This window comes from Megalobrama amblycephala, linkage group LG24 (assembly GCF_018812025.1).
Source record: "Megalobrama amblycephala isolate DHTTF-2021 linkage group LG24, ASM1881202v1, whole genome shotgun sequence".
Taxonomy (NCBI): domain Eukaryota; kingdom Metazoa; phylum Chordata; class Actinopteri; order Cypriniformes; family Xenocyprididae; genus Megalobrama; species Megalobrama amblycephala.
The window spans coordinates 5,559,509-5,631,597 of record NC_063067.1 but is presented as its reverse complement, the minus strand read 5'-3'; the positions used below and the strand labels follow the sequence as shown (position 1 = coordinate 5,631,597).

The following is a 72,089-nucleotide window of genomic DNA, read 5'->3' as shown; positions in this document are numbered from 1 at the left end:
TCCCAGGGTAGGCATAGACTGCAGCAATTGGACAGACCGCCCCCTGGTGGTGGGCCTGCGAGTAGCGGAGATCGGTCCGGGTGCCCCGACGGTCAGTGCACCGTTACAAAGGTCTGACCTCAGCACAACTACAGAACTCCTACCCAACTACCACAGACAGCCGCTGGGTGTTTCTAACCAATCTCTGAAATGCAAAAAATGAATGAACCATTCAAATCGCAGAGACTCGGATAAGGGTGGAGGCTGGGGGCGGATGGGTTTGGTGTAAGAATAGTGCTTGTCTTTCTCTTTCAGTCTTAGAGGACTGTACCAGGGCTGTACTTTTTAATGGAAATTACAGGCAAAACTACAATAAAACTTGCTTTTACCATACCTAGAATTCTTGTGAATTGGTCCAACCATTACATTTTCTTTTTCATTCATTTAAGAATATTCACAATAAAACTGTATGATGGAAAAACACTTTTCACCCCGAAATTAAAAGAAAAGATTACAGGAATATATTTTGCACTAGCCTATTTTCAGCTTTTTTGTGATCATTACGATTTTTGCATTTTTGGAACAGTTTTTATAAGCACATTTCACTCTAAATTCTCATTACTATATAAATACACTATATAAGTACACACACATATATACAAATACATTATATATATATATATATATATATATATATATATATATATATATATATATATATATATATATATATTTGCATTACATTAATGAGTACTGCAGAAGAAAATGTGCTTAATTGTGCATAATTTCACAGTGCAAAGAAATGTTAATGATCCTAAACAGCCTTCATTTCATCTTTATGTATTAAAAAAAATACAAAAAAAAAAATATTCTTTTGATTTTTGGGGTGAAATATGACCTGAACATGTTTTGTGAGATTCACCCTTTATCCAGTCTTGAGATTTCATTACATCTAGCATGGATCAACACCATTATCCAGTGGTTATTCCATTAAAAAAAAAAAAAATGCCATATCAGTTTTTACCCTTAGGATTCTGCCATGGCATCAGAAAATAACTGGAAATACTTGCACTGCTTTAGTAAATAAAAACGAAATCACATATTTTGTTTGGAAACCTGTACAGGTTGGATCTTTGCTGTTTTGAATATGACAATTATGCTGTAGATCAAATTATTTATTTTGCTATCAGCATTTAAGAACTTTTTCTTTTGCACCACCTGGTACAGAGCCTTCTAAATCTGCAACAAGTGTTAAGAATGTTTTGGCATTTTGGCGTGAAATGACAAGCGTTAGATGCAATACCAGCATAATTTCAAACGAGAAAAGAATTTATTGTAGTTTTGCCAAGGATTCCTCTTTATGCTCTAGTCATTAGAAAAGCTTCAGTCATCTGACATTTACTACTACTAGTGTTTCATAATGTGAGATTTAAAATCTTTAACTGCGTGTGTGTGCATTTGCTTTTATTTTAAGCAACTTGTCTTTATTCTGTCTCATCTTGTGTGCTTTATCTGTTTCATGGATTTGCATGTGTTGCTGTGAGCAAGGATGGAGCCCTGGACTACGGCACTTTGAACTCTGGGAAAGGCGACTTTTATCAGATGTGCATTGTAGTTGTAAAGTAGTCCCCAGACTGCAGCACACCGAGCGAGCGAGTGGTTTTCGAGCATAGGTGTCCGATTTGAAGTGTTTGGAAATTTTAATCTGTTATTTTCAACCCTGCTAATTCTCATCTCCATTTGTTCAGGTTCTTTGTTGTCAGCGAAACAAAATGAAAACTAAAATCAAGAATAACTTCTTTTTGATGTATTTCTGTTTTAAATGTGTTGTTTTGTTACCAGATTTATCTGAGAAATAAAGTGTTGTCTGTCCTGAAACTGTCCTGATGTACATTTTTTTTTTAATATAAGAAGGTTTACTTACTATCATTATTCTGTATTTTTTAATCCACTAATATTATTCATGATCTAAACATGTTGAAACCAGAATTAGCCACCAATAAAAAATTTCAAAAATCAGCAGCAAGACTTTATACTCTTCAAAATTCATTACAACGGACAGTTGAAAGAACAGATTTACAAATGTGAATCTCATTTTCTGAGCCTGTTTTTGCTAATAAAGCTTGAGCCAGTGGCCCTATTGAAATTCTTAGTAGATCTTCCTGTAAAGTGCTTACTGACTTCTTAATGACTTCTTTTTTTGCAGTGAACCGATTATACTGATTGGAGTTGAGATTTGTGAGAAGGCTCTTGCCATTTTTCTGTGCAATATGCAGATGATACTGGAACTAGCTTAAGGTGATCAACAATCTGGGTAAGATTGAAACAAAGACTTTAAACTCAAGTTTTATTAATATTCCAATACTGTATCTTAAGAGGTGTTGCCATAAACTTCCTTGTACTCTTATATATGTGGAAAATAAATTCTGTAAGAAAACTGTAAGAAGTACCATTCATAAAGTCATCTGGCTTGGATTTAATATGTAATGTTTCCAATTATTATTATTAATATAGCTGCGAGCAGCAATTATCAGGGTTTAAGCGCTTTAAGGCCTATAAGCACATGCGTAAAAAGGTATAATGCTTTAATTAGCAAGCATGTAACTATCTCGATCATAGATGGAAAACACCAATACCAGCCAATACAGGCAATTTACCACAGGAAATTTATGGTTTATAAAGCTTTTTAATGGTTAAAAATTTTTTTAACCTAGGAGTAGTTCCCCAAAGTTGTTTTTTTAAATAATCTCCGATATTTAACGTGAGCAATTCAATGGACAGCGGCGGTCCTAAAGGCAAAGTTGCTCAGAAAACAGGCCCAGCGAGTTTCGTTCCAACTGGCCTCTGTTAACCTTGTCTGATAGCTGCTCAAACTTCATTGGCCAATGGCAGACATGTTTTTTTTAGATATGTCAATGTCCTCATAGACAGTCGTGGCACCTTGGACAAAGACACTTTTTTGCCAGTTTTCATGTCAATCAGTCTAATGGTGAAGTAGTTATAGCCATTTTCATGTTTTGTTTCCTGTTATAGCGCCACCAAGTGGCCAGTCACTGCATCCTTTTTCACGCAACCGCAGAATGAGCTCTTGCATAGGTTTGCTGAGTTTGGTTAAAATATCTCATTCCTTTCACAAGTTATAGCCATTTTAGTAAAAGTGGCTCCACCTACTTCAAACATTTTGGCGGCCCTTAAGGGACTGTGAATCGAAATATCAGCTTTTTTTTGATAATTATTGACAATCACACTCCAGAGTATCTTGCTGCACTGGTTTGCTTTCGATCGGACCAAAAACCTAGGACTAGTTCGCAAAAGTAGGTTTTTAAAAAAAAACTCCAACATACCTGAAAATTTTGCAAGCGAATCCAAGGCATGCATTTTGTCCATCCTGAGTCAAGGAATCCAACGATATACGACACTTGAGTGGTTTAAGAGTTATGAGCCATTTCGTACTTTTGCCCACTGTAGCGCCCCCATCAGGCCAATCAGGGTGAGCCTTGGTGACATTGTAGATGGTGTGAGTTTAGAAGTTATGAGCCATTTCCTTCTTTTGACCACTGTAGCGCCCCATCAGGCAGATCAGGGTGAGCCTTGGTGACATTGTAGATGGTGTGACTATACCGGCCCTCAAAGTTTCAAGTCTAAACGACTTACGATTTGGTCTGCCCGATCACTTTTAGGGGTGAATGCTGATCCATGGAAATTTTAACAATAACAATAGGGTTTCAACGCTACGTGCTTGAACCCCTAAATATTAAGATGCAGTTATGCTGATGCCTGCATACTTTGACTTTAATCATACATTGGTTTCTGAGAACAACACATCACAAGTTTCAGGCTGAACTCTGCAACTCAGCACAGTTTAGATGACCCTGAGTGCAAGATAAGTTACAATTTCTGTTATATATATTATTATCATTTATGCCCGGTTTCACAGACGGGGCTTAGACTAAGCCAGGATTAGGCCTTAGTTCAATTAGTGTATCTAAGTAGCTTTTATGAACGTGCCCTAGAAAAAAACATTACTGGTTTGCATTCTTGAGGCAAAACAATGGTTCTGACATATTTTAAGATATTTCAGGGCAAGTTACCTTCAGTTAAACCAGCTCAAACATGCATTTTAGTCTAGGACTAGCTTAATCCTTGTCTCTGAAACCGGGGGTAAGTGTGCGTCCACTAAAATCCTATTTAATGTGTTCTTTAATAGAATATACAATAGATTATCTTCAAAGCTAACAGACATGGACTAAAAACCACCATCAAAGTCCAAACCAGTTCAAATTTGTGTAACTGATGCAATAGGACATCATGCTATTTGTGTGTGCATGACTGTCTGTACAGTATGGATGAGTGCATTAGTGACAAATGACACAGACATAGTGATCAGTGTTATAATGAGGGTTTCATGCTAGTCTTCAGACAGAGTGGAGTCCGAGGTTCATGAACCTGAGCATCTCTCAGGACAGACCCCTGTGGCACTCCAGTAAACTTGTTAAACTCAACCCGCGCCACGGCGACCCTAATGGCACACCCTTCCTCTTTTCCGCCAGACAGACATCTGTCATTGCATTTCTATCCCTCCACTACAGGGGGGATGGATTGACTGATCTGCAGTAGCATCTCGCTCCTGGAATAGCAATGGGAATGTTTGTATAGTCGCTGTTCACCTTCCTAGCTTCAACCAAACTTGGCAACCTGGTATTTCAGGACATGCTTAGGGCCTATATGGTCTTTCTTTGGGGATCGAACATATATTTATTATGGTTGTGGATGTGGGTGTGTATTTAAGGACAACGTCGTGTCTCTGGCTGACAGTATTTGGCGGATATGTTGGCACTGTGTCCGAGATGACCTCATTCTGTAATCATTAATAACTTTCATATGACACCTCACTCCACTGATGACATCTCAGCTCATTTTCTGCTGTGCTCTAGTCACGGCGCCGGCAAGTATGCATGGGTCATTCCCTGGGATCAGATCACAGTCTGCTTTTTAACCAGTCAACGATTTTAAAGGCATGATATCGGAATAATGCCGCCTGTATGCTAGAGTTTGAATATGTTGATTTGAATGGCTGTATTCCCACTTGGAAAACCACATCTTACTCAAGAGTTTTCTCTGGTGTTTAGGTGCCTGAAGTTGTTTCTCTAGGTGAAATAATTTATGTGCCACTGGCGTCACCAAATAGAATAATAATCATTGTTTTCAAACAGGTTTCCCCAACAGTTCCCCTGACTGCTGTTGTTTGGACAAACATGTAATTCCTTCCTGAACTCCCTGAAAGTGTTGTTGTGTTGGGCTGGTTTGTATGTTCAAAAAACTGTGATTTCTTGTGTTGTAGAGGTTTTATAATGAGCCGATTTTTCATAGTTGTCAGCATTTTGTTAAGCGTGAGTAGTTTTACTTTATTGTGCTTAAACCGCCAATGCGTTTTTGTCAGAGAAAGGTCATAAATAGTTCAAGCATTTATGATTTTCAGTGGGATTATAAAAATATATAAAAATTTGATTTGTAGACCCCTTCTTTTGCATTTTGTCAGCTTATTGAATGTTAATTCTTGACAACCATTAACCCCATATGATCACTCACCGGCCACTTTATTAGGTACACCTTTCTAGTACCAGGTTTTACCCCTTTTGCCTTCAGAACTAGAAACTGCTGGAAACAATCCTCAGAGATTTTGGTCCATACTGTCATGATATCATCACACTGTAGATTTTTCGGCTGCACATCCATGATGTGGATCTTTTCCACATCCCAAATCTGCTCTACTGGATTGAGATCTGGAGATTGTGGAGGCAATTTGAGTTTAGTGAACTCACTGTCATGTTCAAGAACCAGTTTGAGATGATCTGAGCTTTGAGACATGGTATGTTATCCTGCTGGAAGTAACCATCAGAAGATGGTTCACTGTGGTCATAAAGGGAAGGACATGGTCAGCAACAATACTCAGGTAGACTGTGGTGGTTAAATGATCCTCGATTGGTACTAAGAGGCTCAAAGTGTGCTAAAAAACATCCCTCACACCATTACACAACCAGCAGCCTGAACCGCTGGTACAAGACAGGATAGATCCATGCTTCATGTTGTTTAAGGCAAATTCTGTCCCAACCATCTGAATGTCACAGCAGAAATCCAGACTCATCAGACCAGGCAACATTTTTCCAATCTTCTATTGTCCAGTTTTGTTGAGCCTGTGCAAATTGTAGCCTCAGTTTGCAGTCCTCAGCTGACAGGAGTGTCACCGGTGTGTCTTCTGCTGCTGTAGTTCATCTGCTTCAAGGTTGGACGCATTCAGAGATGCTCTTCTGCAGACCTCGGTTGTAACAAGTGCTTATTTACTGTTGCCTTTCTATTAGCTTGAATCAGTCTGGTCGTCCTCCTCTGACCTCTGGCATCAACAAGGCATTTTCATCCACAGAACTGCTGCTCCCTGGATATTTTCTCTTTTTCAGGCCATTCTCTGTGATTTCTAGAGATGGTTGTGTGTGAAAATCCCAGTAGATCAGCAGTTTCTGAAATACTCAGACCAGCAACAAACATGCCACGTTAAAAGTCACTTAAATCCCCTTTCTTCCCCATTCTGATGCTCAGTTTAAACTTCAGCAGATTGTTTTGACTATGTCTACATGCCTAAATTAATTCACTTCTGTGTGATTGATTGATTGATTAGATATTTGCGTAAACAAACAGTTGAACAGGTGTACCTAATAAAGTTGCCAGTAAGTGTATGTGTCCCAGCCACTTTATTTAGGTGCAACTGCTCATTAAAGGTGCCCTACAATTAAAAATTGAATTTATCTTGGCATAGTTAAATAACAAGAGTTCAGTACATGGAAATGACATACAGTGAGTCTAAAACTCCATTGTTTCCTCCTTCTTACATAAATTTCATTTGTTGAAAAGACCTCCGAAGAACAGGCAAATCTCAACATAACACCGACTGTTACGTAACAGTTGGGATCATTAATATGTACGCCCCCAATATTTGCATATGCGAGCTCATGTTCAAGGCATTACACAAGGGCAGCCAGTATTAACGTCTGGATCTGTGCACAGCTGAATCATCAGACTAGGTAAGCAAGCAAGAACAATAGCAAAAAATGGCAGATGGAGCAATAATAACTGACATGATCCATGATATCATGATATTTTTAGTGATATTTGTAAACTGTCTTTCTAAATGTTTCGTTAGCATGTTGCTAATGTACTGTTAAATGTGGTTAACGTTACCATAATTTATTACTGTATTCACGGAGACAAGACTGTCGTTATTTTCATTATTAAACACTTGCAGTCTGTATAATTCATAAACACAACTTCATTCTTTATAAATCTCTCCAAAAGTGTAGCATTAGCCATTAGCCATAGAACATAGCCTCAAACTCATTCAGAATCAAATGTAAACATCCAAATAAATACAATACTCACATAATACGACGTATGCATGCAGCATGAATGACAAACACTTTGTAAAGATCCATTTTGAGGGTTATATTAGTTGTGTGAACTTTGTTTATGCAATGATAGAGTCAAGAGCTTGGGAGGGGGCGGAGAGCGTGAGCAATTAAAGGGACCGCAGCCTGAATCGGTGCATTTCTAATTATGCCCCAAAATAGGCAGTTAAAAAAATTAATTAAAAAAAATCTATGGGTTTTTTTTGAGCTGAAACTACACAGACACATTCAGGGACACCTGAGACTTATATTACATCTTGTAAAATAAAACGTTCGATGGCACCTTTAAAACAAAATGTATATGTGTGTATGTAGACATTTCTTTTCATTAGAGCTTTGGTAATCTAAAAGTAGAATGCTTTTTTTTTTTTAAGCAAAAATGTGAATGAGACATGAAGTCAGTTTGCTACTGTAAGGGGGTTCTGGTTGCTGTTGCTGATATTGCGCTGCTCTGAGGGACAGTATGGAGATCAGGTGATAATCTTCTCTCTGACAGCAGCTGTTGGTGGAGTTCACATTCCCAAGTCTCAGACTGACTGAGAGTGAGATTTTCTCACCCTCTTGAGCTGCTCTATTCTTCACTGTCTCTTTACATACGCTCAGGCGCCGAGCAAACGAGTCATGACTCTAGTCTTCTGTCGTTATATTTCAATCCTTATGATGTTTAGTGTTTTTAAAAGTGTAAAAAAAAGTATAAAAAAACATAATGGAGATTAATTTTGAAGTTTTATTAAGTGTTAACAATGAATCAATTAACACAATTTTGTCATTTTTTACAAGATGGACAAAATTTGTCACCAAAAAAGTCATTCAGTTTAACCAAAATTTCAGTTTTACCAAATGACACTTGATTATACCGAATGACGATATTTTCAAACAATGCTAACAGGCTGATATCTAGCTAGCTAGCAAAAGGACAATCAAACATTTTATATTTAGTACAAGTTTTTAAAATATTACAACATTTTCATGTTTTATAGCGGTTGCACCGAATGACCTGATGTTTCGGGACATGCGTATGAGCTAGTGAAAACATGAATTTTTCAAACAGTTACGGGAGAGTTAGTTACTTTGCTTCATGACCATGTGGTCCTTTGTAGGTGTCTGAATGATGTCACATCCTGTCACATGATATTGACCACATGACTTGTTACTCATTTTTCCGGACATTCTTTTTCATAACAAAACAACGACTTTTACACATAATTTTAATACCATTTGGCACTATGGTGGTATGTGATGATATAAAATCATGCCTGAATAAAAAATATATACATTTATTACATTTTAAGATATTTTAATCAGAAATTAATTAATAATGTTATTAATTAATTAATTATTAATTAATAATGACCTTTTGACACTTCAAAATCTTTAAAATACCTTTATATGTAGCAAAATATAATTAAAACCTTTTGAATTCAATAAAAGAGATCTAGTTGTGCTACCTTACATAGTTTAGATGTCATATCTTTATTTTCCATTATTATTAAGGCCTTTGGACAAAGAAATGACCAGTCACATCATTGACCCATATGTGTGTGTCTGTGTGTGTGTGTGTGTGTGTGTGTGTGTGTGTGTGTGTGTGTGTGTGTGTGTGATAGATGGGTAGATGTCCCATATTTAGCATTACATTATTAAGATTTGGTAATGCGTTGTATGGCAAACACATCATATTGAGTTTTTATCAGGATTGAAATTAAACTCAGTGGCCCTCCAGGACCGAAGTTGCCCATCCCTGGTCTAAACCTATCAGAGCCTGTCTTTCCAATAATCCATCTGTCAGCACAGACGGCCATCAGGAGTGACTGTCAGGTCTGTATTGTACACAGCACCGAGCTATATCTGTTGTGAGGACAGTTCTCTGGATATAACCATGCCATCAGCAACCTCTTTTAACCTGTCTGCAGTATAGCTAGCGCTAAATGGAAGTGTCTAGAACGTCTGTCATTAGAGGTGGAGAGGGTTTTTTTAACTGACAGATGTCTGTCTCAAAATTCAAGGCTGAGCTGTTTTTATTTTTTATGTACAATGACATGCTGCCCTTGTTTACCTTCTAAAGCTGAGTTCACATGACTCTTTTATTGTGAAAATAAATGTTTTATGGGTTCAAAAAAAGTCAGCATGTCAGTTACCACAGAAACTTATGTCAGACCATCCCACAGTATATTGTGTATATTGTATATTGTGCACTTACACAATTTATGTGGTGGTAAGTAGTCAAATTTGAGAGATTACTAATTTCATTTTATTTTTCATTCAAGATTAGTGCACTTACACAATCTATGTTGTGGAAAGTAGTGAGGTTTAAAATTTTACAGATGTTGAATGAAAGCTTACAAACAGGACCAAAGATAAATGATGAGTTTTACCTGCAGTTTATTTTCAACAAGTATTTTAACGCTAAATCCATACTTGTCAAAATAAATGTATGAATGTCATTAAATAATCAAACCAAGTGGCATCTATTTAATCTACAATTGTTTAACTAATTGTAATTATACGACTGCTTTCTTCCAGGTATTAATTTCCCTCAGTTATCTCAAGAGTTTCCTGATGACAGTACTGCAGTAAAAGTGTCAGGTCAGTAATCTGAGGCGTGAATGTGGAAAATTATTGGCTAAGGGAGTTTTTGGTTTTCTGCGGTGTGTCACTGAGGGACATTCAGTATAGGGGTTGTTATGTAATAGAGCTGTTTCATGGAAACATATAATATTTAACTCTGGACTAAATTATTGATTTTTGGGGGAATTTAAAATGCTTTTAATTCCAGGGTAATATGTAATGTGTAACTTGTTTTTAACTATTATAGTGCTGAAATACATTAAGATACAGTATTAGCATCAGGATACAAAAGTCTTGATTCTAATGCTAATAACATTTAAAATGTGAGAAAAATCACAAGGAGTGCTATAGCGTACAACAAGACCACCATTGGCCCTTACATTGTGTTGGCCAAGCATTCAGTTATGCATTTATCTGCATATTTATGTAGACTTAATGATCACAGGCTTACTGCTCCATGATACTGGTTGAATCATTTTGCCCACCAGCCAAAGCCTTCATAACATATCCAGTTTAAAATCTAAAATCAGAGTTTAGGTTGATTTAACTAGTTTGAATTATTTCCAGACCACAAATATTCTTCATGCAAGCATGTAAATTAAGATGTGCATGTTCCTGTTGTATATACTTAGAATGCATTCTTGTGTTACTGTGGTTACAAATCTCAGTATACTCAAGAGCTACTGTGTGATGTCTGATTTGAGTCAAATTAAATGGAGGTGAGGAGTTGTACATGTTTGAAAAATTCTCTTCAAACTGTTGCTCCATCATAACAATAGAGCAATGGATGGTAACACATTAGAATACTCTTCCTTCATTAATGTATAACTACAAAGGAACAAATGTTCCAAACATTATAATAACATGCTATAACTAACAAGAGACTACGATTAAAGGTGCCCTAGAATCAAAAATTGAATTTACCTTGGCATAGTTGAATAACAAGAGTTCAGTACATGGAAATGACATACAGTGAGTCTCAAACACCATTGTTTCTTCCTTCTTGTGTAAATCTCATTTGTTTAAAAGACCTCCGAAGAACAGGCGAATCTCAACATAACACTGACTGTTATGTAACAGTCGGGATCATTAATATGTACACCCCAAAATTTGCATATGCCAGCCCATGTTCAAGGTATTACACACGTCTGGAGCTGTGCACAGCTGAATCATCAGACTAGGTAAGCAAGCAAGAACAATAGCGAAAAATGGCAGATGGAGCGATAATAACTGACATGATCCATGATTACATGATATTTTTAGTGATATTTGTAAATTGTCTTTATAAATGTTTCGTTAGCATGTTGCTAATGTACTGTTAAATGTGGTTAAAGTTACCATCGTTTCTTACTGTATTCACGGAGACAAGAGAGCCGTCGCTATTTTCATTTTTAAACACTTGCAGTCTGTATAATTCATAAACACAACTTCATTCTTTATAAATCTCTCCAGCAGTGTGTAATGTTAGCTTTAGCCTCGGAGCACTATCAAACTCATTCAGAATCAAATGTAAACATCCAAATAAATACTATACTCACATGATCCGACGCATGCATGCAGTATGCATGACGGACATCTTGTAAAGATCCATTTGAGGGTTATATTAGCTGTGTGAACTTTGTAAATGCACTGTATTATAGAGTCGCGAGCTTGGGGCAGAGAGCGCGCGATTTAAAGGGGCCGCAGCCTGAATTGGTGCATAGTTAATGATGCCCCAAAATAGACAGTTAAAAAAAATTTATAAAAAAAATCTATGGGGTATTTTGAGCTGAAACTTCACAGACACATTCAGGGGACACTTTAGACTTATATTACATCTTGTAAAAACTGGTTCTAGGGCACCTTTAACTAATTAGAAAGTAATAGCATTCAGTTGAATGAGGACGTTTACTATTAACATACTCAGTAACTACTATTTTTTCATACCTCCCAGAAGACTACTAAGAACTACTATACACAGGTTCATAATAAACATCAATAATGCATAATGTATAATTAATTCTAAAGTCAGGGTTCAGATGTAGAACCTGTAAGCTCTGGACATAAACAATGTAGCAGTAAGACAGGGGAGAGAAGATATTTTTGAATAAAGGCTTTATTTATTTATTTATTTATTTGCGCACAAAAATTATTCTCCTTGCTTCATAACATTAAGGTTGAACCACTGTAGTCATGTTGACTATTTTAACAATGGTGCACCTTTTGAGCCTCTTAAGAAGACCTCAGATGACCAGCACCTTTGAAGAGACGGCGCCAACTCCAGCGAGGACTTCAGACGACGCAATATCTGGATCAACATGCACATTACCAAACTTCTATATATCCTAATTATTGTTAATATGTAATTCATTATTTCCAGGAGCTCATTGCTTCTACCTTCAGTTAAACTGCTAACAGTGATTGTAAATTAAATTGCCTGAATTATTACATTATTAGCTAACTGCATTCTCTAAATTTTATGTTGACATGTATTCTCTGTAAAGCTGCTTTGAAACGATATGTATCATGAAAAGCGCTATACAAATAAATGTGAATTGAATTGATTTTTTTACTACTATTCTGGACCTTGAATGATAGTAATTATGTTGCTTTCTATAGGAGATAAAAAAAAGAACTTAAAGCTGCTGTAGGTAACTTTTGTAAAAAAATTTTTTTTACATATTTGTTAAACCTGACATTATGTCCTGACAGTAGAATATGAGACAGATAATCTGTGAAAAAATCTAGCTCCTCTGGCTCCTCCCAGTGGTCCTATTGCCATTCGCAGAAATACACCGCTCCCGGTAAGAAACAACCAATCAGAGCCAGGAGGAGTGTCTTAGCAGTGTCAATCAATCAAGCTCGCGTGCGCGCTGATCTCACCCCTCCCATGCACAGCGCCGGCGCATACAGGCTTCAAGATTACCGGTGTGCCGCAGCTTTGCTTATGGCGGAAAAACAATCCAAACTGTCAATTCCTCGAGTGGCACCTGCTCATAAAATAAAGACGGGTAAACGGAAAAAGATAGATGACGATGATAAAAAAGCCAAAAAGAAAGAATTAGATAGAGCCCGAAATAAAACGAGGGTAAATATCGGAGCGGCTTTTCCGAGGTGGAGGGAGCTACGTGTCCTGAACGGATTAAAAACCGATGCAGAGTCAGCCACATTTCTGCTTGACAAGTAAGTATCCCTGCTTGATTTGTTTAATTTTTTAAGAACTACACAACTAAGATAATGTCAAAACAGGACTGACAAATTATGTATGGCATGGTTTCTTGTAGATTTCAGGGTGGTCCTTTGCATATAACATCGTTTTATTTCGCCATAAGCAAAACTGCGGCACACCGGTAATCTTGAATTTGACGCCTGTACACTGTGCATGAGAGGAGTGTGATCAGCGCGCACGCGAGCTTGATTGAGTGACACTGCTAAGACACTCCTCCTGGCTCTAATTGGTTGTTTCTTACCGGGAGCGGTGTATTTCTGCAAATGGCAATAGGACCACTGGGAGGAGCTAGAGGAGCTTGATTTTTTCACAGATTATCTGTCTCATATTCTACTGTCAGGACATAATGTCAGGTTTAACAAATATGTAAAAAATATTTTTTTACAAAAGTTACCTACGGCAGCTTTAATTTGTGTTCCGAAGATGAACTGTAGGTCTCACAGGTTTACCTTATCCCTAAAATCATAGGGAAACGTTAAGTGAATAACACTGATGCAGAAGCACCTAACACCTGGTTGTAAGCCTAAGCTTGACATAAACTGTAAACTTGCCCCTCAAATCTGACTGTATGATTGAAATGTTGTTCCAGGATCAACAAAGTCATTGATCCAGGAACATGTTGCACTTGGTGAAATCACGTTCACCAGCAGGAGACACATGGCAAGGCATCTGAAGAGCTCTTACTGGTTGTCTTTCGTCTCTGACATCACAGATGTGTTACTGGGCAACTCTTACACATTCAAGCAGTACTCATACACTTCTACAACAGCAGGTGACACTGGCTGAGATGATCTGAGATCAGCATTCACTTAGAGAGCTTTATATAGCCAAGTTGTCTGTGTTCTACTGTCCAGGATTAGACATTGGTAATTCACCAATTCCGCAGAGACGTCTTTGTGACGTCATGGAGACTGTCCAGCTGCCAGTCTAACCCTTTGATTGTATCATTCCTTTAGTCATCGCTATTGCTACTACTTCAGTTTAAGTAACTGCTCAGCAAAGCCCTATGCAGCTGAAGAAACACTTTTGCAAACACTTGACAAACATCCTTCCATCATGGCAGAGAGTTTTGAGTAAGCACCACTAACACAAACCTCAGGTTTTCAAGGACGCAAAGATGGTGGATAAGGGGTTAAGGCTCAGGGTTGGTAACGAGAAGGATGCTGGTTTGATCCCAGTAAGAAATCTGCAATGAGTTTAAAGGGTTAGTTCACCCAAAAATTACATTTCTGTCATTAAATACTCACCCTCATGTCGTTCCACACCCGTAAGACCTTCGTTCATCTTCTGAACACAAATTAAGATATTTTTGATGAAATCCAAGGGTTTCTGAACCACACATAGGCAGCAACGTCATTGCACCTTTTGAGGTCCAAAAAGGTAAAGACATCGTTAAAATAGTCAATGAGAATGACAGGGGAGAGAAGAAATTGTTGAATAATGTTATTTTTGTTTTGTTTTGTTATTCTCTTTGCTTCATAACATTAAGGTTGAACCACTGTAGTCACATGGACTATTTTAATAATGTCTTTCCTACCTTTCTGGTCCTCAAAAGGGGCAATGAGGTTGCTGCCTATGGATTTCATCAAAAATATCTTAGTTTGTGTTCCAAAGATGAACAAAGGTCTTACGGCCTACGGTCTTAAAGACATGAGGGTGAGTAACTTTCATTTTTGGGTGAACTAACCCTTTAACCCCAGGTTACTCCTGTCCTGTATTAATAAATTCATGTGGTGTGCTATGAAGACCTCACATGTAAGTTGTGAACATCTAACTCTATCTAAAGACCTCATTAAGATGCTGCTCCGTGCTTCCAGGGAGGTGTTATGGTGAAGGAAAGCCTCATTTACAGATTCAGAGTGAGACTGAGAGAGATGCCCCTTGGACATCACACACCCCCTCACCCCTCCACTGACACGTCTAAGATTTCTGGCACCAAAACAACGTCACGCTTCCTATTTCAGGCACAGGTGCAACATTTCAGCAGCGGGTCGAGTAACCGGGAGAGCGGGGCTGAGAGAGAGAGCAAAGCTCAGTAAGAGCTGGTTACATTAGGACTCTGAATGAGGAACAGGACTCTTCCTGGTAGCTTTTAGCAACATATGATAAGAGCAATGTTAATGCTGTTAATACTGCTTAACAAGGAGCTAATTAAAGAGGGGCCTTTTTACTATGTTGGCATGAAGCGTCTTATACTGTAGTTTTGCTTTTTAGGGAAATAAGTGATGTAAGGGGCCATGAAGTTACCACATCAAGTTGCTGAGATGCTACTAGGATATTATGGATGGTTACTAGGTTGTTGCTGTGTTATTAATAAGGTGTTCAGAGTGGTTGTTAACACATTGTTGTGGTTGCTTACTGGCTAAAAGTCAAAAGAACCCAAGTCTATTTGATGTTCTAGTCCCTGGATGACTTGGGTCGCTTCACAAGTGGATGCATTTGAATCGGCTAGCCAGATCACAAGAGAAAGTAATATCACACTGAACAGAAGAGAAATATCTATGGTAACATTAGCAATCGCCATTAAAAACAAAAACAATGAAGCGTTCAGAGTCTAGAGTTCAAGAGTTTCACTAACTCGTCAAAGCACTTGCGTTTATTATACTGAGAAAGAAAAAAACACAAAAAGCATCACGTTTTTGTAAGGATCATATCACAACATTAAATAAACATTCCAAAGCATTTCTTCATTATAATATGGTCAAAAGATATAATTTACTCTTCACAGATGTTGAACTTAAAGGATTTTCTTTACAAGGCTGGAGAATGCAGACATGTTCCCGCAGAAAGGTGCCATGCACCGCGTAGTTACAGCCCACGTCAGGCGCAGTCAAATAAGGCTTATAAAAAGATTATGAGCCCGTAATAACCTCTACATGTCAATATTATGAAGCACTAATGCAGTACTGAAATGGACTTTGACAGAACATCAAAACATTTGTGCACGCCTTTACAGGTAATGCATAATAGAGAAGGCTCAATAACTCGTTGACATGTATGCTTAAATATGTTATGCTTGTTGCATACATGCTTATATGGTTACAAAAAAATGCCCTACATGGCACCAAAAGAACTGCAGTGTACACAAAGCACTCAGGAAAATAGAAAAAAGAATAAAATAATACAAAATTGAATGAGAATGACAGAAAGAAATGAAGAGAAAAAGGCAATGAAAGGTTCATAGGCACAGAAGTTCACCAGGTCAGAGAATTTCCACTGGAGTTACTTTCCAAAGCACTTCAAACAGCACAGAGTTAAATGAAAACAGTATCCTTTTGAAGTTATTTAATGAAAATATCACAGGCCATCCTAGTGGGCTGCAATAAGGTTCTTTGAAGTGGTGGTGGTTATATACAAAAGAGTAGATTTTGTTCTACAAAAGGTCAAAGGTTTGTCTATTCCTTTTGGTGAAAATGTCCTTTAAAGTGTCCATTCAAGGTTGTTCTATCCTGGTCACATGATCACAGTTTCTGTGTGCTGGGAATATGAATTCAAGAACTGTTTGGCTTTCAGGCCAGGGCTTGGTGGGCAGGATGTGTGGGTGATTTTGCTTGAGGGGGTATGCTTTGCCCACCTGGATGGACGACGTTGATTGGCTGGTCTAGCAGGACGGGAAAAATTGCTACTGCTGGAGGCAGGAGACAACTCATGTTTGACCTGGAGGGGAACAAATTTTAATCTAAGTATCTTTGTGCATAAATGATCAATACTTGCATTTTAAGTACCAATATGTTATGTCTTTAATTGGCAGGTTAGAGGAAACAGAAAAGAAAGTAGTGTACGGGAGAGAAGGGAGAATGGGAATCGGAAGCACTACAGCTTAGAGCAGGGTTCCTCATTCCTGGTCCAGGAGAACCACTTTCCTGCAGAGTTTAGTTTCAACTTTAATTAAACATGACTGAAGTAACTAATCAAGATGTCTGGGTTTACCTGAAAACCTATATTGTTGGAGCAGAGTTGGAACTAAACTCTTCAAGAAAGTGGCTCTCTAGACCAAGGAAACACTGGCCTGAGACCATGTGTACTACAACTGCACCATCACTCAGACAAAGGTGAATGTTGCATTGTAATTTAGTGTGCGTGCAGATCACATTTGTATACCCTATTCACCTGCTTGGTGTCCAGTTGCTGGGTGAATGTAACCCTCTGACTTCTGTTGTTCTCTATTTCCATCATTTCTAGAAGTTGCTCCAAGTTGTCATTTCCCTGTCTCATGGTATCAACACTAAGTCCTGTGTGTATCTTCCTGAAGTTTTGAGATCCTGCTGCCAGAATCCTCTCCACCATCTGGTAGTCAGAAATTAGGTCCTCACCTTGGAAGCCTGATTTGCTGGCTTTAGGCCCTTGAGGTGCCTTGTGATACTTCGATTTAAGGTGAGACTGTGACGGGCTTAAGTTATAGGACAAGCCATACTGTTCAAGAGTACTACCACCCCTCCCACTGTCTCTGTCTCCATTCAGGAGATGTCTAGAAGGACCAGCTGCCCAAGGCTCCTGGCTGGGCTCCAGTTCTGCTACCAGTACGTCACAGTCTGCAAGGCATTTCTGGACGGGCGCACGTGTGGATGCCCGCTTGGCGTCAAACTTGCTCTGGCAAATGGGAGTGCTGGTGTGCCTTGGAGGTTCAGTGGAGACAACTGTGGTCACAAGACCATCCTCTATCAGGGTTTTCCCCTCGTTCTCCTGCAACATGGCACCAAACTTACGCAACACTGATGGGCTGCCAGATTTCCTGTCAAGCAAGAGGCACTTCCTGTCAGGTTGTTGTGATGACTCATGGTAAGTGGAACGAGGGGTTACAGGAGAAGCATCTCTCTGTCTGACTGCCAGTTTGGAAGCTGAATATTTAGGGGGAAGCTCGTTGGATGAAACCGGGTCTTTCCAGCTAACGTGGCGGGCTTGGGAGTCATCCCAACTTGATTTCTTGTTCTTCTTGTTCTCAGCCTCCTCAAACTCATCCTGAACTACACACAATGCAGTCCTGAAGTGAAAAGACAAATCAGTCAAAAGTAGCCTCAAAAGGGCATTGGGCAAACACTAAGAATTGGTCAATAACCATCAACCAACAAGAAACATGCATGATGTTAGGAAAAACAATAGGAATGATTCTGATAAATTGAGATAGGAAAGGCTTTACCTGTTTGTCACCATGCTAGTCTTCATGCTATCTTGATAACTTTGTGTAACTGGATATACCTTGGGGTTCTGATAGCAAAAAGAGGGAGATAGGGGATATAAGAGGGATATCAAAGGTACCAAATGAAGGAAAGATTGCTAAATAGTAAAAGAGGTACTCACTGCATTTGGGGTTTCAAGATTCCCTAAGTTCTTTCCAAAATGCGGGCCCTTTTGGAGATATCCATTGAGGATGTCTAGGGTGGCATCTTGCCTTTCAAGATCATGACAACTGGCAGGATAATGGCTGCCTTTGCCCAGGGAATCAAGTGAGTAATTGTTGGAGCCATTATAGTAATCACTGGGGTGGTGAAACCCAAGGCTTTGCATAACTGAACAATCTGCTCTTACTTCATTGCATTGACGAATTGGGAAGTTGTTGTTGGGGTGACCATGGGGTTCATGATAACCATTGGCCTGGTATCTATAATGAGAGTTGACAGGAAGCAAAGTAATGTCCAGGCTTTTGTTGTTTGTGACATTGTTTGTGCCACTTTCGCTGGCTTCTCTTCTTGCTTTGACCTCATTGTACAACTGAAATACATAATTAAAATCATAATATTAGAGACAAACTCAGCAGTTACAAAGCATGTTTAGCTCACCTACATAAAAGCAAATGTTTCAAATGCACAAGTCGGCAAATACAACTGGTATAGTGTACTGCGTGGACTAATTATGTAATCTTTGATTAACAGATAAAACAGCATGAGGTTTCTTCAGAAAGGGGTTAGTGAAAGAGAAGGGGATTACTTGCTCAAAGGTTAATTAATCTACCAATAACAACATACTCACTTGGCCTGTTTCAGCATGAATGCATTGACTTCCTAAGTATTTTGGTGTATTTGTGTGTGTGTGTGTGAGAGAGAGAGAGAGAGAGAGAGATTGTGTGTGCGTAAATGTTTTTGGGTTTCCTGTTACCCCTATCCCTTTGGGTTTAATAAGCTTGTTAACATCTGTCAAAGTCATGGTTCCAAACGAAGAGTGAAGCACCTATTATTATATCCAAGCGATACAGCCAACTTTGGCAACAGGGGGTCAAGGTTCTTTCAGCCAATCGCAATCCTAGTTAGTGGCCACTATCACAACATCAACAACTTCATGGTCCCTAGTAAATACAGGATTGCAGTGCTACTGGATCTTTTGGCATCATATTTTTGATGTTTATTTACATTTTTAAATAAGGATCGGAATGAGTCTCTCTAGATCTGGAGATGGATTCTGTCACACTGACTGGCGTCACTGCAGTTGAAAGTTTGTCTCACCTCTTCAATCTTCCTCTGCATGTCCTGTAGTTGATCCTCCCATTCCTGCATCTCAGAGTCAAAACTATCAAGCAGGTCAGCTCTCTCTCCACCCCACACACAACTCCCAGGCTCCGGCCCACAGTGCAATTCCAATGCGGCCATTCTTTTGCGAGTGTTTGTCTGTGCTCAGAATCTTATGCTGCAATTCCTGAAAGGTCACTGGAGTGACCACATTGGCAAGTCCACCAATACCTCTATGAAGACAAAAAAGACATTCATCATTGAGAAACAGCCTATCCTAAATATCTCAAGTAAATAAATGACTGTGAAAAATTCTACTGTCAAGAGTGGCTTGCTTTGAAGTTCAAAGGTGTTATGAATCTAAACATTAGTGACTTCTTCCTGATTGAATTGCATTGAAGTAGACTTGTAGAAGGAAACAAAATCCCAGCTATTTGCTCTGGACACCTGCTTTAAAACTTTGACTCATTTCTATATGCATTCCATGTCCTTCAAACCAGCCCTTAACTGTCAAAATTGTCAACACTTTCTTTACCACACCAACTTCATTAGACATGCTCAAGTTACCTAAAGGGACTTCAGGGATTCTGAAGTCAGTTTTATAACATGGACAGTCTCCCTGGTGTAATCTGATCTCTCTTGATCAAGGGCACAATAGTAAAGGGTAATTGGTTGCCCCTTGCAAAATGGGAACCTACACCTACTGCCAGTCTAGATCTTTAACTATGAGGTTACGCCACTTCTTTCAGGCTAGGATGAGGTCAAAGTTCCAAGCAAGTGCGGAACCTTTTACCCGCTTGGATGAGCTCAGAATAGTTGCATCCTTTCCATGGTAATGTCACTGAGTTTTTCTGTAACACAGCTTTGATTTACGGCGGGTGTTAGGGATGGAATTTTCTGCCGTCAAGGAACATGACACCCAGTTTAACTCCTGAAATTGCCAGAATGTACCGCCGTATGACGTAAGCATAGAGGGATATTTATACCCTTTGCGATTATGTGTCATAAAACTAAAAAGACAGAGTAAGTGTGTATCTGTTTACATTACAACATGCATGCACACTTACTTTATGTAAATATAACTGATCACAATACTACTAATACTTCTATATTTACAGACAATTGCATAAAATATTTACACATTAAGTTTATATTGTTTGTTAGTATTCTCTTAGCAAGTATATGCACATACGTATGTGAATACATTTAGTGTGAAGTGTGACCAGTTTGGCTGCAAGGTTCTTAATGTTGTATAACGTTGTCAAGCCAGAAAAAGTTAAAAAGCTTCAAAAGAGTTTCAAGTAGTAATAATTTCATACTTTAAAAGGTTTCAAAGGGGAGGTTTCTGTTCCATTCTTGTCTACAAGCTTTCTTAATCCTTACCAGTTAAATCGTATTATTGGTTCCTCCGGTAATTCCCTCTCATCAGCTTGCGATGAACTGACGATCCAGAATATGAGTATGGTTTTCAAGTACAGGTTTGTGGCTTAAATCAAGATCACTCTTGTTTCAGTACCACCTCCTCTTTGACAGCTCCTGCACTCGAACAGCATGTAACAGCGCAAAGACCCCGGAGGTTCGTTCCCTACGGTGTGACGTAAAAGTCCAGCGTATTGGATCTTAAATGTTTCCTCTGTCCGGCCCTATGTTCCTGTCCGGAGCTCAGGAGTAAACAACTGTAGTCCTGAGGGGGCCCCGGGGTTTTATAGTGACTCTAAGTATTTACCCCTGCGACGTCAGACCCACCAGGTATCCGGTGTCATAATGTCAGATTTATTCCAGCATTCATGGTCTCCATGCAAGAGACTGTCGTCACTGACATTCTAGGTTAAAATTACAAAGGCAGAGGGAGAGTGTTTACATGGCTATTTTAAAATGCTCAGTTCTACCCCACCTCTGTGAAACTGTTGCTAGGTTGCTTTTAGGACTTGGCAGATTGCAGTCTTGTGACTCCTATTCCAGTTGTTTCGATTTCTACTAATCCCAATAGGCAACTGGGCTATTTGTGACTCTCAAAACACTCTGTCCATTTTATTTTTAAGATACCAGTGGACAGAATTAGCGGATACTAAGTGTGCTGTCCGCAGTTCTTAATGGGCGCCTCACGCTTGTATTTATTTGACACATGTGGCTGTTGCGCAATAAACAGACAGCCGACAGTTCAGCCCTAATATTGGCTGCTGACTCAAATAGTTTCCGGGCACAATAATGCAGGAAGGAAAACAACAAAGCAAAAGCTTCTGAGAATGGAGAACACCGTAGAACTGGCAAAATCTGAAACGAAATCCGTATGTTTTACTTTTTCGCTAAATTTCAGCTGGCAGGAGTTCCAAAAAGAGACTGACTATAGAAAACAGATGAGCTGTTGTTCTCGAAGTTTAATTGTCTTTTTAATAGCCTACACTAAAAAAAATGCTGGGTTAAAAACAACCCAAGTTGGGTTGAAAATGGACAAACCCAGCAGTTGGGTTAAATGTTTGCCCAACCTGCTGGGCAGTTTTATTTAACCCAACAATTGTTTAAAAATGACTATATGGCTGGCTTAAATTAAACCCAAAAATAGATTGGAAATTAAAAATCAGACACATAATTACAAGAGGCAACAATAATAATCAAAAGGTGAACATTTATTAATAAGCAATTTAATAAATGTTTATTGTTTAATTATTATTCATTATAAACATATTAATACATGTTTATTTATTAAACATATTAATAAATGTTAATTTCCAACATATTTTGGGTTTATTTTAAGCAAGCAAAACAGTCATTTTTAAACAATAGTTGAGTTAAATAAAACTACCCAGCAGGTTGGTAAAACATTTAACCCAAACGCTGGGTTTGTCCATTTTCAACCCAACTTGGGTTGTTTTTAACCCAGCATTTTTTTAGATTGTACACCCATCTAAACCTAAACAAAACAAATGTATTTGTGATCCAAATAAATTGTGAACTCAGCGCTTCCACGGTTGTTTTTAGCAATTATTTATATCCATTGACAGCTTTAATTATTTAACTAAAGAATTACTGCTGACGACTTCAGAAGATTCTGACCCTTCAACAGAGGTTAAAACTGGAGATGCCAACAAGCTGAATAAACTCATGCAGAAAGCATGAAGCTCTGACGTCCAAACTGCTGATCATCATAGGTAACATATCCCAACCCCTCCATAACATGCTTGCTGGAATGAGGAGCACGTTCAACAGTAGACTGATCCTGCTCTGGTGCAACAGAAGGTAAAGTACCGGCATACTCCCATCATGTACATAAGCACTTTCCCCCACCCCACCAAAGCCACAGCTGTTCTTTAGAATATTGCATGAAACTTTTTGTGCAGCATTTATGCAATTTCTTCAGGTTCTTGTGCAACCTAATTTATCTATGTAGTTCTTGTCACGCAAATTACAGGTACAAATGGATGATTCCTACCTCCTATGTTCCTCTCTGACCATACAGTTGTATACCATGTTCTTACTCACCTTTACATGCTTCCGACAGGTAATCATTCCAGCTGATGTATCTTAAGTGTGCAGTGGCAGGCATTCTGGCCAATGTGGTAATGTGCCCCTTAATGGTAAATTGCAGTTGCATATTTCGTTGCAAGTCTTTGGTGGCAAAGCAAGTGTCAATGGGCAGATAGCCATAGTCCTCAATGAAAGAAATGTCTTGTGGGTAATGCAGTTTCCAGAGGCTCAAGGGTATTGATGTCTTGAGAAATGCATGTAATGTTTTTCCAGTGATGTATAACAGTCTTTATTTGCAAAAAAACTCTTGTCTTGATGATGCGCCTTCCAAAGCAGCCGTATATATATATATATATGTGAATTGGGTAAAACAGCCTCCAGCTTTTTGGAAATTAAGGTTTTGCAGACTTCTGTGCTTAAGCGTGCTGTTTGTGCTTGGAAAGTGACTGTCCTGTGATTCTTCAACCATGGTGACATACACAACATTGACAAACAAACGAAACAAAGGGGCGAGACTATGCTAATGAGTGGACGGATGGTGATCACAGGACAAAAAAGAGGGTAAAAAGAAATACAAGTTTAAAAATGGTGGCATAAGAGAGTGAGGAGAACAACACTAGAATGAGGATGAATAAAATGATGGGCTGAAACATCTGGGTGAATAACCGACAGGATTGACGAACATGCATTAAAAAACATGGGTGCGTGGGAAGACAGGATCAGAGAGAAAGAGAGAAAGGTTAAGATATTATAGCCATTAACATTTTCAATTTGCATAGTTTACAAAATCTTGGCAAATCACAAAATTATGCTTTGTTATTTTGCTGAATGTTAAAAGCAGTCAGGCAATGAACTCTCTGAAATATTTAGTGCTTCTTTGCTCCTCATTATCAAATTCACTCTCTTTAAAGGAATAGTTCACCCAAAAATAAAAATGGTCATAATTTACTCACCCTGTGATTCTCTTGTTTACTCAAAATTCAAATATGACTTGTGCACTATAAGGCTTCTGTAACCACACTTTTAATAATTTTGTCACTAAACAGTTTTGGTAAAAACCCTAACTTTTGTCCCTAAGCCTTGTTTCCCCTGAAATTACCCGGAAAAATTTGTCGCAGTAAATTTTTCCCAGGAACTTTTTCCCCCAGACCTGTTGCTGTCTGCATTTTCATTGTGGTCTTCAAGTACCGTGAAGATTAGGCAAATTATTCCGGTGATGTAGGACTGTGCGCAATGTTCCAGTTCCCACTGGATTTCGTCCTCTGCAAAAAAGCTTAATAAAGCCTGAACCTCATCACTGGTCCATTGGTTGTATTTTTTAAACTCCATTGTTGATTCAAATAGCAAACAACTCTTACTGCATGCACCGCAACAGACTTTTAAAAATGGTGGTGGAAATAAAATGCTGTGTGGAGTCAACCAATCAAAATGCTGCGTGAACTCAATCAATCAGCATGTTCAGTGCCCAAGTCCCACCCCCGAAAGTTCTTTGAACTTTGAAAAAGTACTACCTCGTGAGCAGGGACTTTCTGAGGGGGACATTTTTTTTTACCCGGAACCTCATTTGGACCCTGGTCCCTGTGGTCAAAACACACAGAGTACCACCCCAAAGCCCCTAGTTCCTGGGGAAAATTCCTGCGGTGGAAACGTGGCTTTAGAATACAGTGCAATATTTGTATGGACTACTTTTATGATTGCTTTTTTTTGTCCTTTTAGGAGCTTGACAGCCCTGGTCACTGTTCCGCAAAAGAAAGAGAATCATGAGGTTGAGTAAATGACAGAATTGAACTGAACTATACCTTTACAGTGTGGTAAACATTCTTATTGTGCTTCACATAGACACACAGATTCTTGCCAGACTCACAGATAATGGTTCTTCTGAATCTCTTTCCTCGGGTTTTGGGACTTCAAGTCGGTCTATAAACCCCTGCAGCTCCTTCCTGAAGGCCTTCATTTGAGCATTGATGCGGTAGAGTAGCTCATGCTCCCTGATCCGGCCGCCATCCTCATCATCTTCCATACGGCCGAAAAGATCCCCATTAGATACGAACACCCGTGCCTCTGCAATGATGTTACTGGTGTCGGCTATGAGCCGATCAATGGTTCGTCCCAATCGCTCTGCTTCAGCACGGATGTCAATCATCTGTTGCCTGTCCCGAATGGAGCGCGAGAGGAGACGGGCGGATTCAGGAGAATAGAGAGAGCGAGTTGGAGTGAGGCACCGAGCATTGCGGACTTCCTCTGAGTCGCTTTCTCCTCCAACAGGACCCTCACGTTTGCGATGGGGAGGAAGACGAGAGGAAGATGAGTCGTCATCGCTTCCTCTACGCCCTCCAATTCCAGGACCAGTGTCGCTCTCTGCGTCACTGTCCCGTGGTGTGACAGCTAGGTGAGATGATAGATCATACCGTTGCATGTTGGAAAGCAGCACGCGGTTCTCGTACTGCAGCTGCATCACTTTCCCACTCAGTTCATTGATCTGCTTTCTCGCTGCCTTCAGCTCCTCCTGCAAGGCCTCGGCTTTGGAGCTGTCTCCTGCTCCACTGGCGGCACTCGCTGCATTACCACCCGAGGCATGCCTTGTACCCTCTTTAAAGCGCAGTTTGTTCAGCTCACATGTCACTCTCTTATTCTGTTCCTCTACATCTGCCATATTCCTCCGCAGAAGTTCTGCTTCATCCTCCACCAACTGCAGTTGTTGCCTCAGCTCCGACAGCTCAGACCCCTGCTCGCGCCCCATCCCTCCTTCCGCTCCGGACAAGCCCCCATTGGAAGATTCTTCACCTCGAAGATCATCCAACTCCGCCCTCAGGCCACGGTTCTCCACCTCCAATTCGACAATTTTACGTCCCAGGATGTTGGCCTCCTCTTCCACCAATCGCAAGCGGAGTTTCAGCTCTGATTCCCTTGTAGTGGGTGGGCCACCAGCTTCACCCTTTGGATGAGGGCTGTCCAGATCTCCATAGAAAGAACGATACTTCTGGAGTTCTTGTTCCAAACGGTCCTTTTCCTTGTCAATCTTGGCCATTTTCTTTCTCATTAAAGTAGCCTCATCTTTAACAAAGGTCAGTTGGCACTTCAGGTCCTCATTGTCCTCCTGTGGACAGAAGTGTTGCGTTAAGGTGGGGGCAAGATTTTGCAGACAAAAAAGGTCTGTTGTCAATAGTGTAGCAATGTACAATATGAGTTCCTTTCAAACCAAACAGCTTTCTGCTGGTGAATGCGGCTAATTCATGTGACCAACTTGAACACGAGGAAATTTGCACCTCTGCATAGTTTATAATGCACTTTATATCTTTGCAAAAGGCTGCATAACTAGTTAAGCTTGAATTTGAGCTTGTCATTTAAAGGGGGCCTATTCACTTTTATTAGTGTGTTTGAACAAAGATTTGTGTCCACAGTGTGTGTTAACAACCAGCCTATAATGGTAAAAATCCACCCACTCCTTTTTATAATCCCCATAAATCATAAACAGTCTCTCCAAATGAGCATTTCCAGATTTACATAAGAGTAGGGGGAAGCCCTGCCCATGACTGGCGAGGGAATCTGCCCTATTAGCTTAGCTCCTCCCCTGAGTGAGCTGTACACAGTCTGCCATGTTTATCTCCTCCCCAAAGCATTTAACAGGAGCATTCAAGTAAGAAATGTATTCTAGGCCATGTTGGGCTGCTTTACAGAAGAGGAAGAGTTGTTGTAGTACTTCTTCCTGAGTCTCTCCATCAGTGTCCGACTCCGGTTTGAAAAATGTAAGGCTGACAATTGTCATTTTGGCTGCGTGAGATTCTCCAGCTTTGTTGTTGTTGAGCAACCGAAGCGCGAGCTGTTAAAGCTCCGCCCTCTTTTGGAAAGTGGGCCGGGAGCAGCAGCTCATTTGCATTTAAAGGGACACACACAAAAACGGTGTGTTTTTGTTCACACCCAAATAGGGGCAAATTTGACAAGCTATAATAAATGATCTGTGGGGTATTTTGAGCTGAAATATCACAGACACATTCTGGGGACACCAGAGACTTATATTACATCTTGTGAAAAGGGGTCCCCTTTAAAGTAACAGTCTTCATTTGACAGCAGTGTTTCGTCCTCACCTCTGTAGGTGTCTGAGTCTTCCTCTCAGGCTTTTGTGCATCTTTGCTTCCTCTTCGTTTCTGAGACTGGACACAACAAATTTATACGAATGCTATGCAATTAATATGTATTTAAACCTATTTAGATGTGCTGTAGTGACTTGTGTTTGTATTCCTACCTCTTTGGCTTTGTCCAGTTCATTTTGCAGGGCCTGTTTGGTGACTTCCACCTCAATAAGTTTCTGTCTCAATCGCTCGTTTTCTTCTTCTGTCTTTGTTCGTTTCTCCTCCACGTTCTCTAGCTCATGGTGGAGTCTCACAGACACATCCTTGGCAACCTGTCAGAATGGTGGTGGTGTGGCTTAGTGGTTGCTTTGGATAGAAGCATCAACTAAATGACAAGTTCATAATTAGATAAAAATTGTGCAAATAAGTCATTGGGAATGGGTAATTTATCATAGACCTTCTCTGCATGCCTTTAAAGATAAAAACATGGGTATTTGCCTTCAAGTCTTGCTCTAAGCTCCTTAGGAGGTCCTCGTCAATTTCTCCAGTTTGTGCATAGCGAAGTCGTTTGCGCTCAGCCTTGCGGAGTCTGTATTGAAGGATGCGGCAGTTCTTATTCGCTCGCTCGAGCTCACGCCGCATATCTTGCAACTGACAGGTGTCCTCCTCATAAAAGGTGTCGCGCATCTCCTCCATCTCTGTCCGCATCTCCTCAATCTCATTCTGAAAACCAGAGTGAGTTCATTAGAGCTTTCTGCTCTCCAATTATTTTAATAAGCTGTACATTATTTCAAAAATAACATGTTTAATGAGTCCTTGACAAAATGTTGGTTGAACATGCAAATTATTGAATAAAACCAAGACTGTTTTTATAACTGTATTTTGCTTTGTTCTAAAATGGACTAAATTGTTTCAATGTTGCACTTCTCTCATTGTTCTGTTCATTATCAGAAGGCAACATTTTTTAAAAAGACCAAAATATGTTAATAAAAGACATATAAGCAAACTGCTCCCTCATTGGTCGTAATGTTTATGTTCCAGGGTTTCGCTCAGGCCCTGTTTACGCCTGGTATTAAGATGCGTTTTGGTCGAATGGATCACGAGTATATGAGGCAGTTTTAATCTGTCTCTTTTGTCCACTTTCAACCACTTCTGTCCTGATTTCTTCAAGGGGAAGGTCTATGGGCAGGTAAATGTATGTTTTTCTTCTTTCTTCTATTTGATCTTTCGATCTAATGGACAAAATAAGCTATGCAATTTACATGTGAACGCGCACAGAGATGACAGAAAAACATACAGAGAGCGTCAGCTTTCATTTCTGCTCTGATAGCCGCGAGTCAACGCCGAACATAGTGAGTGTGTGTTAGAAATCAGGAATGTTGAGAGAACATTGTGCTTGGAACGTTTTTCATCTTCAAACCAAATGTGGATCTTCAGCCAACAAAGTTTAAATTCCGTCTGGCTAGCACACTTCCCATAACGTTTACGCGTTAGGTCAGTAGGCGGAGAGTAGCCAGTCTTGTTCGAATGCATTCCACCCCGAGCATCTACACTACGAAAGCAATCGGTCGAATGTGTTTTCAACTACCTCTGGAAATGATCGAATGTGGACAAGCTCGAAACGTTTTAGACTCCATTTACACCTATATTTAGCGTCATCCACTTGCGATCCGTTTGACCAAAAGGCATCTTAATACCAGATGGAAACAGGGCCTCAGAGTGCTATTTCCAGTTTCAAGATGGATGGACAACATCTCTGCAGGCTTATCATTGCCTAATTTCTGTTAATCACCAGTATTTCTAGTCATCAGGTTGAGCAGGAATCAAGATTGTGTTTGGAGAACAATATTGCCATGCACCTTCTTTTCAAAAGAAAGTAACATGCTTTGATTTTGAATTGACATGCTAACCCACAGAATTCATGTATGTTCACAGTTAACAACATGCATCATTTATCAACATTGCTAATGGTCATCAACATATGTATTGCTTATTAAATTAATGTGGAAATCTACATTTGTGCAGTTATATATTTGCACATATTGTGCATATTCATATCTATCTATCTATCTATCTATCTCTCTCTCTCTCTCTAATCTTCATCTCTTAAAAAGGTCTATCTATCTATCTATCTATCTATAATCTTCAGCTCTTAAAAAGGACTGTCTGTCCATCCATCTTCCTCTATCTATCTATCAATCTTTTCATTCATCCATATGTTTTTTAACATGATTGGTGTGTTATACATTTTCTCAAGTAGCACAAACAAACCTTAAGCTCTTCGTTTTCATCCTCCAATCTCTCGATCTCGTCCTGCAGGGCTTCATTCTGCTGTGTCACGGGCTCGTCGGCGCCGCTCGTGGCCTGTGAGGCCGGTCCCGGTTGCGTCTCGTCAGATGCTGTTCGCTGCATCCTGCCGCTTTTCTTCAAGCGCTTGTTGATGTGATACTGGATGAGCTCTGACTGCAGACAGCCCCCGCCCCAGAAGGCCGGCCCGCAGCCCACGTACTCTCCTCCCGCAGCGGCCTTTCTTTCCTTCTCGCTCCCCCTCACACCACCACCGGAGGAACCGTCCGGCTGCTCCGAGAACGAGTCTCTGTTGACGCACGGTAAACGCAGAGCGCGGCGCGTGTCCGGTGGTGGAGCGCGATCAATCCGCTCCTCGGTTTCCCAAACCGCCTCAGTTTCAGCACCATGAACAGCTGCCGCACCTCTCACCCGAACTTCACGTGGCTCTTTAGCCGCCTGCTCTCCTTCGCGTCCTTTAATGCCTTTTCCTCCGGGCTTCGACGCAGTGGATGATGAGGAGCGGCTGCCGCTGGGTTTTGAGGCCGGCTTGGCGGGGTTTTGTCCGGGAGACGTTCTCCTCCTCCCTTCGGTACTGTCCGCTGATTGTGAAAAATCCGCAGCGCCACTTGCGGCAGAGCTCATCATGTCATATCGCAGACCTCCAACAACACTTTAATCAATTTTATGCCATTTATAAGAGGGAAAAAATTAAATATTAAACTTTGTTATAATGCATATATATTTAGTGCATATAATAAAATCATATTGTGTAATATAAACCACTATGCAATATAATAAAATTAGGCTACAGAACAGCAATTTTTTTAGACCAAATGTGAATTCATGTCATTTAAAGAACGACCAAGGTGAGTATGTACATGAACATTAATTTCAAACTTATATGTAGCTACATGATGTATTTGACAGTGAAGTTCTTTGACATCCATCGCATTAAGCTTCCTTTAAGTAAAATGTTTTATACTTTGCAAGTATAGTTTGTTGAAATAGTCATAGGATATATTATAATACATCTTTGGTGCAGTAGTAATTTGAACATTAAATATCGCGATGTTTTCTTACCTGTTTATCAACTGTGCTCATTTGTTTTCAGTCTTCAGCTTCACTTTAGCTCGAGGGTACCAGGCACTGCTTAGGCACGCGAGACACGGATGTTTAATATTCATGAGGTGACGTAACATCGGATATAAGGAAGTGAGAGTACTTTTTTCCTCAAAATTCTTCGTTTTATGTAAAGATACGTGTATAGGCTTATATAAACATACATGCATTTTTAGTATTTACAACTATATTTTCATATTATTGACATTTATTAGTTATTATTATATTGTTGTTTTTTTCCTGTTAGGTTTTTTTTTTGGTCTATATATATATACAGTTGTGTTGTCCCCTTTAAAACCTAAAGAGGAGGAATACTGAATGCTGCTGGAGTTTGCTGCTTCACAGTTAAGCTGGTGAAAATGCAGCGTCATTCCCCCAGCACTATTATACAAGAATACATTTAAAAAGGTCAGTCTGCACTTGGTGCTACAGTCAGGCCAGTAATGAGACTACAACAGAAAATATACTATGTACCTCAGCAGCAAAGGCACAACTATTTATATCATGTGCTGTTTAAAATGTATTGTTTTCACAATTTCTCAGGTCATATTTAATTACTATCACTTTAATGATGCTCTTGTAAATGTCACAGTGAGTCACAAGTGAATCTCAGGTCACTGTGATATCAGTCTATAATACTGTCTGTCAACACTAGAGAGCGCCGTCTGCCTGTCTGTGTGCTTGACTGGTAATAAGTTAGTAATAACATTAGCCAGTTACATATTTTGAGGTTTCAGCTGTTTTAAATTCAGAGGTGAATAACAATATCTACAATATCTATCCATCCTTATGCTAACACATTGCCTCACATCACAATGGTCTCAAAAGTACAAGGAAGATTTGCGCACCATTTATAAGTGTATTAGTGTTGAGTTTGCGTTATTGTGCACATATGTAGTCTATGATAGGTGGCTTTTTGTGTAGACACAAAGAGGAGCTAATTATCGTAGGTATATTATCAGTGGAACAGGTTGAGAGAAAGGTGAAACCACTTTCTGTTAATAGGGCCAGTGGAAATCTCTGGCCTATTCGCAATCCTCTTACTGACAAACATCCTGATCAGACAAGGGAGAGAGAGAGAAATTGTAGAATTGGTTTGGATGAGTTGGTATGAGTGCCGGTATGAGTTAAAGAAATGCATTTTCTCTCAATTACTAGATTAACCAGGAATTCCCATAACCTGCAGAGCAATGTGTAAAAATACTACTTTTTGTGTGTCAAAATAATACAGTATCTGGAGTACAAATCAAAATGTTTCAATGTAGGAGATTATCCCATGAAAGCCTGTCCATAATTAAAAATAGATGTAATTAAAAGGCATTATTTAAAGAAATTTGCTTTAAATCAAAGACTACAAGTGTTTATGACAATAGCTGTGGCCATTTACATTTTTCATTGACATGGATTCTGTTGGCTGTTTTAAATAAATGCTAAATTGCATAATTTAAAATAATATATAATAAGATTATTGTTTTTAAAAAACACTACAATTTACAGAACCATTTCTCAATTCAGAGCAGCATTAACTTCTTTTTTCCTGCATAATGGACATTCATTTTCTTTTCTGGACCACTACACATGAAACTTTTCTAGCTTTCAAGTGGATATATGCATGAGAAATTTTGGTATTTTCATGTGTAAATGTCAAAATTTTTGCATCTATCTGGTCTGTTTAATAGTTTTAGTCTGATACAAGTGTATGTTTCCCCCATAGTGACCTGAATAACACTACAAACTCTGACGTGGATATAAGCTCTTTTACAGCGAAAGCCAATTTACGGCCTGATTAGACCAGATCTGTCTGCCCAACCCCTCAAAGCTCTGGCCTGAGAGCTCCATCACAACCGGAGGACACGTAATTAGAAGTCCTGGAAGGAAAGAAATGGAGACAGAGGGTCTGTTAACAACTAAGATAAATGTGACTGGGGCCAGACCGTAGGGTTGTCATCCTCTTCTCCAATTAAAAGTCCATTATGAATTTTTTTCTAATCACTTGGAAAAGGGAACAGCGCATCTCTAACACACTGCAAGATTTGATGTGTCATTTACGCCTATAGCAAGATTAAGTTTAAATCCCGTTCACACGAAGAACGGTAGCGATATTAGAGTCCACACCAACGTTGCAGTTATGTCGTCTGTCACTTTAGCTTGTTAAAGGTAGGGTAGGCAATTTTTATGATAAACATCTTTTTGTTATTCTTATTGAAACTCTCTTCACATCCTGATAGTGATCAATAATAGAAGTGGTCTAAATATTAAAACATGTACATATGAAGAGTTTGGTTCCAAAAAAAAAAAAAGTTTCCGCCAAAATCAGTATTGTATCTGGTCGGTATTGCGCTTATTCATTGACATATATGTGCGAGAGATCACTTCCAACATCAGAGCGCGATCAGACCTCACCAACCGGATGCTCAAGGCAATTGGACATAGTGGTGTATTAGAGGTAAAAAAATGATATAAATACTGTTCAGTTTCTCGCACAAACCGATCATTTCGTGTCTTATGACATCAATGTGTCGTCACGAGCCACAGGGTTTAATTTGGATTTGTCTGTGCATGTTTTTTTTTACTCTTATAGATGGAGTTTCCATTGACATGCATTATACTACTGACAGACCGCAACGGTTGGAGTTAAAAACCATCATTTGTGTTCTACTGAAGAAACAAAGTCAGCTACATCTTGGATGCCCTGGGGGTAAGCAGATAAACATCAAATTTTCATTTTTGGGTGAACTATCCCTTTAATTTAGTTTCTAAACGCTCAAATCATGACAAAAAACGGTAGTTATCAGGCTGGATCAAGCTAATGCACATACTCAGTCTTAATCACGTGTCTTTATAGGAAGCATGTGTCTGACTGTTTCTATAGCAACCGGAGCTTCTAACGGCAGCTGCAGCGATGATGACTTTACCAATCGCTGACTGGCTCTATTTAGAAGGCGGGACTTATTCCGCCACATTGCGCATTGCAATTTTTTCTATTTATAACAATAGCAGTGCACTGTCTTTCTATATATAAAGTCTTTAATTTAACGCCGTTTCTCATGATACTTTGTAGAATCTGCTCTGGCTGTGCATGTTCATGTGTTTTGAAGGAGGCGTGGCTTTGGAGATGCTCTGAAAAGCTAGGATTCTGGTTCCAACTATCATTTCTCTGTGTCGTTATTGCTATAGATGCGGTGCGGACAGAGGATAACTAGCCCCCCGACTAAGCCTGGTTTCTCCTTTTTAACACCACTTGTTTGCCACCTGATGTCACCTGTTGGAGTTTGGGTTCCTTGCCGCTGTCACCTTTGGGTTGCTTAGTTGGGGACACTTGACATTTGACTTGACATTTGATATTCAACAGTGCTTTGATCTGCCTGCATTAACACTATTCTTTAAGAGCTGCTGTGCAGCCAAAATTATGTACCAGTTATGAATGTAAAGCTGCTTTGACACAATCTGCATTGTAAAAAGCGCTATATAAACAAAGGTGACTTGATTTGACTTCACTGATAAGAGCAATTATTAAATCGTTATAGTTATCGTCCTTGGTGTAAATGCTTAAAATTAAAGTATGAACTAAAGTATTGCTTTAATTGGCAAAAGAAATACGTAATTTGTATGTAATTGAGTCATAAACCAACATACATGAAAGAGAGCGACACAAGACAGAAAATGAGGTTGACATCCTGTTTATTTCATTCAGTTCTTTATCAATTGGTATGGTTTATTATAAGAGGAACATTAAAGCTGTGACATGATTTCCGCTGTACACAAAGTGCAGATCACAAACACCGCCTGTGCACTTCCTGTGTGACTTTAAGAGTATTCATGCACACAGGAAATATACAGCATAGACAGCAGTTTTCAAACATGTTTTGAGAGTTGTCTACCTGTTTTTAGAATTGTTGGATTTTATTAATAGGGAACTTCTTTTTTTTTCATAAAGGGAACAAAAAGCAAAATTAGTGTAGCTGTAATGTAATATGACTTTTGCAAAAACTTCATAAAAAGCTACATGCACAAAGCAATAGAGAGGAGTACACATATTGGATATTAAGGACACAAGTGTGTGTGTATGCAGTGTATGTGTCTAAATTTACATGAACAAAAACATGTAAAACTACCTGAGTATAAAGCGATGATACCATCATTACTGCATGCATTCTCAGGAACTTGTTCAGTACAGGAAATTAAATTTAACATATCTAATGCAAAAGTATAAACCCACCAAATATAAAGTGATTTTCTTTGGTTGAATTGTATTGCCACTTTAAAAATCGTCTATTTGTAATAACGGTCACCAGAGTCCTTAAACACCACTGTTTCACTACAAATGAAGATTCAAACTGACAATAATTATAGCTATTAAAAAACAGAAAATGAGATTTGTGGGATTATCCACATGTGTTATGGAAGTGATTCAGTCTTGCATCTTGAAAGACTCCATATCATTTGTTGTTTCAGGATTCAAGATTGTCAAGAAAACCGCCTGCCATTGGGACCAGAGGAAGGACATGTGAAGCATCCAGATGAGCTGTTTATGTAAGAATCTTTCATCATCTTATTATATTCAATAAAAACTTTAAGAGAATCAGCTAAGTTTATGTGAAAAAAAGCATATTTATCTGTCATTCTGTGGAAAAAAAAAAAGTTTAAAACTAACTATTCTCCCCCTAGATGATAAATAAATATCTCAAAGTAGTTTGCTGTTCAGATTCGGCATACCACAAGGGACATATTAGATTATAAAATATTCACAAGTAGCCTAAACATCAGGAGATGACTGAGAAAGTGACGTCACACAGAATTGGTTGCATTGGTATCCTTAAGAAATGTCCCTAGTTTGAAATACAATCAACAAGTTGACTACAAAAAGACCAATTACCAAACAGTCTGTTGTGGTTGAGATTACATGGGCATTTTGAACCCCATGAGACCCAGTGTTTCTTTTCAGTCATGTTTTCCTTTTCCTTTCTTTTGTTTCTTTCCATTTTCCGTGATCTCCGGTGCCTTAGTGGTGCCATTACTTGCTGTGGAGACGCCATTAACGGCAGATTTTGACGACTTGAGCCGTGGCTGGCGGCGGTAGGTCTGGTAGTAGAAATTGGCAAACAGGATGATGAACGTGACGGCGTAGCCGATCAGAGCCCACTGCATCCAGGCCGGGAACGGGCAGCCCGTGTAGAGAGAGTGAGCGGCATGACCAATGGTGACGTGGAACTGGATCTAAATGGGTTAGAAACAGAAATCTGCAACTTTAAAGGCTTCTTTGATTGCTTCAAGTAGCCTAGAAGAGCTTCAAGGTGTCAAATGAAATCATAAAATGACAATATGTACGCACCAAGAGATGTTCTGTTGGGTTGATTGATAGATTTTACCACTTTAGTTTAGACACAATAGTTCACTATATTTAGCTATCCACCTTATTTTGCAATGTGGAAATAAGCTATTTTCTTTGAATGTGTGAGACTTCCGATTCATTAGTGTAAATAACTAGAAAGTGCAGTAATCTGTAAAACTATTTGCACTTATTATTTTGATAATTAAAATAATATGATAACAAATAATACTTTGCAATATCAAGCAGCATAAAAGACATTTTAGATTTAGTCTGAGAGCTTTCTGTCCCTCCATTGAAAATGTATGTACGGTAGACTGTCCATGTCCAGAAAGGTAATAAAAACATCATCAAAGTAGTCCATGTGACATCAGTGGGTTAGTTAGAAGTTTTTGAAGCATCGAAAATACATTTTGGTCCAAAAATAACAAAAACTATGACTTTATTCAGCATTGTATTCTCTTCCGGAATCCTTTCCATTGAATTGATTCCACTGAATTGTTTCCACTGAATTGATTCCATTGAATTGATTCCATTGAATTGATTCCATTGAATCCTTTCATCTGTCGGCGTTGGTAATGCACTTTTACCTCAGACTGTAAATGAAGCTCGGGCGCACCGGATAACGCGTCAGCAGCGTCACTGCGGAGTCGTGAACCCGGATTGACAACAGACCAGGAAGAGAATACAATGCTGAATAAAGTCGTAGTTTTTGTTATTTTTGGACCAAAATGTATTTTCGATGCTTCAGAAACTTCTAACTGACCCTCTGATGTCACATGGACTACTTTGATGATGTTTTTATTACCTTTCTGGACATGGACAGTCTACCGTACATACACTTTCAATGGAGGGACAGAAAGCTCTCGGACTAAATCTAAAATATCTTAAACTGTGTTCCGAAGATGAACGGAGGTCTTACGGGTTTGGAACGACATGAGGGTGAGTCATTAATGACATAATTTTCATTTTTGGGTGAACTAACCCTTTAATTATTTCCAGTAGTAATTGGATGGACTATTTACACAGTAGCGGAATGTTTTCAAAAATACACCAGATTGTACATTCACAGGCTCAATAATTGTATTTTGGATAAGAAATCAATGTTGAATTTTATTATAATAATGTTTATAATAGTATTTATAACTGATTATTAAATTCTGCAATCAATGCATTGAACTTTCAAAGTAACAATGCATTTTTAAAACCCAACTCAAAATATTAATCATTTGAATTGTGTATCTTGAGCTTGTGAAAACTAATAGCAGGTTGAGTCACAGTTGTATTTCAGTCAATCAAATTATTGTTTAAGGAGCTAAGAGGGACGTGGAGTGTTTATTTACCATCTGAATAATAGTGAGGTATTTCTTCCACCACAGGTACTTCTGGATCTTTGGGCCGAACGCCGCCAAGCCGTAGTAACCATACATCAGCACATGAATGCCTGAGTTAATTGTAGCGCCAAAGAAAGCTGTGAAGGAAGGAAGGAGATTTAGTTAGATATAACATCAAAAAAATATGTTGGTCCAACAAAATATTGATGAAGTTATAGGATACTGTAAGATCATGGTATATTTTTGGGACTCTTTGAGACTCTTCATGGATCACGGTTAAAATGAATTTTCCATGTCACATTCATGTGGAAATTTTTCTAAGACAGAAATCCGTTCTGATCAAGTTTCACCAATGAGGTAATGATGTATGAAGAGCCAAAAGGGGTCCTTGATTATGATTTCACTTTTTATCTTTAGTTAGTGTGTAATGTTGCTGTTTGAGGATAAACAACATCTGCAAAGTTACGACGCTCAAAGTTCAATGCAAAGGGAGATATTTTCTTTTACAGAAATCACTTTTTAAGGACTACAACAAGCTTCTTCCCGGGTTAGTGACATCACAAACCCTAACATTTACATAAACCCCGCCCCTGAGAACACACAACAAAGCGGGTGTGGCCATGTTGGGCTGCTTTAGAGAAGAGGAAGAGTTGTTGTAGTAGAGTGTTGTTGTCATGCCGTCATTTTACGCCGGACTGCTTCACAAACGAGGATCAATTCAACGCTGGATTCACACAAAAGATGAACATGACGGCACATGCTAGTGGATGAGTTGAATCAACTCCACAGCAACTACATAAATTTATCCACTAACCATTCAGAAACGTCCAGTTTCATTCTAAAAGTTGTAACTTCTTCCTGAGTCTCTCCATCAGTGTCGACTCCGGTTTGAACAATGTAAGGCTGAACACCGTTACTGACAATCCTCATTTTGGCTGCGTGAGATTCTCCAGCTTTGTTGTTGTTGAGCAACCGAAGCGCGAGCTGTTAAAGCTATAATAAATGATCTGTGGGGTATTTTGAGACACATTCTGGGGACACCAGAGATTTATATTACATCTTTTAACATCAAGCGCTGAATATGAAATGTTCTGGAAGTGTTATCAGCATTTGTTGAGACACAAGATGATCTAAACGTTGACCTCCTCCACTAGGAGTGGGAGAAAAAAATCGATGCATGGCGATTCTCTCTTCAACGATTCTGGATCGATTCTAAGAATTTCAGAATTGAATCGGAGCTTATTTTAACCGCGGTTGCGAGATGACGCCGCGTGTGCTTACGGTGACTGAACCTGATTTTGCTGAGTTCAAAATGTTCCTGGGTCAACATTTTTGTTTATCCCGGATCAATATTCAAATCAGATTTGAGGGACAAGTTTACAGATTATCTCAAGTTTAGGCTTAAAATCATGAATTGGTGCTTCTACATCAGTGTTATTCATCTATCATTTCCCTCTGATTTTTGGGATAACTTATGGATAGGGTTAGGTTTAGGGGTAGGAATAGGGTTAAGACTAATTTTTCAGACTGGAATGTTGTTCCAGGATCAACAAAATCAGGACGTGCCTTACAGTGCGTGTCCACTGGCACGGAGCAGAGCGAGCGTTTTCAGTTCATTCATATGGAAGTTGAGCTTACTCTCCCGAGCCTATTTTCCTTACAAATGCTCTACGAAGGCATCGTTTATGTTGTTTGGAGTGCTGTGGGCTTATATTTTATAAATATGAAACTCACTGACAGAAGGCTGCTTTCGATTTCCACGTGCGCTTTGTGAAGGGCGCTCGCCTTAAACGACTCATTTAAGTGTTTAAATGTAGCCTACTTGCATCTCAAAATGCTTTTATGACGCAAAATTAATGTAAACACAGTCAGTTAGATGTCTTAAAGATGTCTTATACTTCAAAAGAGATCTATGCATTATTGTGGATGCTGAGAAAGATATAAAAAAATCCCTCACAGCTTTTGAATGGGAAACTTTCAGATACTCTTAAATACTGAAAACACTCTTTGTTTATTGCTTGTTGTTCCTCTTTATTATTATTTATTATTAGACTACTTGCTTTTATGTTTTGAAGCTGTTGATAGCCTATATTTAAAAATCTTAACATACAATTTTATTAATTATTTTTTTAAACTAGTAATTATTTAAAAAGTACTTATAATTACATAGATTACATATATTAAATAAATAAAATTTAAGTTTACAAAACTAATTAATTAGTAAGAAAAAAAGTGGATCAAGAATCGTTTTGGAATCGGATCGTGACTCCCAGAATCGGAATCGGATCGGCTCATGAGGCGCTTAAAGATTCCCACCCCTATCCTCCACCCATTTCAGATCATTATCCTTTGTTCACCCTTTCCTCCTTATTAGCCTCTGACCATCTGTACCCGTCTGTACCCTTTGACCCCTTCCACACCCCCTATAGGCTCTCCTAACCTTTCCTCCCTTTTTCTCAAATCCCCTTATCCTTCCTCTGTTTTAGATTTTCGGTCAAGCCTCAAAATGCACACTTAATGTCAAGAAGTTTCTGTAAATGGTTCTCATGCAAATCAACCTTTCACATTTCAGATGATCCACCTTCCTGGTCTACAACTTACTTTCCTCACATAGGTGTTAATGGTGAGATGCATATAAAGACGTTTGCTTGTAAAAGCACTTTTTAAAAAAAAAAAAATATATATAGCACCTTTTGAAATAGTACAGTATATGCAAAAAAATGTTCACAAACAAATGTTTACTCGTACAACTATCTTTGTGAGGACAGTTTGAGTTTTAGACCATCGGAGTGAGGACAGAGTGACTAAAGCGAGGACATTTGGCCGGTTCTGAGATCCCTTTAAAGGCCTGTTTTAAGACTTGGTTTTAAGGATGAGGTTGTAATTACGTTAAGGGTAGATTGACGGTGAGGGTTAGGCACTTAGAAGAGATGGGTGAAGTTAGGGTAAGAAGCTAGAGATTGCATTGTGTCAATGAATGTGTGTGTGTGTGTGTGTGTGTTTGTACTCACACTGTCCGCCAGGAACCCACTTGATGCCGATCCACCACAGGATGAACATTGTGCAGTGATGATAGACATGCAGGAAGCTGACCTGATTAAACTTCTTCCTCATGATGAAGAACACTGTGTCCAGAAACTCCACTCCCTTAGAGATGTAGTACCACCACAGAGCTGACGCTATCTGCAGGAACACCACTAGACTCAGTGACACTAGATATCTTACATCTTGACCTGTCTATCTATCTATCTATCTGTCTATCCATAACCACTGAAGCTTTGATCAAGACACATAACCTAAGCTCACTCCAGTGGACTGTTCATCGTATGAGCGTCTTAAAGTCACTTTAAATAAAGGTATAAAATGATTAATTTTAATTAATTTGCTCTTTAGGTACACTGTTAGCAAGAGTCATGAAAATGGAGGTGTGGCCTACAGGTGGAGAGACTCCTGACCTCATCTCTGTCCTCACGTCACCAGGGAAACCAAGCTTGCCAATGAGGGTGACGATGCATGCCAAGAAATCAGCATGAGGAAACTCTAACCGACACCAGTGAAAGCGGTATCCTGGGATTCGGCATTCCGGCCTCCCGATACAGTTAAGTCTCTCTTCAACTTTCTCCCTTTTCCTACAGCTGTAAAATACCCTCTGCATGCTAAAGGTCTACAAGTTCATGGCTTCAGTCTGGATTTTTTCTTTTTTTTTTTCTATAGTCATTATAATAAGCTCTATATAAAGACATTAGCAGCTCATTTAGTAAGGGCTGACAGTGTATTTCTTACCCTGACTTCATTAACATCATTCGAGTAGTTCACGGGCTGACAGAGGTAGCTGTATCCGGCCGCTCTCGAGCCCAGGAGCAGCTAGAGAGAAAAAACATTGACATTATTCATTATCATTAATATGTGCTCAAGGAAAGGTTAAAGGTGAAGACTGTATGCGATGGACTGCTTGATTTGCCACAGTTTATTCCTTTCGTCAAATGCAGACTGTGCATTTCTGTGTCCTTTCATAGCTTATTTTTTGTTTGCTGCAGATAACCTATGAAACAAGCAACAGATTGTCTGTGTAAGAAGTCAAATATGGCACAATTTTTTTGTGCCAGTGATCTAGTGCCAAAACATCTGTGACCTGTCTGTGGTCTGTCTGTACACTATTGCACTATTGCTGGACTGAAATCACTGCATTACTATTTCTTCACACAGAAAACACTTCATGCGTGAATATAAACTAAAATTTTATTGCATAGTAGTCTCATTTCATTTTTTTTTTTACAAGGAAATATTTATATTTATTTTTTTATATATATTTTTACATATTTTTTTATATAAAGTAGTGGCCAAAAGTGATGTCTGGCCTTGGAAAATTGACATCTTCACCCTTTCTTCAAATATTATTTAAAATTTGTTAAAGATTTTGTCAGCATATTGTGAAATTACAAAACATGCCATCATTTTTGGCCAGGCTGTCACACAAAGAAATTATGAACGCATGCAAAATCGAGAGAGAATCACTGAAATATTAATAACTGATTATGTTGTAGTCAATGTATGCTTTTTCCTGTGAGCTTTTTGTTTACCTATGCATTTTTTTGCATAGTAAAATAAACCTGTAGCTGTAGTTTGCCTTTTTTGCCAAATCATTTTGTCAGATAAATACCTTAACCAAGTTTAGGGGTTTGTTCTTCCCTCATATATATATATATATATATATATATATATATATATATATATATATATATATATATATATGGTAACACTTGGTAAGGTATTTATCTGAAAAAATGATTTGGCAAAAAAGGCAAACTATAGCCTACAGCTACAGGTTTATTTTACTATGCAAAAAAATGCACAGGTAAACATATATATATATATATATATATATATATATATATATATATATATATATATATATATATATAATGTTCCTCATATTTTGATGGTTTAATCAAACTTGTAGGGTAATTAATTAACAAATATCCCCTCCAGACATCACTTTTGGCCACTACTTTATATATGTATTTATAATGTATGTGCAATTCTTCACTTTTCAAGCAAAAACAGTTTCCTTAGCAATTTTTTAAACATAAATGTAGTGAGGTGCATGCTTAAAACAAGAAACAACAAACTTGCCAATAGCATTAGAAAGATAAATGTAAGATATATTCTCTTAAAACACTATATTTATCTTGTTTTAAGGATGTTTAAATATCTTTTGATGGTGAATATGATTTTTTTCTTCACAGTATAGATGTGTAAAGTTGGCTTCCACTCAGAATGCATGTGAAAAGCAAACCAATTTCTTTGCATGCCGCTTATTTTTTGCAAGAAACGTAAACAGAATGCTGTGATTTCAGTCTTTTGCAAGTTAATGCATAATGCTGATATTCTTTACTATGCATATTGCAGTACTGCTGTATTTAGCATATTATTAGCATTTGAAAATTACTATCGCATCACTAGTATTTTCTGGTGCCATGATGCTTCCATGTCCCACTAGATTCGAATGTATTGACAAGAATGGACCCCAACAGACCTCTTTGAAGATGTAGAAGTTGAGCAGCACCATGCTGAAGTTGTACACAATGAGGGTTTTCCTGAGCTGAAAAGGCTCGCGGTTCTGCATGTAAAGGGGTCCGGCCCAGAGGAAGAGCAGGTAGAGAACGCTGATCCCCAGGGTGGGGAGCGGCGACGACATCATCGGCCATTTCTCCACACGCTTATCTGAGATTCAAACACATGAAACACAGTTCAATTAATTTTTAATATTCATATATATATTACTATATATGTATATACGTTTCAGAATATTCTCACCTGCTATGGTAAGGCTCCATTTATAAAACTCTGCAGAGTCATTCATAAAGTGAATGACTGTCTCCATGGTTCTAGTTCTAAGATGATTATCCTGTGAAGGAACAAACGGAATAGAAGCAGTTTAAAAGGGATTTTTCTTGCACAATATGACATTAATTCCTTCAGGACAGAAGAGTCATACAAAGATCATTTCACAAGACTAAATATTGGATTTTGATTGCTGATTACACTGTGCCACATAAATGTGCTGTAATAAGATTCTGTTACACAATAACTGATCTGAAATGTATGATGGATAACAGTCTGTGTTATTTTAGTATCATTGAGACTATAGTTTTTATTAATATTTTATTTTTTTATTTTTATATTTACTGTTCTCAGTTTAATTTTAGTTTAATTGTATTTTTTTGTCATTTTTACGTCAATGTAGTTTTTATTAAAAGATTAGTTCACTTCAGAATTAAAATTTCCTGATAATTTACTCACCCCCATGTCATCCAAGATGTTTATGTCTTTTTTTCTTCAGTCGAAAAGAAATTAAAGTTTTTGATGAAAACATTCCAGGATTTTTCTCCATATAGTGGACTTCAATGGGCACCAAACAGTTGAAGATCAAAATTAGTTTCACTACAGCTTCAAATTGTTCTACATGATCCAAGATGAGAAATAAGAGTCTTATCTAGAGAAACGATTGGCCATTTTCGAAAAAAAAAGAAACAATTATACACTTTTTAACCACAAATGCTCATCTTGCACTGCTCTGCGATACGCCACGCATTATGTAATCACGTTGGAAAGGTCTCGCGTGACGTAGACGGAAGTACCGAGCAAGTGTTACAAAGCAAACATGCAAAGACTAAGTCAAACGTCCTTTACAAAAAAAAGTAAAACAACGATGTCAGACGATTTTGAAGTTTTTGAGTTTTACCGTGGTACTTTCGCCTACGTGACGCCTGACCTTTCAATGTGATTATGCAATGCGTGGCGCATAGCAGAGCAGTGCAAGGTGAGCATTTGTGGTTAAAAAGTATATAATTTTTATTTATTTTTAGAAAATGGCCAATCGTTTCACTAGAACGTAGAGCCCTTTGAAGCTGCTTTGAAACTGCAGTTTGGACCTTCAACCTGTTGAACCCCAGTGAAGTCCACTATATGGAGAAAAATGTCTTTCTTTCGTCAGTCGAAAAGAAATTAAGGTTTTTGAGGAAAACATTCCAGGATTATTCTCCTTACAGTGGATTTCAATGGCTACCAACAGATTGAAGGTCAAAATTACAGTTTCAGTGCAGCTTCAAGGGCTTTAAACGATACCAGATGAGGAATAAGGGTCTTATCTAGCGAATCGATCGGTCATTTTCGAAAAAAATACAATCGTTTATGCTTTATAAACAAAATATCGCCTTCAACGTACTTTCCGTTTCCGCATTCTTCATAACGCTTACGCAGAATGTCCTACGCTTTACCTATTCTACTTACGGAACGAACGCGGCACCAGTTTCGTTTTTTTCCGTAACTTGAATAGGGAAGGCGTAGGACATTCAGCGTAAGCGTTATGAAGAATGCGGAAGCGGAAAGTACGTTCAAGGCGATATTTTGTTTATAAAGCATAAACGGTTGTATTTTTTTCGAAAATGACCGATCGATTCGCTAGATAAGACCCTTATTACTCATCTGGTATCGTTTAAAGCCCTTGAAGCTGCACTGAAACTGTAATTTTGACCTTCAATCTGTTGGTAACCATTGAAATCCACTGTAAGGAGAATAATCCTGGAATGTTTTCCTCAAAAACCTTCATTTCTTTTCAACTGACAAAAGAAAGACATAAACATCTTGGATGACATGGGGGTGAGTGAATTATCAGGAAAAGTGTATTTAAAAGCGGACTAATCCTTTAACTCAACAAGTCACAACTAAATCATGTTCCACACCTGAGTGCCAGGTAAGCAGAATTAATTTGGGTCACAGTTCACCAGTGTCATTACATAATCTGCCCGTCTTTCGCAGCCGTGCTGACACCCGTGCATTATTTAGCATCCCTATCATTTTGCACTGAGACAAACTGAAGGAAAACAGGGCAGTTGTATACAGTACCGATCCCAAATAAAATATAACATGAAAGCAAAATTTGCCAGCAAAGCAGTGAGAGAATAAGCTATGCTAAAATACTTGTGGTTACAGTATATCAGGTTAAAATTGACTGATTTTTGTTTTTTTGCATAATAAAATAGTCACACAAATGAAAGCAACAATACTGCAGGTCAATACTGTATGCGTTGTCACATGCATATATGGTGTTTCCACACTTAAAATGTCTGAATGTCATTGCGTTTGATAAAAAATATCAAATCAAGTGTTGCTGAAAGTTGCAGGATCTTTTCTCTTCACTTTTTCATCATTTTTGCTCATTGTCTTTGAAATCAACTGGTGTTTGACTATTTTTAGTGGATGTATGAAGTCAGTTCTCCTCAGATTCACACAGGTGTATTAGCAGAGTATCCACAAATGTAGTTCATCACATTAATTATGAACATGTTCCACTAACTATAAACAAACAAAGAGTCACATAACACTTATGTCTTCATGTTCAGTATAGGGAAGACCGGGGCTAGTTGTCACAAGATCTTTATTTCAGTAAATATAAAGTCAAAAGTCCAATTTCACAAATGTGTTTTTTCAGTGGTTTTATATCATGGTTTATAGTTTTAGGGTATTTTTTGTCCTACAAACTAAAATTCCAATATCATATTTTTGTTAAATCTGTTGGGTATCAAGTGAACCTAATTAAAATAAAATAACACACCAGGAAGCATGAATTTGAAAAGAGTTAACTATATAATGAAGACAGATTTAACTGAAGGTTGAGTGTTTTTTTATATTGGGGCAAGCTATATGTTTTATATTGTTTTTTATAGGCTACAATTTATTAATTGCATTTTCTGTTTGCCAAAACATTTTTTATTTTTTGTTTAAAGAATTGTTTTGTGTTTTCTACTAGTTTTACAGCTTTAATGGCTGTTTGAAAATTGTGACAACTTAACCCATGTATAGTGGCATCATGCCCTGCTTTTGTGCTAATTAAACAATTTCTCCTCTTGAACAGCAACAATGCAAAATGTTGCTTTTTTTTGTACATAAAGGCCCGTTTACACCAAAAACTATAACTATAAAAATACCGTTAAGTGTCCACACCAGCAGACGATATCATTCTTTTTATTCTAAGCGCGCTGCAGTTTTGTCGTCTGCCGTTTTAAATACTGGAGCTATTTAAAGCAGGATGGATTCTGATTGGCTGTCAATGTTTTTGTTGTTCATCAGTCGAAAAAAAAAAGGTTCTAAAAGTAACGTTAATTCTAATGATATCATTTCTCTGAGCCATTATTGCCATTATTGGTAGTCTTGGTCCTAACCAGAGGCGATGCGATAAGATTCCAGCGACAAACAATTTGTCAGTCTACACCAGACGCGATAAAGTCGATCAAAAATCACAACCAATCAGAAGAGCGCACACGCAACGAAAAGTTCATACTTAAATTCATGAATATTACACCATTTTAACATTATAAAAAAAATACATACTGAGTTACTGAAACAATCTTTGTCATAGAATACACTTGTCTGTTCACAATGAGTTGACAGTTTGAACGTTTTTGTTTCCTTTTATTTATTTCGAAGATCTGAGGTGAAATGTCCATTGTTGCTTTCAATACCAATAAAGGACACACAAAATAATATTCAACCTCATATTAGATGTTTTTAACATTAAATAAAGCACATAAACAGTACCTGAGATTATCATTATTGTTCCGTTTCTAAAACCGTTTCTAAAATAAAATCGTCGCGTACATTGTAACGATTTTTAGTATCTTTATCGTTACAGTTATCGTCCTTGGTGAGACTTTAAGGTTTGTGGCTATAAAGAAATTGTGTTTGTGCTCTTTCTTCATTTTCTTTGTATCTGATGCAATGACATTCAGACAGTTTTAAGTCTCCAAATATGGTTTATGCAATGATGGCAATGATGATTTTGCACTATAAAACGGAAGAGACGAAGCTCTGTTAAAATAAACATGTCACCGGGCAGTGCAAAGTTCCCGTACGTCCCTGCTGAAGACAAAAGCCTCCGCGCGCGTGTGTCAGCAGGTTTCACGAGCATTTGTCAGTCAGGCTTTAATTCCTTTTGATCTACGAGCTTAAAGTGTAAGTACAAATGCCCATCGACCCACATCTGAGGCCACAGCACTCAGAGGGATGATCACCATGAAGGTTACCACCACCAGATGCTTCAAATGCAAGCTGAGGTCTCAAACTTTTCCAGAAACGAAGGAAACCATAAGTTGCAGCAGTGTAGCCAACAGTCTGATAATATAAAGAGCAAACTATGAAATGAAGCGAACGTGAGCACAATAAAATAAAGGTTCTTTGATGTTTTGCAGTAGTAGATTCACCCTGCAAAATGTAGCCTGTTGTCAAATTATGTGGAAACTTAACTTGTCAAAGTCACGATGCATTGGTTATTTTTCAATAAATAACATTACTTAGCCTATTAAACACTCTGAATGCATTAATTTACACAAATGCAATTGTTCAGATCTGGCAGAAATTAGGTAACTATGGGTTTTCCATGTTTATTAGCTATATAAAAAAAAGTTCGTCATTTTTCATTATTCCAGTGATCACCATCTTGGGTTCTTTAAAGCGTGAGTACATGATGGTTTTCTCAAGAACTAGAAAATATCCAATGTTCCTCTATGATATCAAGCTCTAAAACGCCTAACTGGAACCATATTTTAAAGCAGAAAAGAAACTTGAAGCCTTTAAACGAGCAATGCTGAATGATTCTCTGACTAATCTCCATTAAAGCGATTTAACTGGATCTGACATTTTGCGGTACACTCATTTGCATTTAACAGCATGCGAATTTCCAAGACAGGTAGAACTAGAGTGAAATCATGCAGAAAATGTACTTAAACGCACTTGACACACACAGTCTTACCTTGCGAGCGCGTGCCTATGCCGACATCAGGTGCGGAGCAGCCCGGGTGGAATATGAGAGTGAATAAATGTCTGGATTTAAAACTACAGTGTGCGTTTAAACACATCAACCCCGCAGATTTGGCAATAATAACGCGAAGGCAAACAGAATGTAACTAACGGCAAACGCATCTGATCAGTGTGTCTGACAGTGACTGGACACCGGTCTGTCCGGCACTGAGCATGCGCAGTCGCGCCATGTGGGGCTCATGCCGGTGCGCTCGGATAACTCCTTTGTTTAGGCGTTAAAGCTTTGTCTTATCTGGGGGGTGTTAATCGATGCATCAGCAGCGCTTGTCTTAACATAAATATATATTTGGGACCCAGAAAAATATTTCGGATATATAGGATATAGTTTTTTTTTTTTTTTTTTTTTTTTTTTTAAACGTCATTATAATGTAACTTCCTGCTATGTTTTTATAAAATTCACCCAGGTTTGATTACATTATATTACTTTGTACTCAATTTGTATACATATAATTGTTTTCATATTTAATAATTTAATATCTAAAAATTATAATTCTAGTTTTACATAATATTTTATACATGCATTTGCATGCAGTAATGTTTACTGTTATGCTAGCTAATGTAGCAATATGTTTCCACTGACAGGAGTATTATTTTTGATATTATTATAATTGATTTAATAACTTTTATATCTAATATAATTTCATTATATTATTGTTCTAATTTAGTTTATTTCGTATTTTATACATTATACATTGGCATGTCCTTATGTTTATTAATATTAAATTGTATAATGAAATTTTGTCCATTGGCAGGTATTTTTTTATATATATACGAAATTATTGTATTATCTTATTGTAATATATATTATACTCTACATCATATTGTATACATAATACATTGTCATGTAATGGTGTTCATTAATGTTATATTGTATAATGTAATGTAATGATAATTTTTCCACTGACAGACCCTCTCAATAAAATCCCCAAATCCATACTGTTGCTGAAAATATTTTGTCCCAATGTGAGGACACAATGTAGACACAAGGTGGCAGCAAACCCTAGAACACTTATTTTTGTCGATCAAATCAGTTTGTTGACAGTTGTATAGTTCAATAAATCTAAAAAAAAGAGCATTTGCAGAAAAAAATACATAAACCTTGTCTGATCATATTATGATATCATCAAAAATATTTAAGTTGTAACCATATGATAGTCCAAAGATCAATCATGTGTTTTTACACAAACTTAAGTAGTGTAGGCCTGTACAAAGATCTAAAGATCTCAAAATTAGACAGAGCTTAAGTAATAATGTATTTTTAATGGTATATATATATATATATATATATATATATATATATATATATATATATATATACAGTCAAACCAAAATATTCAGAGGTATTCAGACACCTTGAACATTTCATTCATTAATACAGTTTATTCACTATAGTTTAAAAAAAATTCAGAGTTAAACTGTGTCAGAAAAAATAATGTCAGATAACACTTAAGCAAAACATGGTCAGGTCAAAGTGTCTGAAGAATTTTTGATTCTAAATTTTTATCAATTTTACTGGTAGTCCACTGAATGAAGAATTTTTGGGTATAATATGTCACAGTTTATTTAAATTATTTTGCTATCCTCACTTACATGAACTATAGTGTCCTGCACCCACTAATAAAAATATATCAAAAATGTCTGAATAATTTTTTGGTTAATAATAATAATAATTTTTGGTTTGACTGTTTGTGTGTGTGTATATATATATATGTGTGTGTGTGTGTGTGTGTTCTGGTGGAAAAAAGTCACCTAAACTAGGGCTGGAAAATAACCTCAGGAAAGGAAAATAAGGAACAGAATAAGGCACACTCTCAAAATACTTGTACTGTACCACACAATGTATGTCATTTCAGTGTCTGCAGTTAAGTATGTGTATAAAAGATGTAAAGATTCTCATTCATAAACGCATCATTCCGTCTGACCCTTCGCCGTTTGATTGACAAGCGATCTAACCAATCATAACGCCGAATCCGCCATTTTGTCCGACAAAGCAGTCAGGAGTTAGAAGATTAACCTCGGTGGACTTAAACTTGAAAAATGGTGTGTATTGACATCTTTCCGCGTTTGAAAAAACATTCCTTCTGATGTTTATTCATGTTTATTTGATGCTAGAAATGAACTAACGTTAAGTTAGTAGGAAGAGATGTTCGGTTTACGAGCCGCTTGAGCTGAGGCGCTACAACAATCTGTCACGACACTTTAAAGAGCCACAAAACGGTTTTTATTGTTCGAATTTCTTAAAAAATTACACAATTTGAAAGCTGGGACTTTGTATTTATCATAAGTACCCTGCTCTGTCTTGTCTGTCGACGTGTGGTCAGTGTCCTCTTTGCTTCGCCATGTATTTTTCACTGTGTGAGGCGTGACAGCGCCATGGCTTGTCAGACAAAGCAACAGTAACTTAAGGGGGGCGATTTTGTTAATATTTTTTCTGAATAAAGATAAAAACATACATGAAGAACAACGCTAAAATATGAACATTTTCACATGTAAATATTCTAGCTGACCCCCCAGCATGAGTTTTAGGCGATCGTTATTTTAGCAACGCGTCATGCTTGTCGTGTGACACACCGAAGCCATGTATGACAGATGTAGCGCTTTTATTCCGTTTTTCCTTTTTTATTCAACATATTCACAAACTTGCTAGCTATGTCATCAACTACCTGATATTACGATTCTCAATTAAGTGAATGTGTTTTGTCGTTTTAAAAACCTTTATAATGACCTATATCATGTTAGCTGATCTATAACGCGCGATGGGCGCCGCAATTCAGAGAATCGTATCTGTCGGATTTACAGCAGGACAATTCATCCACTTTTCCTGAAATATATGTAAGTAAGTGACCGTTAGATCAGTGTAGCGGTCAATAAACGGGACAAGGGAGGTTACGTGCAGGACAAATCAATTAGGCCCAATATATGGGACTTCCCGGCTAATCCAACAATATGGGACAGTTCGCAACCCTACTCTGGTTGGCTGGTTTTCCAGCCTAGTTATAGCTGGTTTAGCAGGCTAATAATGTATAAGAAGGTTTTGGCCACTTCTTTAGATGCTCGGGCTGACCAACCAGTTAAAACCAGCTGAAAACTGCTTGGTCAGGCTGAGACCAGGTTAAACCAGTTGGTTTTAGGTGACTTTCTGTCAGCAGGGGCGTGTTTGTTGTCACATGACTTCAACATGTTGCACGTTTATTTCAGCTAGTGGAGTCCAGAAAGTTATTCTGCATTTATAATATATATTTTTTTATTTTATGTTCATTGTCGCTCACAATAATGGGTCAAGTAAGAGATGATGACTAAAGAATGTTCCATGTTGGTAATGATGATCTGTATTAAAGTCTGAGTTAGAACTTGGTGTTCTAAGAGAGATGTGGAATGACAACCACAAGTGTGTGTGTGTGTGTGTGTGTGTGTGTGTAGACATTCAGGGCTAATTGCATGACAGCTCATTTCTGATTCTCTGTGTTTTTCCGTGGCTCACAGGTGTTCTGTATCAGCGGTTTGTCCATGATCACTCGCAGCAGGAGCAGATGTGCAGTGTTTGAGAGGAGCAGGAGCAGCAGGAGGTGATGAAGGAGTTCAAATTAATCTAACACATCACCTCACCTGTGTGTCACGCTGACAACTGAACAACAGCATCACAACACTGTACTGGACAACACATTTTACAGGTGTGCTTTCTTTCCTGCATAGCAGGTTTGTCCTTCCTTTCTCCCACAATACAGTTCTTCCTCACATTACATCACTGTACATTACAATTACAATAGTTGAAAAGTTTGGGGTCTTTTTGAAAGGAATTAATACTTTTATTCAATGAGGATGCATTACATTTTTAAAGGGTTAGTTCACCCAAAAATGTCATTATTTCTGTCATTAATTACTCACCCTCATGTCGTTCCAAACCTGTAAAACCTTCGTTCATCTTCAGAACACAAATTATTAATTTTCTATTCATCATATAATCCTAAAAACAAAATGATTTCTACAAAAATATGAATCAGCACAACTGTTTTCAAAATTGATAATAGTCAGAAATTATCAAATCAGCATATTAGAATGATTTCTGAAGGATCATGTGACACTGAAGACTGGAGTAATGATGCTGAAAATTCAGCTTTGCATCACATGAATAAATTACATTTTAAAATGTATTAAAATAGAATATGGTTATTTCAAACTGTAATAATATGTCACAATAATACTGTTTTTTTACTTTTTTTTTGGGTGAGAATAATAGGCTTAAAACAGAAGAGAGACATTAAAATATCTTATAACATTAGTGTACTTCTTTACTCCCTTCCGTAATTTCTTTCTTTTTTACGTTTACATTACAATTTTCTTTTTCTTTCTTTCTTTCTTTCTTTCTTTCTTTCTTTCTTTCTTTCTTCTCTTTCTTTCTTTCTTTCTTTCTTTCTTTCTTTCTTTCTTTCTTTCTTTCTTTCTTTCTCAGATTCATTCACTTGTTATTTAGTAAAAGTCAATGGAGCTGTTTCTCACTTTATGTCTCTGTTGAGATTTACTTGAACATTTCCAGGAGATAAATTCAGCATCTGTGCTTTCTGACTCATCTACAACTGTTGCTCACTTACATTGGGACAGGAATGCATTCTGAATCATAAATTCACCAATAAAGGCTGCACATGTGTTTATATACAGCGATGGAAGGACACAAACAGAATAGGAATGTTTTGTTCCAATACTGTTACGTGCAAAGTTACATTTCAATTAAGCAGCACAACTGTTTTCAATAATAATGTTTCTTGGTCATCATATTAGAATGATTTCTGAAGGATCATGTGACACTGAAGACTGGAGTAATGATGCTGAAAATTCAGCTTTGATCACAGGAATAAATTACATTTTACAATATATTAAAATACTAAAAACTAAATTAATTATAATAATATTTTACTATTTTTTACTGTATTTTCGATCAAACAAATGCAGCCTTGGTGAGCAGAAGAGACTTCTTTGAAAAACATAAGATATTAATTATTCTAACCTTTGACCATTTTATATATATAGTTAAGTTTTGCAATTAAAGGGTTAGTTCACCCAAAAATGAAAATAATATCATTTACTACTCACCCTCATGTCGTTCCACACCCGTAAGACCTTCATTCATCTTCAGAACACAAATTAAGATATTTTTGATGAAATCCGATTGCTTAGTGAGGCCTGCATAGACAGCAATGACATTTCCTCTCTCAAGATCCATAAAGGTACTAAAAACATATTTAAAACAGTTCATGTGAGTTTATTGGTTCAAATTGGTTTATTGGTTTTTCCTCAGTGTCAGTTGAGTTTGTCTGCAGTCTGGTTCTCATTCACAAACTGATTTCATTTTGTGTCGCTTAGGGCTTTTCACTCTCCATTTTATAAAACTTAACCAAGACCATCCAAACAAACCAAAGGATTCTCACGTTTCAGCTCATGGGAGAGTGTGTGTGTTGTTTTTAAGTGAGATGAAAAAGAGAAAAGGGCTGTTTTGATTATATGGTGCAGAGGTGATGATGAGTCTCCTGAAAGAAATGTTGATTTGTTTAGTATGTGCGCTCCAATAAATAGAAGCTGCTCTGTTTGTAACCCTCTCCAGCTCCGACTCAGACGCTCAAGTCTGCTGGTCTGACACATGGAAACGGAAAGAACCCCTTGATGGCACGAGGGAAGGAAAGAAACACAGAGTGTGCGATGATGAGTTTCATTGTGAGACGGAACAGTCTGGTGATTTAGCTCTGTAGACACTGGATCCGTTTCTTGCCACCCAAAAAACTGTTTATTTAGATTATTATATATTTATATTTGCACAGATAATTTATTCCTGAAATCATCTTATTAGAATGATTTCTGAAGGATCATGTGACACTGAAGACTGGAGTAATGATGCTGAAAATTCAGCTTTGATCACAGGAATAAATTACATTCTAAATTCACATAGAAAACAGTTCTTTTAAATTGTGATAATTATGTTGGCTTGACAAATGTTAAAACATGCTAGCAAAATGCTAACAAAGTGTTAAAACATGCTAATTCATGCTAGCAACGTGTTAAAACCTGTTAACAACATGCTAACTTATTGTAGTAGCAGTTAAATCATGCTATCAATGTGATAATGCTAGCAACATGTTAATTCATGTTAACAATGTGTTAAAAATGTCAAAACGTTAATTCATGTTAGCAAAGTGCAAAATCATGTTAGCAATGTGTTAAAACATGTTAACAGCATGTTAAGTCATGTTAGCAGTGTTAAAAGATCCTAGCAACATGTTAATTCATGTTAGCAATGTGTTAAAACATGCTAGCGACATGCTAATCCATGTTAACAGTGTTAAAACATGCTAATTCATTTTAGCAAAATGCTAAAACCTGTTAACAACATGCTAACTTATTGTAGCATTGTTAAATCATGCTAGCAATGTGATAATGCCAGCAACATGTTAATTCATGTTAAAAATGCCGAAACGTGTCAGCAACATGCTAATTCATGTTAGCAAAGTGTTAATTTATGTTGGCAATGTGTTAAAATTAAGTTAATTCGTGTTAGTAATGTTAAAAGATCCTAGCAACATGATCATTCATGCTAGCAAAACATGTTAATTCATGTTAGCAATGTGTTAAAACATGCTAGCAACATGCTAATTCATGTTAACAGTGTTAAAACATGCTAACGACATGCTAATCCATGTTAACAGTGTTAAAACATGCTAATTAATTTTAGCAACGTGCTAAAACCTGTTAACAAAAATGCTAACTTATTGTAGCAGTGTTAAATCATGCTAGCAATGTGATAATGCCAGCAACATGTTAATTCATGTTAAAAATGCAGAAACATGTTAACAAAATGCTAATTCATGTTAGCAAAGTGCTAATTCATGTTGGCAATGTGTTAAAACATATTAATTCATGTTAATAACGTGATAATGATAATGTGATAATGTTAGCAACATGTTACTTCATGTTAGCAATGTGTTAAAACATGTTAATTCGTGTTAGAAACGTTAAAAGATCCTAGCAACATGATAACTCATTTTAGCAAAGTGTTAAAACATGCTAGCGACATGCTAATCCATGTTAACAAAGTGTTAAAACATGCTAATTCATTTTAGCAACGTGTTCAAACCCCTTAACAACATGCTAACTTATTGTAGCAGTGTTAAATCATGCTAGCAATGTGATAATGCTAGCAACATGTTAACAATGTGTTAAAACATGTCAAAACATGTTAGCAACATGCTAATTCATGCTAGCAATGTGTTAAATCATGTTAGAAACATGCTAATTCACGCTATAAATGTGCTAAAACATGCAAACAATGTGTTAAATAATGCTAGCAACGTGTTAAAACATGCTAGTAACATTTTATTTTACCTTCAAACTTCAAGCTGTTCAAAATTATTTTAAACTTGCAGACCTGCCTGACTGAGTTTGTGCCTATACAGAAGTGAATGTGATGTTTAACTCAGTCAAGATGTGAATCGTTCTCACTCTCACACTGTTAGGAAAGCACAGCACGCTGAGAGACGCTCACACGGGACAACATGTATCACTTGTGTCTCACAAGCTTTGTTTTACCTGTGTAAGTGTGTGTCTATGATAAAGAAGGAGAAACAAATAAACAACGAGTTGAAGCTTTTATACAAATCTATTTACCCAATATCAGTTTACTGTGTAAGTTTGTGAGTGAATGTTAGTGTGACTGCATGCATGTTTAGATCCCAATCTGATTGGGCAAAGACATTGTGGCTTACAGCTCACTGTTATTTCAGCTGGAATGAGGGCTCTTTTTTCCGGAGGTTTTTATCGGTTGTTAAAGCACATTAGTGTGTGTAAGGGAGTGAATGCGCTGAACATGGTTTAGAATAAGGGTTCAACTGGTGTTGCACACATGCAGCAAAACCGCTCGAGTCCTCAAATGAACTCAGAAAAGGACACACCCTCAGACACAGACTGAAACACGCCGATGTGGACGAGAGACGCGCTATTTATCCAGACTGCCTCTCTCTCTCATTTTCTTTCTTTGCCCCATTCTTCTTTCTTTCTGTAAACTCAGTTTCAGTTGCTTTATTATCATGAAAAAAAATAGCATTTGTATCGCTAAAGCCTGCAGCTTAGCTGTGTACAATGAGAAATGGTGCACAATAAAATTAAACGGATTAAGCAAGTCCAAATGCAACAAACAAGAACAGTAATATTAAAAAGTAAATGTATTGAAAAAGAAATGAGAAATGAAAAAGAATACAATAAATTAAAATGCAATAAGAAGTGTAAAATTAGAAAATTAAAATTCAAATAAAATGTAAAATGCAAAGTAAAATATGCATAAAAAATGCAGCTATATATAAAAAATAAGCCATTTTAGCATGACAAAATGGAACAGAAATTTTAAAAAGTGAAATAAATGATGTAAATATAGTAAACTAAAATGAGAAAATAAATTAAAATGCTAAATAATTGCAGTAATAATGCAGTAAACAAGTAATATTAGCAAAAAATAATAATAATACAAAATAAAATAACCTAATACTTACTTACTAACGTAATCATTAAATCATTAAAAGTAATCATAAATATATTATAAGATAAGCAAAAGTCAAAAAGCAGCAAACAAGAACAGTAATATTAAAAAGTAAATGTATTGAAAAAGAAATGAGAAATGAAAAAGAATAAAATCAATTAAAATACAATAAGTGTAAAATTAGAAAATACAGTAAAATGTGCATACAAAATATGCATACAAAAGCAGTTATATATATATATATATATATATATATATATATATATAAGCCATTTTAGCATAACAAAATGCAACAGTAAAATTGAAATAAAGTGAAATAAATTTTTAAAAGTGAAATATCTGGTGTAAATGGAGTAAACTAAAATGAGAAAGTAAAATGCCAAATAATAACAGTAATAATGCAGTAAACTAAAAGTAATATTAGCAAACAAACAAAATAAAATAACCTAAAACATTGAGAAAGTAATCATTAAATCATTAAAAGTAATCATAAATATATTATAAGATAAGCAGTAGTCCAAAATCAGCAAACAAGTACAGTAATATTAAATAATATGTTAAAAATTAATAATTTTAGCATGAGAAATAGAACAGAAAAGGTGAAATAAAGTTAAATACATTTTAAAAAGTTAACAATGGTGTTAATGGAAAAAAAACTAAAATAAAGCGAAATGCAAAATAACAACACAAATGCAAAATAACACAAAGTAATCATCAGATCATTAAAGGTAATCATAAATTTATTAAAATGAGTAATAGTCCAAATGTAGCAAACAAGTACAGTAATTACAAATAGAACAGAATAAATGAAATAAAGTAAAACAAATAATACTATCAAATAAACAAAACAAAACACCAAATACACTAAAGTACGTAATCATTAAAATCATTCATGTTAATACAATTCTTCTTATGGCAAATTAAGAGTCTCTCTTTCTGTCTATGATCTGAATATGTTGTTTCTCCCAGTAATGTATTCCGGTCTGTGGCGGTCACGTGTTGTCTGGCAAACTTTGCCCTTGTCTTCGTAATGCATTCTCAGAAACTAATTATTGTATTCATGAAAATAAGACCTGGCTGTAAAGGTCGTTGCCGTGTGGACAGGCGAGGCTGCATAATCTAGAGGAGGCGTGTTGACCTTTTTGTTTCATGTAAAGTGATCCAGCATGGAATAAGCAGCGCGTATTGAGTTATCTTGCGATCGTGGCCCAGTTTATCAAACGTCTGGCTAATCAGTCTAATGCGTCCTGAGGGATAGTCGGACTCGCGTTGTTATGGAACAAACTGACGCGACCCCTGCGGCTCCACACCGTATGAGCCAGTAAATCATACCGCAGCCTCCTCTGATCCTCCTGTGAATCCGCTTCTGTCAAAATAAGCTGTCAAGAGGTGTTTTGTCTATATCGGTAATGAAAGCAAATGGTCTTTTAAAACATAATGGTCATTTGTTCCTCTAGGATTTTTAGGTGTATTTCAGTAATGTATAGGTGTATTGCAGTGTTTATTTTATTGCACTTACAACTGTACAGCATCACAAAAAACATCAAAAATGTGTAGCTGTACACTATACCATTCCAAAATTTGGGTCGGTAAGATTTATTGTTTTTTTGTTTGTATTGTTTTTCTGAAGTCGCGAGAGGTTAAAAAAACAAATCCAAATTTTAGGGCCTATTTACACGACACCATTTTAACTAAAAACTGGAAACTAAAAACGTTTTGGCCGTTCATTTTCGTTTGGGGGTCCTGAAAACACAAAGTGCAAGTTTTTGAAAACGATACCGTTATTGTCTCCGTGCGAGCTACAAAATCGCAGATTTGTGAAAATGTTAAAATGTTATGCGCATCCGTATTTCATGTTCAGTCTACAGGAGCGTAGTTTTTCTTTACAAATTGACTTATCCAACTACTGACATGAGTAATACAGCATTTCTAGTCGTGTTCGCAAATCCATGTGAACGGGGAACGTTTTGACAACATTAGTTGTCTGTTTGCAAAAAATGCAAAGGAAAAACTTTTCCGTTTGTAGTACATTGTTATCGTGTAAACGTGCCCTTAAGCTATTACCTAGCTAACATGTTCTAAAAACGTTTTGCTAAAGTTTCCATTAAGTTATGAAAATGTTTTTTTCTGAATGTTCTTTTTTAATGCTTTTTTTAAATTCTTGGTTATTCAAATGTTAAGGGAACATTCTATTTTACATTCTTCAAACATTATGGGAATGTTACTTTTGAAGGTTCTCTGAACATTCTAAAACAAGTAGTACATTTAAAAAATGTTAGACGATCATCCAACTAAAACGTATAAGGAAAAAAAAAAGCTCCATGAATAAATAACGTGTTTGTGCTTATGTTTTGAGAACATTATTAAAGGTGCAGTATGTTATATTAGCCGCTTTTCCACAGTCGGGTCGAACGGTAAGGAACGGTTCCAGTTATGTTTCCACTTGGGCCTGGTACGGTGTGGTGAAAAATCGAGTCCCCCCAGGAATCGGGTCTCCTTTAGGACCCAGAGTGATCCCTTTGAGTGACTTTAAATGGGATGTATTTTTATCACCTGATTATAATTCCTGCAAAAACACGTAATGATTTATTTCATTTATAATGACCATTAATGTCTTTAAAGGTGATAGAGAGGATTTTTTCGTCGACTGAGAATCCAAAGACTGTTACTGAGTTTTTGAAATGAGCACATGCGTAAGAACAACCCCCCTCCTTCACAACACATTTCAAAGGAACGCCTCCCAAAACTCGTAAACACTCGTATTGGAACACGAGTGTTTACCACCGGCATTCGCTGTGTCGTGTTTTTTGGATTCATTATGTCGGACTCACCGCAGGTAACTCATAATCTGCAGTTGTTACTCCTGTCTCCTGACAAAAACATTGCATGCGGCGCCTGTAGAGTGTGGAAAGTTACTGGAGCGCGCAGCCGCACTCGTCTCTCACAAGGAACGTCACGGCAGTGATTGACAAGCCAGAGGGCCAATTGGCTGATGTTTTTAAGGCCCTACCTCGAGCTCAGATGATGTATATTAATATTATTCCTTTCAGTGCACCTAATAAATAGTCTTTTATCAGTTAGTAAAGACAGTTTCAAGTAATATTGCAAAAATGTATAAAACAAAACATCCACTTTAGCACCTTTATATTACATGGTTCATATACTAGTATATAACTGCAGCTATAGGTTATGAAATCAAGCATTTCTTGTTCTTACTGTTTTTTAGTTAGCTTATAGAATAGCATACATCGACCGATTAGCCTGCTGCTTTGCTTATATTATATTAGGTATGATTTTTGCTTCCAATATCTGTTTCCAGTTTGTTTTATTATGCAATACATAGGCAATCATTTTATATTTCAAGCATTCTGTTTGTGCACTTAATGAAATAAATATCAGTGAAATAGGATATAATTAGTCAAGACATCACAATAACAACTTTTTGATTAGGCATTACTGCCTGGGTCCTAAAGGAGACCAGGTTCCTTAGGGGGGGACTCGATTTCTCACGACACCGGCTAGCACAGAAAGGAACGGTTAAGCAAGAGAATGGTTTGGCCCGAAAGTTGAAAAGTGGCTATTGACTGTTTGGGTTTGAAATGGGTACTGCAGTCCAAATTCAAAATATTGGAGAGAGTTGTTTCCCCACCCCTCCTCCTCAGACTCGATGCTCCCGCAGGTTGCCAGATTGAGGACACGCAATAAGACAAGTGTGGGTATCTGCAGGTTGAAGTAATGGGCATGACAAAAGATGGAGGCGTGGAGTAAGATCTTTATCATTGGTCGTGAAAGCTGTCTGTCAGGGTGTTGGGTCGGGTTAGTTTCTGTTGTAGCAATTCGCCTTCGGCACAACAGGAACGAGCGCAACTGACAATGGAAGGTGACACCACTAAGTTTATCTGCATTTTAATATTCCTCTGGTCATAGAGCTTTTTAGATAGATGCTGAGGTAGAATCTGCGATCTCTGACCCAGTTTGTTTGCTGGCTTCCATGGCTGCAATACGCTGTGTTTTCTGCCAACTGGCAACCCGGAGTAAATTGGCAGTGGGCGGGATCACACTGACCACAACAACAGACATTCCGACACGGAACGCATATTTCAAAGTAAGAATAACTGGCTGTTGCATTGTTTTTCTGAGAAACGAGCACTTAGCGTGTTTCCTAAACATCTGCAAACATATTTTTATGCTTTAGTAGGCTACAGTCAAAAAAAAAAATTACGCTTGTTCATAACCTTGCCAGAACGTTAGCCAAAGTTCTGAGAATGTTCTCAGAATTTTAATTGATCATCTCGCCTTCTCTAAAGCTCACTTCTAATTTGCATCCAGATTTTAAAAATGTAGCTGTGCAGTTTTGGACTACACATACTGGAAGCAGTGCCTTTTTGGCATCAGTTATGTTGATGCTTCACACGGAAGAAAGCAAAAAAAGTTCTATTGTAATGGTGGCCATTCTTGGTAAAAACAGAACCGAAAAGAACTTTATGTAAAGGGCACCTCATAAAAAGTACTTTATGGTTGCTTGTAATAAATTTATTGTTGTGTTCTGGACGAGATGTTGTGTGTATGTGGTAGACGCTCTCGAACTGAGTTTTGTCGAGCCAGTTCGAACAGTAAAATTAATTCTGCATTGTGTCAAAGCTCTGGAAGAAAAGGGGATCTGGCGCGTTTCTCTCCAAAGCTCAGATGGTGTGTCCTTTTTCCCATAACGGACTCCAATGGCAAGCGGACTTCCAGGGTAAAACTGGAGCCAGGCAAACCTGCCAGCATCCTTCGCCCAGAGAGTGATATTTTGTTGGGAAAGTTTCCTGCTACTTGAGCCTTGAGGACTGTCATGGCTGGAGGGTCTTTTTTCGGAAAAGTCGGTGAGTTTCTCTTCTGTGTATGGTTACAGTTCAGCAAAAACAATGGTGCATTGAGCTCAGATGATTGTACCATGAGAAACTGAACTATGCAACACTCACACACAGGCAGAAAAGACCAACTTAAATCAGCCTCATGTGGTCTGCTGGTCTGAGCTGGTCTCCCAGCATAGGTGTTCAGCTAACAACTGACCAAACCATCACAAATCCAACTGGTTTCAATAGCCTGAAGTCCAGACAACTGCCTTAGGTTGGTTTAAGCTTTTTGCAGGGTTTACACAAACAAACTGGCTGCCAAGTAATTTTGATGTGTTTCTCTTTTTATAGTTTACCACATGGAGACACGACCCCGGGGTTCCCAGTGACAGACTGGCAGAAACTGGCATGGTGCCTTTTCTTACTTCCACACCACTTAAAGCACCCAGAAAACTCCCACAATCCTCCTCTGCTCTTTTTTGTGTCTTTAGGGATCAAGTCTGTATCCTCAAAGGCTTATTGAGAAATTCTGACACTTCCACCTGCAAGCTGTAAAGCTCAATATTTCCACTTTGTGTGTGTGTGTGTGTGTGTGTGTGTGGTTAGTACCAGTTTAGAAGTTCAAACTATTCCTGATTTTGAAAGAGAAGATGAAAGTGTGAAGGTAAAAGTTACATTTTTATACTCATAAAGTTGTTCTGCAAAATAAAATTACTGTTATACTGTTTTTATAGTGAAAAAGTACAATAGTAATATTTCTTATTTTGTTTAATTTTATTTAGTTATAATAATAGTAAAATATTATCTTTATTATTATTGCCATATCTATATATAATCACACAATTAAATTGTGGTTTCCTGTGGTTTAATGTATAGAAATGAAGACAGCCATAAATATCAGTATTTTAATATTTTTTACAGCTGTTCTGTAAAATAAAATTATTTTTATGTATTATTATTATTATTATTATTATTGTAATACTCATTTTTTATTTTACAGTAAAATAGTACAATAGTAATATTTGGTTCTGTTAGTAAATCGTATCAAACCTTATATATTTTTATTTTTATTTGCTCTTTTATTGTATTTTGTCTAATTACTCACCACAAAATTTGCCAAAGAAGCTGGCATGGCATTAAAACACCAACCAACCAATAATAATAATTATTATTATTAGTATTATTGATATTGAAATTTACGAAATTAAATTTCAACAAAAATGAAGAGATTAAGACAGCCACAAATTTAAATATTACAGTACTTAAGTAAAATATTTTTTTCTTACATTTTTGCAGCAAAATATTACAATAGTAATATTTCTTATTTTGTTTAAGATTTTTATTCAGTAATAATAATAATAATATTTATAACATTTTGGGCCAAATTGTGCAGCCCTCCAAACAAGCACTGCAAATCTGGATTTTTTTTTTTTTTTTTAACCTGAAAAATCACAATTAGATTTTTAGATCTTTAGTTAGTCTGACTCTAGAGCCCCTTTCCAGGAAAATACACGGATAATAATGACCCAGGGATTGTTTGATTTTAGTTCATTCACACTGCCAATGATTTTCCGGAATCTGTGTGTGCGTTCACACAATTCCCGTAAAGATCCCGTAAAGACACGTGACATCAGGATGTGATGTGTAATGTCTCTGCAAGTTTGCTTATAATCTGCGATTATTCCCTCGAGAAGCCACGTTTGTGCATTTTTTTTTTTTCTGATTCGATCATAAATTGTGTTTCATTCCACTAAGCTGGCGAACGATCTCAGCTTTGGCGTTATCATTACAACACACCATGCCTTTTGTTCACACAGGATGCATTCCGGCAATGTCCCTGTGCCGAGATTGATCCCAGAATCATCGTGTTTGCATTCACACAAAAGGCACTCTGGCAATTTTATGGCAATTTTACGGGGTTAATGCGCTGTGTGAAAGGGGCTTAGGTTTCTTATGTCTCATTTGCATGGGATGGATTTGGTTTCTTAGGGGGCGGAGTCGTGTATTACGACATCTTGGCTGATGTGCAGGCCAGGTAATCAGCTCTGCTAGTGTTCTAGAGAGCTCTAATCCACTGAACGCCGTCATTCTGTGTTAGAGCTAAACCCTCACAAAGCCCTGCGCCAGTAACCCTTTGCACTCGCCCATACCTCCCCTCACATCCAGGGCCAACGTCCATGTCAGTGCGGATCACATTTTCCATGGCGATGCCAACAGGTGCTTCTGATGATGGGGCAGCGTGGGAAGGGTTTTATTGCCATGGTAACAAGTGAAGAAAGAAAAAAAACGAACTCGGATTTTGTCGAGTGACGTGAGAAATTGTGTCTGTGCATTGCAAAGATAAAGCGTCCTGAGAGATGATTCGTCTGTATCGTTATGACACAAGCCAACAAATCCATTACAGGGGCAGATGTTTATGTCAAATTAGATGATTCAGAAACGTGTTTATGAATTTGCTTAAATTAATCCGGATACATGAACCGAGCAATGTTTGCGTAAATTAATTAGAAGCTGTTAGTTGCTCATTACTTTTATACTGTCATACAACTGAAGGAACCTATTACCATAAAGACGGCTTACATCTTCATTAAAATTCATCATAATTAATCCATTCCTTATGCTGATTATAGTTATTAGGGATATATAGAAGGTACAGGAATTAAAGGTTTCGGCCCTTTTTGTGATTTGTGGCACATTTTCCACCAAGTCAGAGCCTGTGCAAGCAGCGCTTCAGCCAAAACGGCAGGAAAAATACATATTTCTTACAGCCGCAGAGTAAAAAGCCACGCTAAACAATATCTATGGCCTCAATATTCCGGTGCTGAACTGGAAATAAAACACAAAAACTCATTTTGTGAGGACTGTTTGGTCTTAATGCTGAAAATGGACCATCAAATGAGCTGAATTATAAACACACTTGAAAAGGGAGATTCTTCTCATAGTGTGATATATTGAGATCTGATGCAGAGATGTGGAGCAGCACACAAAGCACTTAAAATAATATTACTGCAGATAAAATGTGTAAAGAGGAAGAAGAATATAAGCTTGTCACAAAGTCACCTTTGATTTGAATTTGACTTTAGATTGAGATTTGTGATGTAGGAGAAATATTTTCACAGAATATCGATAGGCTTAATATGCACTGTAAGTGCAAACTGCTCTGGTTTCACTTTATTTTAATATTTAAATAAAGGCAAATATTTCAGCTCTTATAGGATGAAGAGGTGAAGAATTTGGTAAAGAAATAGATTATCTTTGATAATGTTCTAATATTTATAAAAATAGTTATATATGTACAGTATGGACAAATGAATAATATGGTTAGATGTTTTTTTAAGTCTCTAATGCTCACCAAGGCAGCATTTATTTGATCAAAAATACAGTAAAAAATGTAAAATATTTTTTCAATTTAAAATAACCGTTTTCTATTTGAATATATTTTAAAATGTAATTTATTCCTGTGATCAAAGCGGAATTTTCATCATCATTACTCCAGTCTTCAGTGTCACATGATCCTTCAGAAATCATTCTAATATGCTGATCTGCTGCTCAAGAAACATTTCTGATTATTATCAGTGTTGAAAACGTTGTGCTGCTTTATATTGTGATCAATTTAATGCACCCTTGCTGAATAGAAATATTAATTTCTTTAAAAACGAACTCACTGACCCCAATCCTTGGAATGGTGTATACACACACACACACACACACACACACTGGCTGGATTTGTGTTTTCAGGTCTCATTGTATCATTTTATTCAGCATGTAATTCATCTGGCCAGTCTAACAGGAAGTGCTCTTGAGTTCATGCTCTGTATTTTCAGCTACAGTTTTGTATTTGATGTGATGTTGTTTCATTTTATGTAGGTTGTTGGACTCCATGATGAACCTGTAATAGGTTCCTCTCATAAATTATGACTCATAAACTCACATTCCTACATGAAAATCATTCTTTCAAACACAAACACACTCTACCGACACGGACAGATGGACGGTAAATCAAATGTTTTTGACTCATCTTCTACATTTTCATGGTTTTGTTTGGATGTAGTTCTGCTGTGACACAATCCATTTTAAAGAAGTAAACTTTATAAAACAAACATGACGTGAGAGTAATAATTGGCCAGTATTTATTTATTTATTTTTGGGCTTTTTGCCTTTGTTTTTATTGGACAGTTGAGTGTAGAATATAAAACAGGGGTGAGAGCGAGGGAGTGGGATCGGGACATGACCCGGGACTCAAACCTGGTTCCCTGTCAAGCCAACAGCTCAAATTTGTCCTGAACATGTGCACAGTCTCATACAGAACAGCTGTGAGTTTAACCCCAAGCACAGGTCAAAGCAGTTCACTTGTCATCCAACAACCAATCTGGAAAAATTTTGGATCTTTTTGTTTGTTTGTTTTGGATATTTTTAGAGACATTGCTTTAATTATCTTCAGTATCCTACAGTGTGCTGTGCTATAGCGTTTAGATCATATGCACAGTAAAACGTTCTCTGAAATGTTGCATCTTTTAGAATGTCCTTTAGAAGCGCTGCTACAGTCATTCACATGCAGATGGACATCCTTGGCCGATGCATAACGGCTCGCACGTTCACGTTTTCAATATACTGTTTAGTCCACTCTCACATTTTTGATTTTCATTTAAAGCTGTAGTAGGCTATGCTACTTGATGATACTCTGTTTACTCGACTAAACAGCTTGGAGAATATCAGATGTATACCAGTATTGGATCTGTGTTTTGTTAGAGAAATGCTTACTTAATGCATTACAATTTAACTAAACCCTTTAGATTTTAGTCGACTAAAACTAAAAAACAATTTCCGATGACTAAAACTAAATGGCATTTTAGTCAAAAGACTATAAAACTAAATCAAAATTTGCTCTCAAAATGAACACTGCAAAATGAACAGTGCACTACGTATGACTCTGCAGCTCATCTTATCCAACTGAATTAAATGTTTTTTATTTGTATAAAAATCAAAACAACAGTGGATGTAATGTAAGTAGCTGTGGCATATTCTATCCTAATTTCACCCTCAAAGTCCTTCATAGCAATTTTGCTTCTCATCTTTTTCGGTTTTTATCAAATGGAGAAACATTTTTTTTGCCAAAACTTTTTTTACCCACATAATGTTGTAGCATCTGAGGAAATTGTTGTGCTCTAAATTGACAAAAAGTTCCTGTTCTTTCAAGTTCATAGAGTCAAGGAAATACTTGAACATAAACAAAAAAGGTAGCTGGCCGCACACTGAGTCCGATGAAGAAAAACATTTATAAAACAAATTATGCTTTTCTAGCCCTCTTCAGGCTTCATTGGACTCAGTGTGCGGCCAGCTAACTTTTTTTGTTTATGTTCAAGTAGTTACAGCATCTACCAGATGAGGATAACTTCTGCAGCTAACCAGACAAACCTTGACCTCCCCTTCATCTGAGCATAAGCTTTTTCTCCCGGGCTTTTCCAGTCCAGAGCCAATGATTCTCACACCGCTCTCTGGCTCTTCTTCTCTTTGTAATCTGCTCCGTCTGCTCGTCCTGTATGTGAGTATATGCCTTCGGTCTGCAGATCGGTTGTGTCCCTCTTAGCAAACACAAAAATAAGATCCAGTCTACTTTTCTTTAATCCCGTCCTTCAGAGCAGGAATGCCTTTGATGTAAGTCATTCCTTGTGGTTCTTCCGGACAGGGCTGGGGTCAGCGGGACTAAGCGCTGGTGTCCGTTTGCACTCGGCAGTGTTGATTATGGCTTGTGATTTACAGCTGTTGTGAGGGCTCATTGTGTGCTTTAGTCTTCCTGATTTCAGGTTTGCAGTAGTCAGTTATACTTACAATCAAATACAGGGAGTTGAGCAGGAAAACACCCAGTGCAGACTGATATATGACTCACATGCATGTGTGCGATTTTATACTGTAAGTATATCTGTGAGTTTGCTGTGGGAGGTATGACTAAACTCAGTAATTTATAGCATGACATTGCAATTTTGGCTTGGAATAAAAATAAAAAAAGTTACAAAATTTTATCAGAAATGTGGCAATGCCTATTTTATTTAATACAAAGAATTAAATAATTTACCAATCTAATCTGATTTGATTCATTTTCTCTTTTTATTTGTAACTTTATGTAGGCAATTGGCAAGAAAATACTGTTCAAAAGCTAAAAATAAATATTTAAATACATTTCATTCACTATAGTTTTAAAAAATGGTAAAAATATCATATGCATGAGTCAAGTTGTACTTGAATTAATGCTTTGATGCATTATTGTGTGCTTAGGGTGCTTAGGTTCATTGTCTTGTTGGAAGGTAAACCTTCGGCCCAGTCTGAGGTCCTGAGCACTCTGGAGAAGTTTTTCATCCAGGATATCCCTGTACTTGGCTGCATTCATCTTTCCCTCGATTGCAACCAGTCGTCCTGTCCCTGCAGCTGAAAAACACCCCCACAGCATGATGCTGCCACCACCATGCTTCACTGTTGGGACTGTATTGGACAGGTGATGAGCAACCTGGTTTTCTCCACACATACCGCTTGGAATTAAGTCCAAAAAGTTCTATCTTGGTCTCATCAGACCAGAGAATCTTATTTCTCACCATCTTGGAGTCCTTCAGGCGGGCTTTCATGTGTCTTGCACTGAGGAGAGGCTTCCGTCGGGCCACTCTGCCATAAAGCCCTGACTGGTGGAGGGCTGCAGTGATGGTTGACTTTCTACAACTTTCTCCCATCTCTGGAGCTCAGCCACAGTGATCTTTGGGTTCTTCTTTACCTCTCTCACCAAGGCTCTTCTCCCCCGATAGCTCAGTTTGGCCGGACGGCCAGCTCTAGGAAGGGTTCTGGTCGTCCCAAACATCTTCCATTTAAGGATTATGGGGGCCACTGTGCTCTTAGGAACCTTAAGCGCAGCAGAATTTTTTTGTAACCTTGGCCAGATCTGTGCCTTGCCACAATTCTGTCTCTGAGCTCTTCAGGCAGTTCCTTTGACCTCATGATTCTCATTTGCTCTGACATGCACTGTGAGCTGTAAGGTCTTATATAGGCAGATGTGTGGCTTTCCTAATCAAGTCTAATCAGTATAATCAAACACAGCTGGACTCAAATGAAGGTGTAGAACCATCTCAAGGATGATCAGAAGAAATGAACAGCACCTGAGGTAAATATATGAGTGTCACAGCAAAGGGTCTGAATACTTAGGACCGTGTGATATTTCAGTTTTTCTTTTTTAATAAATCTGCAAAAATGTCAACAATTCTGTGTTTTTCTGTCAATATGGGGTGCTGTGTGTACATTAATGAGGAAAAAAATGAACTTAAATGATTTTAGCAAATGGCTGCAATATAACAAAGAGTGAAAAATTTAAAGGGGTCTGAATACTTTCCGTACCCACTGTATGTATATATATATATATATATAATACAAATATATATTAAAAGAAAAATAAAAGACTCAAAACAATAAAATAATATATGACTGTATACTATATTTGTATAATGTACATAATAATGTATTTATAAGTTATAAAATTGCTTTACCGCTTTATCATGTCTATGTTGGTCTACCAGCTAGATTAGTAACAGGCTAACCAGCCTTGACCAGGCTTTGTGTCTTTTGGCTTGTATTCTTTGTATTTTCTCTCATGAAAGTAATAGTATATTTTGGCTGTACTGTAAATCCAGTAAATGAAATATAAAGAAGATTCATTTTCGCAAATATCCTGAAGATTAAAGCAGCAATTCATTCCTCTGGCAACCTTGACAGCAGTTTATGTGCATGTGTGTATTTACATCATTTTTTACCTTTCTACATCTCTGAATAATTTAGTCACACAGTGTTTACAGCTCAAACATGTTTGTTTATAACAGGGAGAATCAAAGCGCATGTTTAACGTGCATGATGGTGGTTTCTTAGTCACGTTAAGCAGTCACTACATCCCTGCAGAAGCTGTCAGTATGTCAATGCAGAAGCCAGTCCCATTACTGCTTTGAGACCACGGTGCGTGTCTTGGTACAAGTTTACTTTGTTTTTCTACAGATTTCAGAAGAGTATTGTGTGTTTGAGTCCTCAGAAGACCTATTGAAGCCTAGTTTAATGTTTCACTGTTGGCCCAAAAAAGTTTCATTCCTCGGTTTCTAAAGTGATTATGAAAATACAGTGAATTTAATACTACTTTTGAGCTCAACTCAATTCCCTTTGACATTATCCTCTATTTACTGTTTCCGTTGCAGTGGTTGAGGATGTCAGCACCTGCAGAAACTCATAATGCAGGTGTCCCAGCATTCCATGAGATGACATTATTTTCATGGTTGCATATAATGTAAGTATTGTGTTTAATATTATTTATACACTATCGGTTAAAATTTTGGAATCATTACAATTTTAGTTTTTGAAAGAAGTCTCTTATGCTCATCAAGGTTGCACTTATTTGATCAAAAACATACAGTAAAAACTGTTTGATTTTGTTTGAATATATTTTCAAAACTATGGAAGCTTGTTAAAAATAAAAAAAGGTAGTTGTGACTTTTTATCTCACAATTCTGACTTTTTTCTTGCAATTGCAAGTTTACATCTCGCAATTTTTTCTTAGAATTGCATGATTTAAACTCACAATTGCGAGTTATAAATTCAAAATTTTGTGATATAAACTCAATTGCAAGAAAAAAACTATATCTTTACATTTTTATATCTATATACTTTATATCTCGCAATTCTGACTTTATATCTCACAATTTTGTTCATATCTCGCAATTTTGACTTTATAACATGCAATTGTTAATTTTTTATTTCGCAATTCTGACTTTATATGTCCCATTGTATTTATATCTCGTTATAAACTCGCAATTGCAAGTTATAAAGTCAAAATTTTGTGGTATAAACGCAATTGCAAGAAAAAAGTCAGAACTGGAAAAAAGTCAGAATTATTGAGTTTATATCTCGCAATTGTGACATTATAACTCGCAATTTTGTTTATATCTCACAAAAAAAGTCAGAATTGTGAGATAAAAAGTCGCAATTAACCTTTTTTTTATTTTTTATTCAGTGGCGGAAACAAGCTTCCATAGAAAACAGTTTTTGCTGATTAATATTTTTGTGGAAACCCTGATGCATGTTTTCAGGATTCTTTTTGAATTTATTATTATTATTTTTTTGAATGCCTTTACTGTCATGCCTTCTGATCAATTTAACGTGTTCTTGCTGAATAAAAGTATAATTTCTTTATAAAGATCTTACCCCAAACCTTTGAAGGTTTCAACATTGATAATAATCAGAAATGTTTCTTGAGCATCAAATCATCATATTAGAATGATTTCTGAAGGATCATGTGACACTGAAGACTGGAGTAATGATGCTGAAAATTCAGCTTTGATCACAGGAATAAATTACATTTTACAATATTTTACAATAGAAAACAGTTATTTTGCATTGTAATAATATTTCTCAATATATACCCTTGACACTTAATGTTGAATAAGGAGTCTGAAAGTACACACAGTGTTGTCCTTTAGCATTCACATCATTTTCTTAATTTATCTCTGAAAGTTTTGAAATATGCCACTCCGTTTTTCAGCCAAATACCAGCCGTAAATACCATTTATCTCTGGAGTTGTAGGAAAATGATATCACAATGATGCTGATTGGCCAATGACACCACAAGAACACTCACAGAGTTCCCTTGATGACAATTCTGAGCTATGACATCAAAGGTAAAAAAAGTCTGTTTCACATTTTAAGAGCCTCCAAAAAATAATAAACATCTTGCTTTCAGAAAATTTTATTTAGTCCGAATGCTTGACTAAGTTTGATTGGCGAAATGTGCATTTTGTGTCAGGATGATGTAGTTACTTTGACAGTGATGATTTGGCCCTGACAAAAAATGTAGACAAATGGTTGAGTTGACTGAGTTGACGGCTTATATCCAGACACTAATTGAGATTAATGACATCTGGGAAGTGGTTTGGAGTTCTTGTGACTCCGTTCATGCTCCAGGGTCTTATTCCTTGAAAGATGTTTAGAGTTCTTCTGCCCACTTCTTCCTAATGCCATATGACTATAGTTTGAGACGTTGGTGAGCCCGTTGTGTCGTGTTTTATCTGTAACATGTTGCTGTTCTTAAAATGTGTGGTTTTGAGTTGCGTGTCCATCAGCAAGTGTATACGCTGCAGGTTTTATGTTGTTCTGTTGTGCAGGGTGGGGTTTTGTTTGCTACCAAGGAGGCAACTCCCATATGACCATTATCCACATCCTCACCTTCAGGGATACAAATACCACATCATTTCATGAGTTTCAAAACATTGCAGGGAGTGGGGAGGTTCAATGCCAGAAAATCCCAGTCAGCTCATGAAAACCATTGCAACTGAAAAATTTTTGAAGGACATAGAGGTCCAGTTGCATTCAATTAAGCTCTGCTAGTTGTCTGACAATGACCTGGATGTTGGGAAACATGCACAGATCTAATGTCTTATACATATGACCAGCTGTGTGACAATGTGGCTTACGTTAGTGTACTATTATTGTTTGTAGTTGTGCTCTGGTTGAAATATTAAAAACACAAAGTCATTACAAATTCTGCAAACTTTCTGTACTGCCATGTTGAAGTCAAAGTGACTGCATTTGC

The 72,089-nt window shown here is 37.4% G+C and overlaps 4 protein-coding genes across 7 annotated transcripts in view; 1 reads left to right on the top strand and 3 right to left on the bottom strand.

Annotated features, from left to right (window-relative positions):
- rnf146 (ring finger protein 146) overlaps window positions 1-1,857 on the top strand; it is a 7,083-nt gene extending 5,226 nt beyond the window's left edge. The window contains 1 exon segment of the mRNA XM_048177616.1: window positions 1-1,857. This exon segment is cut by the window's left edge and continues 95 nt beyond it. Coding sequence (XP_048033573.1) covers window positions 1-117 — 117 coding nt within the window. The 3' untranslated portion in view covers window positions 118-1,857.
- A 13,912-nt stretch (window positions 1,858-15,769) lies between these two features.
- On the bottom strand, window positions 15,770-21,315 carry LOC125259751. Its single transcript, XM_048177655.1, has 6 exons — window positions 21,033-21,315; window positions 19,647-19,882; window positions 18,508-18,918; window positions 18,347-18,414; window positions 17,320-18,190; window positions 15,770-16,866 (listed from the first exon to the last, which is right to left on the bottom strand). Exons 2-6 carry the CDS (start codon window positions 19,788-19,790, stop codon window positions 16,663-16,665), a joined length of 1,698 nt encoding a protein of 565 aa, XP_048033612.1. The 5' UTR covers window positions 19,791-19,882; window positions 21,033-21,315; the 3' UTR covers window positions 15,770-16,662.
- Window positions 21,316-23,253: 1,938 nt separating this feature from the next.
- soga3b (SOGA family member 3b) lies at window positions 23,254-33,000 on the bottom strand. Of its 4 annotated transcripts, XM_048177641.1 has the most exons (7): window positions 30,554-33,000; window positions 29,456-30,143; window positions 27,683-27,907; window positions 27,358-27,516; window positions 27,200-27,265; window positions 24,979-26,211; window positions 23,254-23,634 (listed from the first exon to the last, which is right to left on the bottom strand). In XM_048177641.1, the coding sequence occupies exons 2-7, from the start codon at window positions 30,116-30,118 to the stop codon at window positions 23,404-23,406; spliced, it is 2,577 nt and encodes an 858-aa protein (XP_048033598.1). In that variant the 5' UTR covers window positions 30,119-30,143; window positions 30,554-33,000; the 3' UTR covers window positions 23,254-23,403. The 4 variants fall into 4 exon arrangements, with proteins under 4 accessions (XP_048033598.1, XP_048033597.1, XP_048033599.1 ...); XM_048177640.1 differs by having other exon boundaries at window positions 29,456-33,000; XM_048177642.1 differs by having other exon boundaries at window positions 23,254-23,573; window positions 29,456-33,000.
- Window positions 33,001-34,256: 1,256 nt separating this feature from the next.
- elovl4b (ELOVL fatty acid elongase 4b) lies at window positions 34,257-48,795 on the bottom strand. The gene is made up of 7 exons (XM_048177657.1): window positions 48,066-48,795; window positions 43,073-43,163; window positions 42,792-42,979; window positions 41,039-41,119; window positions 40,267-40,438; window positions 37,265-37,392; window positions 34,257-35,809 (listed from the first exon to the last, which is right to left on the bottom strand). The coding sequence occupies exons 2-7, from the start codon at window positions 43,137-43,139 to the stop codon at window positions 35,534-35,536; spliced, it is 912 nt and encodes a 303-aa protein (XP_048033614.1). The 5' UTR covers window positions 43,140-43,163; window positions 48,066-48,795; the 3' UTR covers window positions 34,257-35,533.
- Window positions 48,796-72,089: the final 23,294 nt, after the last annotated feature.

Coding starts and splice junctions, on each gene's coding strand:
- LOC125259751 (XM_048177655.1), bottom strand. CDS start 19,790: ATGGCCGCATTGGAATTGCACTGTGGGCCGGAGCCTGGGAGTTGTGTG. Junction 18,919..19,646: donor TGCAGAGGAAGATTGAAGAG/GTGAGACAAACT, acceptor TATGTATTTCAG/TTGTACAATGAGGTCAAAGC. Junction 16,867..17,319: donor AGCAACTGGACACCAAGCAG/GTGAATAGGGTA, acceptor GTTCCCCTCCAG/GTCAAACATGAGTTGTCTCC.
- soga3b (XM_048177640.1), bottom strand. CDS start 30,118: ATGATGAGCTCTGCCGCAAGTGGCGCTGCGGATTTTTCACAATCAGCG. Junction 27,908..29,455: donor ATGAAAACGAAGAGCTTAAG/GTTTGTTTGTGC, acceptor TCTGGTTTTCAG/AATGAGATTGAGGAGATGCG. Junction 26,212..27,199: donor AGACTCAGACACCTACAGAG/GTGAGGACGAAA, acceptor TTCTGTCCACAG/GAGGACAATGAGGACCTGAA.
- elovl4b (XM_048177657.1), bottom strand. CDS start 43,139: ATGGAGACAGTCATTCACTTTATGAATGACTCTGCAGAGTTTTATAAA. Junction 40,439..41,038: donor ATGATGTTAATGAAGTCAGG/GTAAGAAATACA, acceptor GTGTTCCTGCAG/ATAGCGTCAGCTCTGTGGTG. Junction 37,393..40,266: donor GTGGGTTCCTGGCGGACAGT/GTGAGTACAAAC, acceptor CTTCCTTCACAG/CTTTCTTTGGCGCTACAATT.